Raw genomic sequence first — 60,948 nt, forward strand, 5'->3', positions numbered from 1 at the left:
AGGCGGGGGTGCTGTATGGGGGATATCATAGACCTCTGCATGTATGTTACACGCCTCCCGCTGACCTCTTCGCTGGCAGGTGAGAAGAAGGCATGTGTAAAGGATGAGGCATGTGGCAGGTGTGTGTGAACCCAAAGCCAATTTTAGACCCAGTGTGATTCATGTGCATGCAAGACATGAATTTAGGTGAAAACGCTGCCTCTTGAACTGAAAAGGCTTCTCGAGCGAAATATTGACACTTTTTACAAGTTGTATGACTCACATCTTGACTGTGGCAGCCATATTAAGTGGCAGTCTGCCAGCAAGTTAGTTCAGCGTTGAAAGGCCAAGAAGTTGAACTAAGGGGGCAGAAAAGGAAGGTCACTTTGCTGGAAAAATACCAACGAATTTTAGCTCAACATAACAGCGATGAATAAACTTCTCTAGGAAAACAATATCAGGGGAAGAGATGGAGTTATTATTCCAGCAGTATCATATTGTTGTCAAGGACCAGCCTCCCTGCTGTGCAGTTTTCAATTCAAGGCTACACATTATTAAGTTGACATTCAAAGAACACAGCTTGAATTCACCTGTGAAGAATTAGCTGTTGACTTTAAGTTCATACCAATACAGGAAATAGTGCACAGTCAGAAATAGTAAAAACTGAGCTAGGTTCAAACACAGAACTGTATTTTTAAATGTATTAATAACTCGATACTCAAGTACATAACCAACAGGAGACAACAGTAAGTCTAACTGTTTGAGGACAAAGTCACTACTGCTGTTCTGAAACACTAGCATGATTGCTAATTGGCAAAGCAATAACACCAGCAACTGGGCAGTCCAGCAAACTAAAAGGGAAACATTCCAGCCTTATACAGCAAGGTAGTAGATGTCTCACTCTCACAGCTCAGAACAAATGGTATAGTAGAGGTATGTTCTCAGCCTCACCCAGAAACAAGGAGCATAACCACATACTATAAAGCCTTACATCACATCTCATCACTCAAATGTTTAAACCAATCAAATAAAAATGAGAGAAAACTTTGAGGTGGAGTGCTGTTGCTCCAAAACTATAAACCAGTCCACACAGCACAGGTGGCAGAAGCAGCCAAATGTGGCTTTGAACTGTTGAACGATGCACCTTACTTACCTGAACCGAAATCCCTCTTGCCTTGTCGCCATTTTCAGAGAGATGAAGACGTCATCCTTGCTGTTGAGGACGATCTGGAGGCTCAAGATGTGCCCTTTGTCCACGAAGGGATAGCAGAGCTTGAGCATCTGGGGACCAAGTGCAGTGAAATTAAAGGAGAATATGATGACAAATAATGCAATAACAACAAACTCTCTCCTGTGACATTTTCCTTGTGAGGCTGAGAACTTTTTGAAGTACAGTTGTCTGCACACAAGAACAGCATCCAAATCAAAATAGATTGTAAACTAGCAAGAATTAGTTATTTATATTGTTTTTACTGGTCTGAGAAACCACTGTGTCAGCTGGAGACACTATCTTCAGGAGCTGGGGCTGTTGTAAGGAGGAGCCTGGGGAATTAGGGAGTCTTGGTCTGAGTCCTTGAGCGAAGAAATAGAGGAACAGAGGATTACAACTGTCTTTCACACCTGCAGTTTTTTCTCTCCACTGCCGGTGTTGGTCCAAAAAGTGATCGTCGGCTGAATCAAGCAGTCATAGCATTCAAATATACATAATTTTGTATCTATGGTCATAGCAAAAGTGTGTCTTGTGAAACTTTAGCGTTTTCACAGTTCATAGTGTAGTCAAGCCTTACATTTAAGGTGCATTATAGGTAATACTATAGTATCTTTTCCAATGTTTAGGCTATAGTGTGTGAAGTCATTTTTAGATTGTAATTAACATGATTTCTGGATGCCTTTTATATAAAACATGAAGAAACGATCCAATAAGCTTTAATCTCTAAAAATGTAACCTCAGGAACGCAATCAGTCATTTCAGTCAAAATGCAGGGGCTGCACTCACAATCTGGCAAATGTAAAACTGCATTATATGATCTGAATGGGTCCTATAAAGCCATTTCAGCAGGTAAAAACAATGACTGCTCCAACAGGCTGCAATCACTTTATGGCACAACACTGGTACTGCAAGGTGCAAACTGGCTCCCCTCTACATTAAAACATACTTAAAGGTCGGGCTACTGCTAATTTAACTAATTTAACCTCCTTAACTCAACTTACCAAACACCGGAGCTGGTCGTCAGACAGCAGAAACACTGAAAAATTCTAGCCAAGAAAGCAAAATGTGTTGCCTCAATGTCACTGTCAACTAAAAATAAAATGTAGAAAATAAATCAGGTGACGATAAGCGAGTGCTACTGGCAGTAATTACTTGTCAAAAGCTAATGGAAGAGCCTGAGTAAGGTTACCTGTACCGGTAATCCTGCTAAATGAAAACATACAGTCCTTCTTTGCTAAATGTCTAATCGTTAAGCCAATTCAAAAGACAAGAAAACAACCCACGCTATATTAAATGTTCATTTCTCCCTGTAACAGTACCACTGTTCCAGTTTACCTGGTGATCAGGTTACCTGGTGATAGTTTCCGTCTCCAGATGTTTCGTCCGCAGATTCGTCACGATCAGACCTGGATTTACGTGAAATAAAGATACCAGATAAAGAAGACCTCGCCGAAAAACGTCGGCATCACTACTTAATAAAGTCTATATCCATGTAAATATCATCTACAGACAGTAAAAAGAAACGTGCGGGCCGAAATAAAAAAACACGTATTTTTCAAGTAGGTGAGAGGATTCGAAACCACGTAATCCAGCGATAAAATTACGAGACCATCGTTTTACTCATTGTGCTACCGATCAGCTCTAGAAACATTCTGCTTCATCCATATAGATCACTGTCATCCTGTCAGGTGTTTAACACCTGATGATTGTTCAGGAAACACGTCCATGTCAGCTGGGGATAGTTACAACTTAACACAGGCTGCCTGGTTAAGAACGAGTCACAAAACTATTTATTGTCTCACCAATAAAACCCACAACATGAAAGCACGTCCGCTGCTGTGTTGTGTGTTAGTTTGTGTGTTCAGTGGAACAGATCCAGAGCAGAACTTCAGGTTTAACTCGGGTTTGTTCTCAGAAACACTCAGACTCTCAGCAGCCTCCCATCAGAACAACATGCAGCAGAACATCAGCTTTATTTGCTAAAATGCATCGGAACAAACTGAGACCACGTGGTGAAAACTAGTCACTCAGAAAACAGTAAAAACTCGTTCAGTCATCCACGTCCTAACCGTCATTTCAGAGCACTATCTTTAGTCGTTCATATTTCACAAGTTTTAAATGAACTATACCCTGTGAACTATCATATTGCTATAGTTGTAAACAGCAGTGTTGCTTGCACCTTTTGAAAGCATAATTCAGAATCTATTTTTCCACCTCTTCATTGACTGTGAAATATCCCAAAAGTATGAACATATCTAACCTCTCACTTTTTGTGAAGCTGCTAACTCTGTCTACTCCTTTAAGGACACTACCTGTTACTGCGAGGATCCATAAGACACTCTCGAATATTTGATTAGTTTCATCATTCTACTTATTCAAACTTTGTTATTAACAGAAATTTGGTCAGTAACTCCATAAATGTTCACCTTTTTCTCCTAGAACCAAACTTAATACTAAACTGACTGAGTTTACTAAACAACAAAAAAGTGAAAAGACACATAAAACCATAAGATTGTCGTACCTGAAACCTGGCTGAATATGTCACAGGTATGTCCCTGTTGTTTTATCTCTTTTCTCTTCGTTTTATCTAATTTGCAACATATGTCTCTATGTGTGTTGCTGAGGCTTATCTATCTATCTATCTATCTATCTATCTATCTATCTATCTATCTATCTATCTATCTATCTATCTATCTATCTATCTATCTATCTATCTATCTATCTATCTATCTATCTATCTATCTATCTATCTATCTATCTATCTATCTATCTATCTATCTACATTTCTTTTAAAAATGCTTCATCTTCATCTCATCCTGTGTGTCTGGGGAGTAGTTAGTGAAGCTTTAACCAGTGCTGCTGCCTCATCAGTCAGGTTCAGTTTCAGGTCTTGTTTTAAACAGAGCACCAGTGCCATCTACTGGAATACTTTTTAAATCACACGTTCACAAAGCCATGAGTTCACTCATCTTGTCTGCTGCCTTTACTACAGTCAACAGCATCACAGACCAATGTTTCTTCCACCATTTTATTGACGCCACAACTGAATAATATTTTAACTTGAACTAAATAATTCAGATTGATCTGGACACATCTGTAAACCAGGGTAATGATGTGATGCTGCTGAATTATAACTGGCTATTGTACATGTGATAAAAACAATGAATCTCTTTTTAGGACAACATTTTGCCTAAAATGAATAGAATTCCAGTCTTTGTAAAGCAGTATTTTTGTCAGAGTAAGAATCTAAGAGTTGCTTTATCCTCAAAGCTGAACATCTACTAAGGCTGAAAACATTCGTGAGGACATCTGACATATTTGTATTGCTAAAAATGGAACCAGAGCAAAGTACAGATACCATTTTTGCATACAGGTAATAGTAAAATCGGGCTTTAGGTCAGAAATCATGCTAATTGTTGAATTCTATGAATACCTCTTGCATTCTTAAATTCACACTACTTTGATGCATAGCCTGAGCACAAGACCAGGGAAGATAGAATTACTAATTTAAAAAAAAAGAAAAGAAAGAAAAAGGGAGAAAAAAAGCAGAATGAACAGTGAGGTGTGTTGAATTTCAAGGAGCTACTCCAAAACTAAAACAGGCAAGATGTGCAGGATTCAAGATCCACTGGATAAGTAACCTTATCCTTGAAAAATCAGATAGTAACTCGGTAGTATTTTACAGCTGTTAAAACCTCTTTCAGACCTAACATACCCACAGAGTCCCATACACCAATAATCATTTGGAGCGTGTGTGTTTTATCCTGAGGAGGAAGCGTGTCTGCAGCCCTTCAAAGAAGTAATCTACCAGCTCCCTTCATCATTACTTTACAGGGAAACACAACACCACAGGAAAATGGCTAAAGATGCACATTACCTCCTGGAAACAGAAATAATGCGCACTGTCCTGTTGCATCGGCTACAGATTCGAGACCCATTCTTGCCATTTTTTTTCCCATCACCAACGAAATATCATCATGAGAAATACCATTTAGCAAGGATTAGGCTGTACATTTTTGTTTAAAAATGCTGCCAATAAACATAAACAAATAAATGGCTCATAATGCCATGAAAGAAGATGAGTTTTAAACTGGTGGTACTGAATAGAAAAAAGGCTATGCTGTGCGTTTTTATTCACCAGGAACATGGCTGTGTAGTTTTTCAGATAAAATATTGCATTTCTCCATGTTTTGTAAGCTAAGATTCTGCATGAACAAGAGGCAAAAGCCCCATAATGGAGAGTATCTCACACACGCCCTGTCATGTTCAGATAATAGTACAAAAGTTGTCTTTTTTTTTCTCCGTGTGTTCGTGTGAATCCAAGAACAGCACCTCTTTAGTACATTAGGTCATCGACAACATACAATGCAGGGTCTGTGCTAAATGATCATAGTCACTGAATGACTAAATGACAATGAAATGTAAATCAGTGGGAGTGAAAAACAAAGTAATAAACTTCACTATGCTCAAACAGGGTTACTGTACGCTGCATGAATCTGAAGCAAGCTACATTTAATGTCCCACAAGATTTTGAGGCATGAAATGTAAATACCCCAGTGTGTAATACTTCCCGAAAATCACAAAAGATGAAAAATGTACATATTTGTATGTATATGCTGTACTCACTCCTGACACAGCGTTACAAAGGGAACTGCGGACTGTGAGACGGGGCTGCTGCAAAACCTCGTGGAACAAGGAGCTGCTCTTCATGCATGAACTGAATTATCAATTGATTTGATTGTTGTTGTGACACAACACAATTTAAGGATCAAATCCAGCTTTACCTACAGAAGGTTGTTGGTTTGGGACTGAGACTGTTGACTTGATTGTTGTAATGTAACTGTATTTCTTGTCTTTGATGCACAGACACACAGAAGTTTTTGATTTAATTATAAATTTTGATAATAAATGCAAGTATTTTTTATTAATTTAAGCTTAATTTTTTTTTTTTTAAATCAAAAACTTGATATTCCCAATCAGAACTTGAATTTTATTATTCAGGTTCGCTTCAAAGGACCCAGGAGCATGACACAGCAGGCAGGCTGTAAAAGCAAAAAGCAGATTCCTAAAAAACAGGCAAGCAAACAAAGAACCTGGAGTGGGCTGAGGAAGAATCCAAAGTACGGGGAAGCTGGAACTAATCTTGGAGGAAAAACAGAACGGTGGAAATCTAAGGCACTAAGCACAAAGCAGCAATCTGGCAGATGAGTAGCGCTGAACAGAGGCTACTTATGCTGCAGGGTGGGCTAGTGAAGTGGCTGCAGGTGAGCAGAGGGGCGGTGGAGATCAGCTGATGCAGCAGGTGATGCAGCAGGTGATGCAGCAGGTGATGCAGCAGGTGATGCAGCAGGTGATGCAGCAGGGCAGGTTGGATCAGCTGGTCTGAAGAGGCAGGACAGTGGATCATGGCAACACAAAAGACATACAGAATGAAAGAGGAAAAAAAATCTAAACTGACATGCACACATTAAATAGACAATGCAATTAAATACATCAGATGTGTACATGTCAAAAACAACCACTATATTTTGTTTAGGAAATACTGAACACAGATTATCAATTCAGGAAAGATTTTTGATTTTGACTGCAGAAAATGTGTTATTTTATGAAGATATCTTGAATCAAATCTGACAAATGCTTTTATGTCATAATTGCATAGAACTGGAAGTATTGTTTTGTTTAATTTTGAATTTGAAAAGTGTAAACACTGCAGATTGCTGAGCTCAGTTTTCTGGAAATTTGCCTTGAATTTATCTGTCTCTCAAACAGCCTTTAATCAGCTTTATGTGAAATAATTTCTGTTTCTCTGTTTTCGGAATATGTTCCAAGTGGTCCCTTGGTTTGAAAAAGGGCTGTTTGTAGCCACAGTGCCAGGCCAACCAGTCATGAGAGCAAAATCAACCCAACACATTCATCAATGAATATTCATTATGGTAATTTTTTTCTTATATTACTTCTCCCCCACCCCCACCCCCACCCCCCCACCAAAAAAAAAAAAAGAATTCACTGTATGTGTTCAAAGAAATGCGCTGATTGATGAAAGAAAGTGTGAAAAACAGCAGTATCACTTTAACTGGATAACATCATGTGAGCTTAGATTTGCTGAGCCTGACTTGATCAAATGCCATATCTCATCTCGGCATTGCAGTAGCACCATATGGTTAAACCCAGTTAAGAAGCTAGTTAGGAAAGACACTCCAAAAAGTTTTGTGAACATTAAACGCTGGCAACCAAAAGACACTGTGCATCCTTAAAGCATAACAGACATGTCATGGTAAAGCATCTGCAAAGCCTTGATGTTTTCAGAGATTTCTACACTTACGTGGGCTTACAGTCTTTTTCTTCAACTCTGTCAATCATTATATTCCTTTTTCCTACCTTTAAAAGCACATTAAGCCAAACACTATTTGTGTGTCTGTGAAGGCACCGTTTTGTCACCAATGTGAACAAAAACAATGGGCTCACTATGGATGGTAATGAATAAAAGGCTTTTTAAAGACGAATTACATGTAATGTATAAAATTAATCTAAAATTAACACTCCTCTGCTGCTTTAGCAAAGTCACACTAGTTGCCTCTGTCAGCACAGTGTTGCCTGTAAAACCCTGAAGTAGTCTATAGTAGATATCACACATAGCAGGAGGTAGTCTATGCCTAAGACAGTATCTTAACACGAGGCAAATTTTTCAAAGCTGAAAAGATTGATGAACATAAAAAACAGCTCTGTACCAGCAGCTACTGATTAAGATTTGACTGATGTGATAATAATTCATTGACTATGACACAGAGTGATGAGTGTGGAGTGAAAACCAAATTCTCATAAAAAATATAGCTAGATGCTCAATTGCTTAAACGGCAAATAAGAGTGTAGCTGTGGTCCATGCAAAATCAGAGTACTTTTTGTTCCCTGTGTTGAGGGAACAAGCATTGTATGGTTATAACAATAAATATATAAAGACCCTGAAGAGCCAACAAAGTATCCTTTTGTCTTTAAGTTTTATTAGACTGTAGAATAGGAGCTCAGTTTGTTCCTTTTATGAACATTTAGCGTTCACGTAATTTTGTTTATTCAGACAGTTCAGTGATAAACACACAGGAAGAGATAATAGAGGAGGCACAACAGAAGACAGTTCTAATAGGATTCAATTCTCGGCAAGCAAGGGACTGTCATACCAAAAAGATGCTCAATCTTAGTGTCTTTCCTCTCTGCTTGTAGTTCATCAGATTCATTTCTGTTATGCTAAACTCTCCCACATTGCCAACAAACAGACCTAAAATAGTTCAGTCAAAAATGAGTTGATCAGAAACTCACAGCATGTGATGAAATTAAGGTCACATTGCCCCTCCTGCATCACTGATGACTATTTATGCTATCAGTCTCTGAACAATGGTTTGGTGGTCCAGGTGTGTACAATTCAATCATTTTCATTAAATAGTAAAAATGAAGGGACAGATAGATTAGGAATAACATAAAACAAAGGTCTTCAGCAAGACTTCAAATGTGGTTGTTGCTTTCCACTGTCCACCTGTATTACAAATCATTGTCCATTTACTACTGCATATGTGAAAAGCGCAGACTGTATAGTACAGCCTTTGCGGCTCTAACGGGAGCTGTAAGAAATCAAGGAAGGTCACTTGAGGCAATTCTGAGGTAAACCTGTTTGCATTCAGACACGGAAGCCCACCTGTTCTTCGTGTCTGTTCTGCTTCCTTCTTCTAAAACTCACCTTACTCTGAGTTTTGATATCTCCCTCTCTCTCCCTCTCTGAATGTATGGAACAAAAGAAGTGAAAGCACCTCCTGGGCGCATCCCTTCCTCAGGAACCTCCAGTATGCATTTGCTGCCTTCAGGTCTCTGTGGTCTTGTATTTTGTTTTTATTGTAGCGTGCAGATGGATGCAGGCGAGGTTAAGGTTGATTGCAGGCTGTCAGCACTTTCTTCTTGCAGGAAGCTTCAGAGATTTCCAGATTTTTCCAGTTTCTATAGGAGCAGCAGTCCATTGGCTGCTGTTTGTGCCTCTTAAAATGTTTCTCAAAAGCAGTGATCAATGGTCAACCATCTCAAGCATCTAAAGCAGGTACCCCAAAGTCTTGAGGTATCTCAAGACCTTGAGTAGTATCTGATCTCAATCCCTGTCCATCCAGTCTGGTCCAGTCAGTCAGTCTGTATGTAGTTGAAACGTGGTCTGTCATGTTCTAGCATCCAGCCCAGAACCCTCTATGCACTTCGTCTCCCATGAAAAATGAGAATAAACCCATTGTTACAACCATGGCACTCCAGTAGCTGTCTAACCTTGATTCTGGCTTCTGGATGCAGCCATCAGACAGTATGTTTCCACCAACCAACACTACAAGTTTATTAAATCCAGATGAAGTGTCTGCATAGATGGTCAAACGTGGAGGCCCTTTGCAGATAAATGCAGATGATACATTTTGAGGTGAACTAGGAAAACACAGAGAGTAAAACTGAATTTGTGTATCTGGTCTCTGACTGAGTCGTCAAATGGCACACATGGCAGATGTAAGTAAATAGACTTAATATGACTTCTAGACACTTCTGCATCTATCTATCCATTTGCTATACCCACTTTATCCAGCTAAAAAGGGGCTGGGGTCTATACTAATCAGCAAAAAGCAGGGTAAACACTGGGCAAATTGCCAGTCCATCACAGGGCCAACACAAAGAAACAGACAACCATTCACACTCACACCTACAGCCACTTTAGAATCAACAAATAACCCTCCATGCATGTCTTTGGACTGTGGGAGGAAGCTGGAGCACCCAGAGAAAACAAAAGCAGGCACAGGAAGGACATGCAAACCCCACTCAGAGAGGCTCTAGCCTAGCAGGAGATTCACACCTAGAGCTTCCTAGCCATGAAACCTCAAACTTCTTTAACTGTGATTACAAACAAAAATAAAAATTAGTATAAAAAGTCCACTGATCACGTATATAACTTGTGAATCAAATACTGAAATTAAGTTTCTCAAAACCTTGATAATATACTGGGTTGCTACGTTCTGACAGCAGCACAACGCAGCAGGACTTCAGGTTGGTTAGCGCATTACTGCAAAAAGAAAGTCACAATGGCCCTGTTAACACTTGCCATCAGCATGCGTCTAGGGTGATCTAGTCACAAGTGGAGAATGTCAGTTCACACCTTCCATTCAAATGCCTCTCAACATGCATCTTGAATGTCCTCTCACTCCCTTGCTCCACGCATAGCTGAACATGTACATCATTTCCGCGTGCCAAGATCAAATGTGTTGTTTTTCACCGGTAGGTTGCCTGCAGTTAAACTTCAGTGTGATGCTCTTGGCAGGTAAATGAGTACATTGTTCCACTTAGGCAGTGGCTGTCAGTTGACTAAGAGTTCTTCAATGTGATTTAGAACACATTCACAGACACGCTGCTAAAAGACTGTGGCCCCGTGCAGCCCAGACCAATGACATCTCAATGTGTCCACTGTGTGCCCTGGGTCACACATGTACATGAGATTGGATCATCCAATATACATGCTCATGTCAGGTAGAATGCCTACCAAATGTTGAATGTGGCAGCTCAGTTTAGAAGATGTGACTGATGTTTAAAAGACCTGCCAGTAGTTGACTTGGTAGACAGAAGAACTGACTTTAGCTCTCTCTCGTTACTGACAGCATAACACAATTTGATAATGGTAGTTCCATCCTTTGGATACCTTGCTAGAATGATTTTTCCTCCAATTTTTCTGTTTAGATGATCAGATTTCTTTGTGTGATCAATAAGTAAGTCATGTTGGATATTGAGTGGAGTTCAAAAGTCTGAGACCAGACTAAAAAACTGTCACGTTTTCATGTAAACCAAAAATGAATATATACAATAAAGAAGAAATAGTGAACATTCTGGACTACTTCTAGGTCAGCATTGAAATTTATGGAGATTTGTGACAGTAAGCATATAAACTCCTCGATACAAAAGATTTCCTTCAGTTGTGTGCTTCTATTGGGGCAGCATTCAGATCATATTCTGGTACTCTGGACGGTTTGAATGACTCATCAGATGCTTGTTCAAATAAATCAACTTGCAGCCACCGTTCTCCTATTAGAAATACATGTGCCTCAAGTTTCCAGCAGAACAATGCCTAGCAAGTAACTTTGCAATAGTGGGGAAATATAACAGTAGCACTAAGTGAAAATGTCAGAAGTCAGATTGCTATTCTGAGCAAAGAGGAGAATTCTCATCATTGAATTATGGCAGGGAGAGAGTAAGGTGGCAGTACATAGCACAAAACATTTTACGGAAACTGGATCAACTGTATCCAAAGCAGGATCAGGCAGACCAAAAGTGAGCACAGCATCAGAAGATCCACCACAACACTCCAATTAGCAAATGTTTTTTCAATAGGTGGCTTTCTGGTAGTGGTCTGAGAGGGTGAGTAGTGGTCTCTTAACCACTTCTCAGGAGGGGAAACAAGGCCAAACGCTTGGGGTGGTCTAGGACACAGTGAATGATGGTTAAAAATCCTATTTACTGATCAATCTAAGTTGGGGAAGGGTGTATGTAAAGAGACCAACAAGAAAGAGAGTGATACTATGAATTAAACCCACAGCGAAACGAGATGATGGGAATGTTGAAATTTGAGGAAGGCATTGACCATTTGGAGTTAGACACCTGCACTAAATTACCATTCCTGGCCAAAAGGAAGTAGTACTCTTCTTCTGAGACATGCTACACCCTCTGGTCTGCAACTTGGTTGAGAAGGATTCATAGCCAGCCTAAGCACACCTCAAAAGTTGGCGAGAAGTTCTTGAGTACCAAGGAAGACCAAGGAGTGCAGCCTGTCATGGTGACTTTCCTCCACAATTGTCTGACCTCAACTCTGCTTAACATTTATGGCACTTAAAGACAGAAAAAGCAAAACATTCCTGACGGCACAGCAAGCTCTTTGGAACATTGACAGATCATGCTGTGATAACATGGCTTATCAGGTTTCATACAAACTTGTAGAATCCATGTTAGCTTGAGTGCATGGTGTCGGAAGCAAAAAGAGGGCAGACCAAAGGCAAAGATATTCTGGGTTTTTTTTGTTTGTTTTTGTGAAACTTGGACATGAATTCAAAGTCAAAACATCTTCAATTGTGGTCTCAGACTTCTTTACCACTTTGTACCTGAGACTGTGCCAAAAAGTTCTGTGAATGTTGAATGAAGTGCTTCTAATTAAAGCGGACAACATAACTGGAACAAAGTCCTTATTGAATTTTCAGACTGTGTCTCAAACCCCTTTCCCATCTCACCTTTACAATATTTCAATCAGTGGAGACTCCATCCAACATTTTTGATCAGTCTCAACAAGAATGCCCACATCATATGGGCAGGTGCGTGGAGGTGGAAAAGCAAGCAGGTTTTTTCAAAGTTCAAGTGCTATTTTTTTAAAAAAAAAATCTTTTACAAGTACTTCCGCAACACCAAGTTTGCCTTTGGGGAGGGAAAACCTTCTCCCATTTGTGAAATCTTTGGCTTGTGTACCTACTCAGAGCAGGTGTTGACACTTAAATGTAGACAACATACTTCAAACATACCGATCACCTTAGAGCTGTTAGTTGGTCAACTGATTTGGCTACCACTGGACTGCAGTCCTGCTGACAAAGACACCAAAACTGTCAGGTTAGGCTTTTCATATGTTACAAGTCTCTATACAAGAACAAATACAAAACAATTTAGGATAAAACTGCAGAATGTAATTTACATTGCTTGTGTGTCAGGTATTAATGTCACAATGAGATCTGGAGGTACATGAGACCAACTGGACCTTCTGCCAATCTATTACCCAAGTTAGTGTCAGTTCCCCTCCATTTGCAGAGAAAGATGAACCTTGATGGTAACTTTCAATTGCACCAGCACAAAGGCATGTTTGTTTCTGAATAAGAGAAGAGGCCGATTAAAGCAAAGCTAACACTGTCCATAATGTGTGACTCAAGTGTGCAGTAAAACCCTTAAAACTCCATTACGGGCGCCCCAGTAGCTCACCTGGTTGAGCAGGCAACAAGTGAATTGGGGCTGCAGGTCCCCACACCATGGATCAGTTCTGACCTGTGGCATTAATGCTGCATGCAGTAGTCCCCTCTCTTCTGCCCTACCTTCCCTGACACTCAACTGCTCCACAATAAAAGCTCAAAAGATAATCTTAAACAAGTTTTCCACCTTTCCTCAACACTGTACACGCCGCCCTCACCATAGAAATACAGAAATACCTTCAAGGACAAGCTGTTGCATTTACCTCATACTGTAGTAAGGCTAAGTGAGGACAGGTTGCAGTAGGTCAGACAGTTAATTTCCACTGCAGCTGCTCATCATCTGGCAGAATTGAAGAGAATAGATTTTGTCCATGTCCATGCTGTATATCTGTTCAACGGATGGGTACGGTATAATACATAGATACATGTCAATGTTAGAACATCTAGAACGAAGACCTATCACAGTATTAGGGTGTGAAATTTGGGAATCTTACTGTCCGATTACATTACATTCTTGCTGTCAAGATTTCTTTAAAAATTGATTATTGATACAATTAATAGAAAAGGGGTTCATTTTCAGGGCTGTATTTTGGTACACTGTGTGCCATAGTACACTGCATGCCACAGGCTAGTGGAGCAACCATTCATTCTTTTCCAGTAAATCCCGGTATATGAACGGAACCTGGCAGTTAAGCTAGTTACTCTTGATGAACTGCATGACTAAAGACAAAAGAAACAATAGAACCGTGTGTTGGGGGCTTAATTTATTTAAAAACGTCTGTTGAAATAATTTGAAACACAATATTGCCAGGATGGGAGCAATGGAATTAAAGTGCAATTTTCTGGCCACCACCAATGGTTGATTATCTTTTGTAAAACATTCGTTGGTGAGCTTTGTGTTGTGCTGTCACCTGGGCTAACCCATAGTTGCCCATAATGCAGGAGTGGGTCGAGTGATTTTTCCTCCCCTGATCAAAGTCGGAGGAATCTAAGATGGCATCATGTGTGTTGATTGGCTCATTTGCTTGTTATGGAGGTGACAGTTCATTGAAAATCCATCCATCCATCCATCCATTATCTATACACCGCTTATTCCTCACTAGGGTCGCGGGGGGTGCTGGAGTCTATCCCAGCTGACTCGGGCGAAGGCAGGGGACACCCTGGACAGGTCGCCAGTCTGTCGCAGGGCTACATATATAGACAAACAATCACTCACACATTCACACCTACGGGCAATTTAGAGTAATCAATTAACCTCAGCATATTTTTGGACTGTGGGAGGAAGCCGGAGTACCCGGAGAAAACCCACGCATGCACAGGGAGAACATGCAAACTCCATGCAGAAAGATCCCGGGAAAGCCGGAACGCGAACCAGGGATCTTCTCGCTGCAAGGCGAAAGTGCTAACCACTACGCCACTGTGCAGCCCATTGAAAATCCAATCATTTAAAAAAATCCAATGTCAACAGCAACAAACAGTAAACAACAGAAGTGAGTAAGCCTTTGTGCAAAATCATTTGAATATAAAATCATTAAAATGATATCGCTGTACAGTAATTGTCTTACTTCTAAGTTGAACAGTAGGATATTTGTCCTTATGTAAAATTAAAAACTAACAGTTTAGATTTTGTGTATTAAAATGCAGGCACAAAAGTAGAAACCCCAAAGCAGCTGAAGTTGTTTGGACTCAGTCAGACTCAATCCTCTTTAGCATGGAGGATACTAGAGTCCACACATTACTGGAGAGTTGTTTTGCCATCTTTCACACAATTTTTGTCAGCTGCTCTTTGAATTGTGTTGCTCTTCCTTCCTCTTTAAAATACTCCAGAGGTGTTCTATTGCAGTCAAGTCTGGCGACATACTTGGCCAGGTCATAGTTTTCACTTTTTTCCTCTTCAGAGACTCTTGTGTGACTTTGGCAGCGTGCTTTGGATGGTTTTTATGCTGGACTATTCTGCAAATCTTAGACAGCCTGGGAGTCATCTTGTCAAGTCAGTATTTCGGTATATTCATAGCCATTCATGATTCCATCTATAAATGTCTTCTCCCCAACAGCACTCATGCAGCACCATATTATCACACTCTAACCTGTGTGCTTCACTGTTAGGACTATGCATTCACTGTGGCAGTCTTTGCAGGTTTATACCAAACACGCTGAACTTGACCTCAGCCAAAAATTTATCTTGGTCTCATCTGACCAAAGAATGTGCTCCCAATGTTCATCAGGCTTGTTTTTTGTCCTTTCGCAAAGATTAACATTGCAGTTTTGTACCAAACCAGAACAGCAGTCACAACAGGTCATTTTATAACCATGGTCATGCAAAAAAAGTTTATTGAAAATCACAAGTGTAGGCAATTTTGTTTCAATGATCACAGATTTTTTAATTTGTGTGTTAGAGATAAGAGATGTATTGACTTTTATTGCAGTCAATTTCTTTCTAGTGCCCAGAAAGGCACAATAAAACTCATACTACTTCCAGACATGCATTATTTGCTTTGCCAGCACTTGAGCGCCAAGTCAGCTATAGCTGAGTTTTCAGAGAAATCGCACATTCCATGTCATAATTACGACAGATTACATGAACGCTACTAGCAGTTAGAAAATGGTAATTAGTTAAACTCCAACACCATTTTTTTGCCTTTGACTCTGTACAGCTAACGTCAGCCATTACTCACAGTGGCACAATATAAATAGAATCCAAATACACTTTGGTAGTAAACATAAATGCTGTCTGAATTATGTGATATGGCGACATTTCTTATACTGTGTGCAGTAGGACTGTGATTGGGGTAGACTGACAAAGCTCACTGTTTCCGATGTCTGATAATGCTTTACCAACAAACCTGCTTTGGTCACTGCATTACTTCTGACTCTTTCAATATCTGACGAAGACCATAATCTTTTACTAATCTTACCCAAGTTCTATGGGTGCCTAAAAATAACCGTCATCAAAAAAAAAGCAACCAAGCTTTAGTTGCCACGAGCAGACAATGCATTATAAGGAAATGTATTGAAATTTTGTAGATACATTCTCTAAGAACACTTTGCATTCATTAGAAAGATTTCATCACCTTCTAGATAATACATTTAATGAATGTACCATCATGTTTCTTCTTCTTGGTGATGAAAATTAACAGTCCATAATTGTAATTTGGAAGAGGTAGTTCAGAGCAAAGGCACCAACTTGCAGCGTTTCACACATGGGAAGTACTTTCTCAATTTTCACACAGTTTTTAGAGATTACTTCAAATCCTGTGACAACAATGTCCATGCAGTTATCATCCTAGGAATAAAAGCGTGTTGTTAAAATGGAAGAATTAAGAGACTTATTTAATACAGCAGTAAAGATATCTCAGTGCAAACAGCTCATTGCAGTAGTAGGTTTAACTTAGAAACACATGTTGTACAGCAGCAGAAGGATCCCAGATCAAGTGAGCAATCACAGCGAGACTATGGTGCATACATCGTAACCAACATCAGACAAGAGGATAGTTGAAAAATACAGCAATGAATATAGGCGTTCCATATATTTACACTATTTTAATGTATATATCTGCAGATTAAGATGTGTGTACAGTGCCAGTTGCAAGTGACATGTTACCATTTTTTGATTTAAGATAAGAAAACAGAGCTTGGTTACTTGTAAATCTTTTGAATTATTCTTGGCATGCACATTCATTAATGTGGTTCCTCTCTGTGTTTTGATTCTGTGCATGTGCCACAAAGGCAGCAGAATAAACTAGATGCAATGTATTTTGAACAAAAGCAGCATGGATAACAGTGGTAAGCGAGCACAGTCTTGTTGAGAAACAGCCCTCTTGTTACAACTAACACTGTCAACATCCATGCTTGAGAGCACTCTGAAAATTAATCAACACTAAGATAGAAACACACACATCAACCAACTTCACGGGGTTTTGCTGTACAGTTAATATTTGCTGCCTAGATGCATTTAAAGGATCTGCAGGATCTGCCTTGTGGTAGGAAATAATCACTGACCAAAAATGAACAGTTTAGTCTAAAATATCTGCATTTTGTCTGGAGGTATAATAGGGTCCAGTAATAGCTGCAGGTCTGAAACAAAGCCGTCTGCACTTTTTATTATTAAAAGGAAGTGCTGATATAATACTCCAGCTCTATTGATGCAGTGCTAATCCTGGTCTGTAAAGCTATTGAGATATAATATATACTTGCAATGACTTAGAACAGTTTGGAGAGTATAGAGTTAGAGTATAGAGTATATGGGCCAAATATTGGCCCATATACTCAGATAGCAATAGACAGATAGCAGCAAATTATTAATGCAATAATTTGAATAGATTGTTCCTGTATTGATTATATTCACCTCTAAAGCAAAGTATGCATGCAGGGGGAGGCTGGATGAAAATGTTAATCCTACCTGGACTGTATAGACGGTGCATATAGCTGCATCTGCTCATTATGTGATCTTTCATATTGGCCAACAAAACTATTATTGTTTGTCACTTGCATCTTTGCTAGAATAGAGCTGGAAGGTCAGTGTTTTCAATTACAGATTGTATTACTGATAGCCAGTATCAGATTTTTGACCATGAGATCATTGGTGCCAGTGAACGCAGTTAAAATAATGCAGGCCACATAAGCAGAGAACTAAACATTGTTCGCACATCAATAAACTAAATAAAATCAATTGGGGAAGAAATGAGACGTTACATAACTCCCTAAAGCACATTATACACAATGTCCTTACAATGACATTATATCCTGTTTGATCAATAATCTACTTGCTGTGAGAGGATAAAGAAAATAGCATACACTCTTTTGTTTTAGCTCAGGGATGTTTTTATTTGTGATATTTCATAAAAAACTAAATATAATATGTACATTCTGCTTAAAAAATTGCATATGTCTACATTATATCATATTATATTATATGATATATTAATGTATGTGTTTATGATGATGTGATTTTAAATTTTCAATTGAAGTAACAGTTTGGGAGACATTTTGGGTACTTTTTGGATACTCTGGGAAATTAGTTGTTCTAGCCAAGAAACAGTTTGGCTTATAAAAGCACAACATAATGTTGTTCACACTCCCATTTTTGCACAGATTAGGGATACAACATATAAAGTGTTAATTAGTGAGCTTTAGATATGCTTTAAGGCTGATTTTGTTACCTTGGACAGAGCTGTGCTAACTGTTTTTCCCAGCCTGACCTAAGCTAAGTGGCTCCTGGCTGAGGCTTATATTTGCTATCAAGTCTTAGCAAACAAGCAAATAAACAAACACCTCAAAATGCCAAACTATTTGTTTGAATCTTAAAGTAAACCCTGGCCACTTGTGCATTCTTTCGTGCAGCATGCTCATGTAAATGTCTTAAAGGAATGAATCTCGTCTTTTTGAGATGAGAACTACAAGCTGCAATATAAACCATGTCGTCTAAACAGCACAGACGCTTGCATCGTGGAAGTGATGAAATGATTATGACACCGGTTCAAATGTGGCTACAATACATTTAAAGATTCAATAATTTGTAAACAGACAGAAACACACGTCCTCCTTCTTTCAGGTGTCAACACACGTTGCATTAACAGTGATAATAATAACAGTTTTCCGACAGACACACTGATTATGAGCAACGTGGGATAAAGCACAGTGAGGTCAAATTATGTATTCAATTTAAAAGGTCAAATCTGTTTGATTCTCTGACATTACATGAACAGTTTCAAAACATTGCATGTGTACGGTGTCTGCTCTTTTCTTATTGAAAACAAGGGATTCGCGCAGTCTAATTTAGTGTGAATGCTCATTTAATGCAAATCAAACCGGCTTAGCTCTTTAGCTCTTTAGTATTTGCACAATCTCTACTGTATTTGTCAAATTTTCAAGCCCATTTTGACCAATTCCAAATAAACCTTTTCCTTTCCAATATATTGCTCGCCTCATTTTCCTCTTAGAATTTATTTCCACTGAAATGTTCCTGTCTTTCAGAGCTTTCACTGTTTTTTTCGCTTTCTTTCTTTCTTTTTTTTTCCTATGCTTTTCTCTCCCTGCTTTATGTTCCTTTTGCTGTGTATCTTTTTCTGTCTCCCCTCCCTCCTCTCTCTGTCCTTCTTTCTCTCCCTCCTTTTTTTCTTTGGCTGCTTTTCATTCTGTTTTCTTTCATTGTTTTTCTTTTCTTTCTCGCCTAGGGACCCCATTTTTTTTCTCTTCCTCTATTCAGGTTTTCTTTATTCTCTTTTCTGAATAGTTGTGGTACTTTAAGGGGAAGGGGAAGGCGAGGGAGAGGGGAGGGAGGTTAGTTTCAGTCAAAGCTGCAGAACAAAACTTCCTCCCACACCACATGCAGTGTCTCTTGGAATGAGTTTGTCACTGACTTGAAGACACACTCCCCCTCCTATGTATACCACCATGGATGACAGCCTTACAGTGGAATTGGTATTAGGCCAGCAGACGTACACATGTTCTATACGGACTGTTGTCCTCTTAAATATCAATGGGGCATGTTGTGAAGAGCCTCTGTGTCTCTGTTTGTGGCTAGTTCAGCGTTGCAGTATCACAATGTGACACATGATGTGGAAGTGCGTTTAAACCAACCACAGCTGCGTGTGAATACGATTATCTCCCAACTGAGGTGCGTGGAGGGAGGCATTTGTGCTTCACGAGAACATCTTCATCACTGCAGAGAAATGACAGGCTACCTAACAGGAGGCAGCCCCATGTCGAGGAGCACTACCTCCTCAACGGCTTCGGTCTCAGTGGGACTCCACTCAGATAAGCACAAGTGCTGCCCACTAATAAATCAAAAATAATAGAATCACACATGCCAGTTTGTAAATTTGTTGACGCACGGTCGCTGTCGACAGGAGAAATAGGGAAAATAACATGTGGAAGAAAGAAAAAAAACAGTGCGGCACACCTGAAACACAAAACCACAGCACCCTGTTAATCTGCAGATATCATGACAGAAATCATTTCTCTTTCTTTATGATAGCAGAAGACTACAGCCTCCTGCACCTATGGTTTCCATCTCACACTCACACACACTCACACTCTGCCCAAGACAATTTAATGCATGACTCAATGGCATTGAAAGTGCGTTGGATAAATTGGAAATGATTAAAAATGCAGAATTGACAGGGAAACCGATAAAACTTTCTCTCTATAAGTAAGAACCAAAAACCAGCATGATGGAATGGCAGGCTTGAAGGGGAGAGAAAGGTGAAAGACAGATGAAAGTGAAGAGAGATAAAAGCCGGAGTGAGGAGGGTGTGGGATAAAGCAGGAGGAAGGGAGGCAGAGATGAAAGCAAAATGAGAAAGATAAGAACAGAGTGAGAGAGACAGAGAGGGAAACGGAGGAAGAGATAGATAGTGTACAGAGCAGAGAGAGAGGTAACCATGGAAACAGGAGGAAGGTACAAAAGAAGAGATAGACAAAGGGTTTGATTTAAAAGAATGAAACTTGGACGAAAGAAAAGTAATTCCGACTGAAATTTGTTACCGGGAGGTGGAAGAATAATACAAAGGAGTGACGGCCATAGAGGGACAGTGGCTGTGTCCCCACTGTCTACTACAGCCAGTTTGAATGTGGTCGCCTCTAACCAGCATATAAGGCACTCCAGAGACCTCTAGTGTTAATAGGCTTCTGTGGTTCATTGTGGGCCTCACCTTGAGTAAATCTGGGGCCATTTCACTATGTAGGACACTTGCAAAACGGTCAAAATTGCATGTTTCCTTCGTATACATCTGCATGTGTCGCACAAAGACTTCAGCCCCGACGGAGAGAGGATGACGCCGAGGCTGTATGGTATATTTTATAAGCATACTTTTCCATGAATCATATAGCAGGAAGAGACTTCAGAGCGACTAAAATAGGATAAAGTGCCTTGGTAAAATTCCTCTCCCACCTTACTGCAATGAAAAACTGCATTCCTGATAAGAAGATATGAGTTCTCCATGGTCCTACATTGTGTTTACTGACTTATTGAATGAACTTGAGGTGCATGTTGAATTCCGTGCTGTTGACTATCCTTTCCCGGTGAATAAATGCAATGTGCCCATATATTAGGATTCATATTTGTATATCTATATAGAGTTACAGACAGACAGAGGGTTTTTATTCTGTGGTTTTTGAGTCTCTTGTGGCTATCCCTCCTTCTCCCTTCCCCCTCTCTGTTTTTCTCTCCTCTCTGTCTTTCTCTTTCGTCCTCTGTCTCTGTTTCTCTCACTCGCTCCCCCTCCCTCTTTCTCTTGATCTCTCTCTCTTGCTCTCTCATGCCCCCCTCGTTTTCTCGCTCTCTTATGCTCTCTCTCTTTCTCTCTTTCCTTCCATAGCTCTCTGTCTCACTCCCTCGCCCCCCTCTCTGTTCCTTTTATATCCTCCTTGCTGAATGCTCTTCTCCTCTCCTCCCTCAACTCTGTCTTTTCTCCTTTATATTCAGTCTTTTTTTTTTTAAAGCTCTCCCCACACTCCTTTCTCCAGTGTTGTCTCCAAGCAGCGCTATTTCATTGCTAATATTCTGTCTTTCCATTTAGTACCCCTGCTACAAAATGGGGAGAGTAATCTTTTATTTAGTTTTTTTTTTTTTTTTTTAAGGCTCTGGCCATCTCGCCGCATCCTGTCTTGCAGTTTTGCGTAGGAATGATTTGTTGAGTGAATTTAAGACTTGATTGGTTTAAATTTCAGAGCACAAAAAAGAATAAATGGGGGGAAAACAAGGATACGTGGTAAACATCAATAGTGAATCAGAAATGCAGAATATGTTGCAGATTAGTGTTTGTGTGGAAGTGATTCACCTACATATACCTTGTCTGATCATGTATAGCTCACATTTAAAGTTGCTCTCCTCTGCAGCACTGACTGAGGCAATAATAAAATAGACTGATATTTTTTTCTTCTTCTTCAGTTTGTCTTCTGTCTGTGTGTCCAGTCTGTTCTTACTGACCTTAATGGAAGAAGCTGGAGGCGTGCAACTAGGGTGTGGCTGCTGCTTCTTCTTCTTTTTTTTTTTTTTTTTTTTTACACTTTTGCTATATTCCATCTGCATTGCTTAGATTCAAGCTGTGTGATTGTCTGTTCTGTGCTTATGAAAAAGCCTGCTGTGCTTTTTTTTTTTTGTGAAAGCTTAATTACAGCAGCTAATCATGCTTGAGACTTACTATTATATCAGCATGCCGTGCAGAGGTGAGACTGATCCGGCACTGGAAATAACAGAAGGTGTGTGGGCTCGCTTGCCTGAGACTCGGGTCTGAGAGGAACGGCCGGCTAAAACATCAACATCAGTCCAATAACTCAAAGTTCAAAGCACAGCAGAGCAAAGCCATTCTTCTCTTTCTCTTTTCTCTCGCTTTGCTGATCATAAGAAAATCCTCACCTGAACGCTGTAGCTATAACGTCCCTATACACAAACCCACACAGCTTCCAGTTCGCCTGACAGTGAGGGGATGTTGAATTATAGCCATCACCCAGCACAGCGTCTCTCACACACACTCAGAGCAAACTCGGTCTGTATGCAGCCTGTCACTGGGCTGGATGAAGAAACAACACTGACAATATGAGCTCACCAAGGTGTGGGCTTTCTATATAGAGGCAGGCTAACCTACGGCTCATGCACAACTGAGTTTCTGCACTATATTGTCATTTGCATTTGGCAGAATGTGTACTCATATTTGTTTTAACCACACGAAAAAAGAGAAAAGAAAACAGGGAGTTGTCATCAATGAGTCCTCTGCAGTTGTATGATTCATTGAGCTTTTCTCAGGGGTAAAGCAGACAGCTGATATCTGAATCTGTAGCACCCACCACCACCTTTCCTTCCTTCTCGCTCTCGTTCCTTTTTCTCTTGTTGGAGAGAAGAAAAGAGAAAAAAGTTGTAACTCTGACCTATATCACAGAGAGGATGTGACACCGCACTGCATGGTTGTCGTCCTATAGATAAACAACTCTGAACCGGGGCCTGGGTTTGGAAATGGACATGCAAGTTCCTGGTAGCCGTACGGTAAGTCGTACCGACACCCGTGTCAGAAGTGCGTTGTTTCAGGGTTGTGGGGAAGTGAAAGCATGTTGGTGTTAGTTTTGTGTGTGCGCGCGTGTGTGCGTGTGTGTTCATCCCTGATCTCAGACATCAGACAAAATGCGCGCACACACGACCATGCACAAACACACATTTGAAATCCCAGCTGAGGGTTAGTACACTTGAGAGCAGGGCAATGGCTTACTTCCCTTACTCTCTCTTTCTTTCTCGCCATCTCACGTGCACACAGGAACCTGTAGAAATCCAACAGCTGAATGAAATTTTATTATCATTTTTTTCCCTCCAACTATTAGTTTTCCCTGCACATGCAAATGCTCCCTAAGTAAATGGACAAGCGAGCAGGTTTTTGCTGTTACGAAGATTCAGGCCTGGAAAGGAGCCAGTGTATTTCTTCCCCAAACTTTTGTTGTCTGTGTCTTTTTCATTTTCCCCATAGGCTAGTTCTGTGTTGTTTTATGTACGTGTCCCTTGTTGTTTCTTCCATGTGGTTTCTTTGTCTTTCAGCCTCTTATCTCTTTGTTTCTTCCCTTGCTCTCCTTCTATTTTCTCTCCCATTCTCTCCCTCGACTTCCTGCTATCTCTCCCCCTCACTCACACCCTCACTCAATCTCTTTCTCTTTCTCTCTCTCCTCCCCTCCTCCTCCTCCTCCTCCTCACGCTCACTCTCATTCCCTATCTCTCCCTCCTCCTCCTCCTCCTCCCTCCGCTCCCCTTTCTCTCTATCTTTCTCATTCTCGCAGCACTCCCAGCTGCTGATGATTGATCAAGGTTTTCAAGGTTTGCCCTTTCCTGTTATTTAGTAGGAAATGTTTATGCACAGTCCTCAGTCTTACAGTCACAACTGGCATGTGTCCACGCTGTGTTTTTCGTGTCGCCTGCACCTATACATGCAGATGCACTTTTTTTTTCATTTTTATTTTCTCCCCCCCCACCACCCACCACCCTCCACCCTCCAACCAACCCGCTGTGTTTACTAGTAAAGGTGAGGTAAGCTCCGGTAAAAGAGAATACCTGTCTAATTATCAGGATCATCTTTAGTGCCGACTACTTAAGCACACAACCTGTACTTAGCCGGCAGGTACTCTGCTGCCGCACTGTTTCTCAACACAGCCTGAAAAGAAATCTGGAAGTTCAATAGTTAATGTCTTCCCTTGCTGTTTTTCCTTTTCCTCACTCTCTCCGTCTCTCTATCTCCTTTCCTCTCTCCATTCCCTTTGCTCTCACCCCCCCTCCCTCCCTCCCTCCTCCTCCCATCTCCTCCTTCATTCTGCACCCCCCCTTCCCCTCCTTCCTCCTCCTCCTCCTCTCTTCTCTTTTCTCTTGCTGATGGACTCTTCTTTTTTATTTTCACACTCCACCATCCCCCCTTTTTTTCTTCTCTCTTTTTCTCTCTCCTTCTTTCCTCCTCCACCACCACCACCTCCCCCCCACTCTTCTCTTTCACTGCGTTTTCTTTCAACCCTCCCTCTATCTCTCTTCCCATCCCCACCCCCCTCTCCCCACCACCACCACTCCCCCTCCCCTCTTCTTTCTTTTTTCTCTCTTTTATTCTTTCTCTTTCTTTTGCCACATCCTTTCTTATGCCCCTGCCCCCCCACCCCACCCCACCCCACCCCTCCACCCTCCCTCCCTCTCCTCCCCTCCACCTCCACTTCTCCTTTTCCCTTCTTCCTCCTTTTTTTTGCTGCATTCTCTTCTTCCCTCCCCCACCCCGGCTCTCTTTCCTCTCTCCCTTTTTCTTTCTGTCTCTCTCACCCCCCCCACCCTCCACCTCCCCCCCTCCTTCCTTCCCTCAGCTTCACTCCCCCTCCCTCTGCTTTCTTTCTTCCTTATTCTTCTCCCCCACGTCTGTCTCCCTCCCTCCCTTCCCTTCCCTCTCTCCTAACTGCTTTTCTCTTCTTTCTTTCTCTTTTCTTTTGTCACTCTTCTCCTTCTTTTTATTTGTTCCTCTCCTTCTTCTTCTTGTTCTGAATTTCTCAGACAGTGTACTCCAGCCTGTCTCAATAGTTAATTAGTTTGAATCTAGAAATAATGGCAGCAAACTACAAGGGCTCACAGAAAGTTAAAAAATTTGAGCATTTCTCAGACATTATCTGTCTGACTGTTTTGCCACTGACAGACGCACCTCCACCCATAGTGTTTCTGAGTGTTTGTGTGTGTTGTGAAAGTGTGCGCGAATACATGCATACACATACATACATGTTTTTTTTTTATATATATATATATATATATATATATACATTTTTTTTTTTATATATATATATATATATATATATAAAGACATGTTTGCACGCTCGTTCACACATCTGCATGCACAGAGGAACTACTGATTAGATTTTATAATTGTTTGTGCGTTTGAGCACATGCTCGTAAAGAGAAGAAGAAGAAAAAGGAAATGCAAAGTATGAAGTGTGATCAAGAAAAGATAGAGCTCGTGTGCCTTAAAGAGAAATGTGTGTTGAAGGGTCATGCTGAATTGTATGTAGTGAGAAAGGGAGATAAGATGTGTGTGTGAGTGTGTGTGTGTGTGTGTGCGTGTGTGTGTGTGTGTGTGTGTGTGTGTGTGTGTGTGTGTGCGTGCGTGAGTGTGTTTGTAAGAGAAAAGAGGAGAGAAAGAGAAGTGAGATGGGAAGGAGAGGGTGGGAGGAAGAGAAAGAAATGGGGTGATGCTGTGTGTGTGTGTGTGTGTGTGTGTGTGTGTGTGTGTGTGTGTGTGTGTGTGTGTGTGTGGTGGGGTGGAGGGCTGGCGGTGGTGGTGGTGGTGGTGGTGGGGGGGGCAGGCACAGTCAGTTCTGATAACAGCAACAGTAGGAGGAGGATGAGCCGTGGGACCGCCCCACTCTCCCACAGATATAAATAGGAGGTGGATTTTTTTATTCCACTCATTTCTCCTGAAGGATGAGATCCCTGAAACACCTTAAACATCACTCCAGGAACAATGTGGTGAGTTTGTAACCTGAAGATAGAGGAGGCTGTTAAAGGGGGAGGAGGGAGGGAGGTTGGTGCTGCTGGTGGTTTACTTGTTTTGCAGTTTGTTAGTGAGGTATGTGCACTCTTTAAGTCTGTGTTTGAGGGGGAAGCAAGATTACTTTTTTTTTCCTCCCTGCATTCATATGAGTGCTGCAGTGGGAACATCTTTTCAGAAAGAAAAGAAGAAGAAGCAGAACAGTTGTGTTTCTATCTCTGCCGTGCGTTCTCCTGCTCTAATTGTTTGTCCTTAGGTTGTCTTTCAGTTGCAACTTTAAATGTGAAAGTACGGACTCTTGCAATTATTGCCCTACCTTCTCTGTCTACTTGTCATTTGTCTTTTTCTTTCATTTTGTCAGCCTTTCATTTTGCTGTGCTTTTTCTTCTCTCCACAGCTCCCCCCCACACCTCCTCCTCCTCCCTCCTTCCCCTCTTTCTCTCTCACTCACTCACTCTGTCTTTCTGTCTCTCTCCGACTCCCCCCTCCTCGTACGCCTCCCCTCCCTCTCCTTTTCCTTTCTCTCTTCCCTCCTCTCACATGCTCACTCAATCTCTCATTCCCCTTCCCTCCCCTCCCTCCCCTCCCCTCTTTCTTTATCTTTCAGCCCCTCCATCTCATTTCTCTCTGTCTCCCTCCCTCCACTCCTCCCCCGCCCACAGCTCTTTCTCCTTCCCTCCATACCTCCCTCCCTCCCTCTCTTTTCTCTCTTCTCACACACACATGCTTTCAAATACACACCCAGTCTCTTTCCTTTTCTTTCTCACAAACACACAGTCTGTCTCTGTCTGACTACTTTAAAAGCAGTAATTATAAATGACGTGGTTATCAGGGCATCCAGGTCTACTCCCCTCTCCCAACACACACCAACACACACCTTTATTCCAGCTCTCTATCTCCCCTTCCTTCCTCCATCCACTCTTTTCTTTTCTCTCAGTATTGTGTCAGGAAAGGAAGCAGCTCTTTTCTGATGTGGCAGTGTGAAGGCTAGAGTGCTGTCTGAAAAGAAAACCAGGGGTCAGAGCTTCTCTCTATACATTTTTCCTGCTAGTCAGATGCATGCTGAGAAATAACCTGAAACCAGTGGCATGCAATACTCGCTTCTCCTTTACCACAGAGGGCCAGTTTGGTCGCACCACAATTTCTTCCCCCGTAGTTTCACTGTTCCGCTTTTACAGGCGGCAGGGTAAACATGTGCATGTGAGTCTGAAACACTTCCGAACCATACAATTATGTTAGTGAGTCTTATGCATCGGTCAGGAATACAGAATGAGCTCAAAACTCAGCTGAATGTCTGTTATGGATATGAGACTGCCTGCCGGCGTATATCATCTTGTTAAGGAAGCCCAGTGTGTCCGGCATTATGAAGTTGGTTACGGCGACAGTCTCTGAGCATACAGTCGAGATGCTCTGCCCCTCATGAATGGGACAGATAGCTCCAGTGATGAGCTGACTTTGGTCAGCCCGGCTGTCCCAGGACCCCACAGGAAGCGCTGAGGACAGTCCATGGAAGTCAGCTTCCTGGCTGGACCTGCATCCCTTGTTGTGTTCTTTATTATTCTAAAGCCTGTCAAGGAAGGAAGCGGGGTGCTAACACAGATCTGCCTTATCTCCTCAATCTAATGTTCTGTGAATTCTTAGCAAAGAGACAAGGCGTAGTCTGAATATGGTTCTCACAGAGTAGCCCTTAAAGGCATTGTCTTAACACTCTGCTGAAGTCCGGGTAAAGAAGACGCTACAGCTTCTCATGTCAGTCTGGAGCACAGAATCTTAAAAACTAAATTATATGATAATTTCAATATTGTAGCAACACACAACTTTCCATTTGTTGTAATAAGAAGGTTACCAATATCATGAGGCTGCAATGGGGAAATGAGGCTATATGAGGAAGCGTTGAATGAGGCGGGTTTTGTAACGGCAGAGTAATAAAAAGCACACAAAGACACGGATGTAGTGTTGCTTCTGGTTCATTTCTGACTTCTGTTGTATGTTTGTGTGCATCTTCTTCCAGGAGGAGGAGAGTAGCCGCTTGGTGCGGACCTACCCCAAGATGACTGAGGGCCAAGTGGATGTGGGCACACAGACGGAGCCTGTTGTGGTGCTTTCTCTGGCTCAGGCTGCCGTTCTTGGCCTCATCTCCCAGAATGAAATATTTGGGGCCACCATTGCCCCTAATGGTTTTTACACAGGGGAGTCCAGAGAGTGTCCCCCTCCTCCACCTGAGTCAGTGGAGTACGAATATGCTGACCAGCTGATCGGTGCCAATGGAGACTACCTGGCCGAGCCCGCTGGGGAGCCGGAGCCCCAGCCCCACTGCAGCGAGAGAAGAAGACCCGGGCCCCGTGGGAGGACCAAAAGGCCCCGGAGTGAGGCTGAATTAGAGGGACACCCACACAAAGTGCCCGGTCCACAGGCCCAGGTTAAAGGTGAAAGACTGGAGTCTGACAGTCCTCCTGCCTGCATTCACATGAACAGCAGACGTAGTCCCGGCAAGTCGGACGATCAAGTCATCCAACAAGGTTCTCTAAAAGAGGAGCAGGCTTGTGGAAACTGTCCGTCATGTGTGAGAGGCACATCCAGGCCACAAACAGATGGACAGCCAGAACAGGAACAAGAAGAAAACTCCGGTCGAGAAAGAGAGAGGAAGGAAGAAGAGTTAGTGGTAGAGGAAGAAGAAGAGGAGGAGGCGCTAAACCTCAAGACCAGCACAGACACTGGCAGCCCTCTGGAGAACCGATATTATGATTCCAATGAGGTACCGTATGAGTCTGCTGATATGTCGCTGCCAGGAGAGTACGAGGAGAACGGCCAAGCCATGCTGTGGTCGGACCCAGAGGGCCTCGCCAGACGAATGCAGATTGACCGACTGGACATCAACGTGCAGATCGACGAGTCATACTGCGTAGACGTGGGAGAGGGTCTGAAACGCTGGAAATGCCGCATGTGTGAGAAGTCATACACATCCAAATATAACCTCGTCACTCATATTCTGGGCCATAATGGAATTAAGCCCCATGAATGTCTACACTGTGGGAAGCTTTTCAAGCAGCCGAGTCATCTCCAGACTCACCTGCTGACCCACCAGGGAACCCGACCCCACAAGTGTACAGTTTGTGAGAAGGCCTTCACGCAGACCAGCCACTTGAAGAGGCACATGCTGCAGCATTCAGACGTTAAGCCGTACAGCTGCCGCTTCTGTGGCCGTGGCTTTGCCTACCCCAGCGAGCTGAGGACCCACGAGAACAAGCACGAGAATGGCCAGTGTCACGTCTGCACCCAGTGTGGCCTCGAGTTTCCAACCTACGCACACCTGAAGCGCCACCTTACCAGCCATCAGGGCCCCACGACGTACCAGTGCACCGAGTGCCACAAGTCCTTCGCTTATCGCAGCCAGCTGCAGAACCACTTGATGAAGCACCAGAACGTGAGGCCTTATGTTTGCCCCGAGTGCGGCATGGAGTTTGTCCAGATCCATCACCTACGGCAGCATGCTCTAACACACAAGGTACTGGCAGCGCACGCCCTCGCACTTAAGGTACTGAAACCAATGATGTGCCTTTGTCTACCAGTTTGTGTTCAAAACAAAACCCAGAGTAGACTGGCCTCATGTAGATACATAACACCACTAAGCCTTTTCTTAAAATAGAACAAAAATATTACCAACATACAAACATATTTAAGGAAACGCTGATGTAAATTAGCTTTTTTCACTAGGTATGAATCCTGATGGAAAAATGGAGATACATGGCAAACTTGCATCACAGGGTTTTCTCCAAAACCAGTTGCTTTGTAAACATAGCCATCAAAGGCCTTGAGTTTTTTTGTGCGGCTCAACCCCCACTTGCATGCGTTTTGTGCTGTGTGTCATTCGCAAAGCTACTTCCCTTTGTGTCTGATGAATCACTCTGGTCTTTCTCTCCATTTCATTACATAGTCTCTTTTATTCTATAGGAAAATGTGCTTCTATTCATGGTGTATGCTTTGTAGGGTATTAAAAAAGTAGAATAAATGTTGAAACTTAAAAAAAAAGTTTATTCTTGCCATTCATAGACATTTTTCTTTTCGTCAGGCCAGGATCAAAAGCTAGAATGCAAATGCTCAGACACAGGCACACATGTGAGCTCCTTGTGTGTTTTCTCGCTATGACTCATTATTTATTTTTTCTCTAAACCATATATTTAGCCAAATTAATTAAAAGGGCCCAAACACTTTTTTTTTTGTTTCTCCAGGGTATGAAAGAATTCAAGTGCGATGTCTGTGCCAGAGAGTTTACCCTGTCTGCCAACCTGAAGAGACACATGTTGATCCATGCCAGTGTGAGGCCCTTCCAGTGCCACGTCTGCTTCAAGACCTTTGTCCAGAAGCAGACCCTGAAAACGCACATGATTGTCCACCTGCCGGTCAAGCCTTTCAAATGCAAGGTGGGTAAAGAAAGTGGAGTTTTTAATTAGAGTCAAACTGCATCTCACAGTGATGGAGCGGCGAGGGACGCTGACTATTGTGCTCTTGTCTCTCAGGTGTGCGGAAAGTCGTTCAACAGGATGTACAACCTCCTCGGCCACATGCATCTCCACGCTGGCAGCAAGCCCTTCAAGTGCCCTTACTGCACCAGCAAGTTCAACCTGAAGGGCAACCTCAGCCGACACATGAAGGTCAAACACGGCATCATGGACACCACAATAGATGGACAAGGTGAGCAGCTTTGTAAGTGTGTCCTTAATTACACTCGGCTTTCAAAAACTGAATTTGTTGATGGGTTTTGTGTGGCAAGTTTCCCAGTGGGACTGCTTGGAGGGCTTCATGTCGCATTATTGTCACTCAGTCTGTTCCTAATGCACTTTGACTCAGCATGTACTGTAATCTAGTGGCCAAGTATTTTGATGTTTCTGTCACTCCCTCTCTGTGTGTTCAGTAAATATAGCAGTGCCTGGATTAGACATGCCTGTCTCTATCAGTGGAGACTTGATACCAGGAGGGGCAGTCTACTGGCTGTCCTCAATGTGGCCATATGTCTTCAGGAAGAGATCTGCATGTGTGTGTGTGTGTGTGTGTGTGTGTGCTACTGAGGACAAAGTGGGATCATATTTGTGTCTCTGCTTCCTTCTTCAGAGCCCCCCCAAGAGACAGAAGGCCAGGAGGACTACGAAGAGGAGAGCTTTGAATTCAGTGAGCGAGAAAACCGAGCTAACAACAACAACACACCTGACATTGCTAAACTATCTCAAATGGAGTATTACAGCACCTATGGGAAGGGCGCAGGGCGCTTCAGCACTGCATGAATTATTAAAACGACCCAAAATTGAATATAAGTGTGAACTAATAAAAACAGGATTGTGTTTTTTATTATTATTATTATTTCTAGTTTTTTGCTGTGAAAGGCATAGTGCTTGGGTTCTTCAAGGACGTAGAGAAAGCCCAGCAAACTGCACATCAATATGCACTGGAATCAGTCGTAATGCTACAAAATTTGAAAATGTATACTTTTTATCTAATTCCATATTTTTCATCTCTAGAGAATTGCAGAATAAATATATTTGAAAAAATGAACAGTCTAAAATAGGATCATTTAAGTAAAAGAAAAAAAAAAGACTATATAAATTTGTATATGTTGTCAGTAGCTTTACAACAAGTACATCATCTGAGCCCAATTTGAAAAGCACATTTACAGCTACAAGCAAAAGCGCATACATTACTGTTATACTGCACTTCCTCATTCAGATGATCCCGGTCTGTCAGAGTGCTGGGGTACACCAACGTGAAGGGTTAAAGAAGCGAACAAGTGTTACTGTTCATTTCACTTGCCAAAGCTAATCACATTGCAGAGGTCAATGATTCACTTTGATTTATACTGTGATAAATTAAATTTGAGGTCTGCACAATGACTGAAATTGTGCTGGATTTGCAATCTGTGTTTTGTTGTATATTACTGTACAGAATGTATCAGTCCTCTTATACGTTGGCTGGTACTGTAATCAGTGCGTTGCACTGAGGACCACAGTGTCTACTTTTTACATTTCTGCATAAACAAGCGTCACCCTGTATTGATCTCTAGTCTATGAATGTAACTGTTTCTGTGGAATGTTTTAAGACGCTAATGAAAAGAAAATGAAAACACCCTCTTTAATGGTAGGACCCCTTTACCAAAGAATTGGATCAGATCTCGCATCTACGGGCTTCGTCAGTCCCTTTTCCCTCACTGTTGTGTTGAGCTGGGACATTGGATTTCTTAGGGTCCAATCGCAGACCTCGTGAAATTACATTCAGGTTCCCCTCCCACCCATCTGTAGATCTCTTCAAAAGATTACCACAGAGAACAGACTGTGGTGCAGCATCTTTCAACAAACCTCACCATTCTCCCCCATCCAAGCCTTCACAAGACGAGACTGCAGCATTTTTCAAAAGCAATACAAACCCTGCATTCGTATTGCAGTTGTTTTTTTTTTTTTGTTTGTTTTTTTTATGGATGAATCTCAACAAGAATTGTCCTAAAAAACTCGGACAGAAATATTAAGTGCCCCAGTGTGTCTGGGAGAGCATGCCATCCATCATGCTGTACACTGGTCTCAAGTGATGAACGACAACCTCCCAACATGTGACAGGGCCACGGACCTTGTGGAAAATGATTTGGAAATGCTCAATATATTCAGTTTCCCAGTGCTTAGCTTTTCAAACTTGTAACCTGCAAACAAGGTATCCATTTGCAATGTTGATATAGTGCATTTAAAATAAAAATGCTCATTTTTGTGAGTTTTTCCAGCGTCTGTGTTCACTCTGTCACTATTTTAGTGATGATACAAAAGGGGAAGATGTTCGGCTTCAATGGCTTTCTGTATTAGACTTTAGTGTGGAGATAATGTGGATAGAATTGTATGTACAATGTTGTGTACCAGACAATACTGTAAAATAATAAATTTATTTACCTTTAACACTGCTGAGCTTTTATTTGTCTTAAAATAACGACAAAAAAAAAAAACAGTTAATGGGTCAAACGAGATTTATTGGCAAATATGTTTGACACTGGCTTCTGTCCTGCCCAAGGCATTACACAGTATCGAATACAGTACTTCACATTACAAAAAAAAACCCTGCAAATAATAGGACAGGTAGTTAGAGGGGCATGAGGTGATAGGACAACTCTCAACCATTTAATAATCTAACAGAACGCTACATAATCCTATAGACAGTAAGTTTTTTCCTTCTGATGAAATGCAAGTGGATTTATTGACCTTTTAAGTTAAAAATGAGGTACAAAAACAGAAGAGTGACATTGCCATCTCCAGGCTTATTATACTCTTTCAAGTCCTTCACTTGCCGAGGGCTTTGTCAAGATTTGTCTTGATGGCGTCGAGGAAGTCTGTGGTATTGACGTAGTGCTCATTCAGCTTGACACTGAAAAGGTAAGGCAGGACAGAGCAGGTCAGAAAATTCAAAAGTACACTTTAGGAAACAAAACCGCAAAAACAGCACACAGTAAGAATAATCATTTTTACTCTTAGTTCAGCATTAATATCTATTCTATAATTAGCTACAACAATACAGTATTGCTTAAGATTAGAATGGGCGAAACACACAATATACTAAAAAGGCTATGAGTTATTATTTAATTCCTGTTTTTACACATCTCCAGCTTTCAGAAAATAGTGCCCTTTAAAGACAAAAACAATATCCACTCAGAGGCAGATGTGTAAACTGCAATGCCTCATGGATGATAAAGCCTAAAAGAAAACGGCAAGATGTGTGGGAGCTAACGTACGAGCCAGTGCATGTCACCGAGAACAAACCAAACGTGCAGAAAAGGATGGGTAAACAAGATAGCACATACCTCCAACAGGGTTTTAGAAAATGTTGACAGAAATCGTTTATTTGTCCCTGAATCAAAATTGACAACCTGGCAATATGTTTCAATTTGTTTCCCATCACTTATGTTCATTAGAAATGAGGAAAATTCACTCTGAATCAAAATGCGCTTTTAATGTCTAATTTAAGAATCCTTTAAAATCTCCTCCATCCACATTTTGATTTGCATCTAAAACAAAATTTTAATAGCTTTTTTTACTTTCCACGAAACTTCATTGAAATCAGTTACATGTTTACGGCAACCTGCTGAGAAACAAGCAGCAACGAAAACACCATTTCCCCAGCAGAGGTCTAAAACTCCTCAAACATGCCCAAAGATGGGGGCATGTTTACAGCGAGGTTACCAACTTGTATTACATGCAGGCAGGTCAAAATCAGAGCAAATGAAATCATGTCTTGTGTCAATGTTTCAGACCAACAGTGGGGTTTAATCAAAGGGGATATTTTTTTATTGAAAGTTAAAATAAGGATATCAGAGAGAGAGAGCACCAAACCTTATTCGTTTTCTGGGTGCCATTATAGGCTTAATGTCCCAAAACATAAAGATGCTCTGTGGACTAAATGGATCTGTACTTCAAATTAGGGCTGCAACTAATGAGTTTTTGTATGATTGATTAATCTGCAAATTATTTGGTTTATAAAATGCTAGCCAGTGGTGAAAAACGGATGTCACATTTTTCTGGAGCAAGAGGACATCTTCAAATGATTTGTTTTGCTCAGCCAAGAGAGAAGCAGTCAAAAGCTCTCACAGTTGAGATACTTAAATTACAGCATGTTTTTATTTTTTTAATCATTAAAATAGTTACAGATAATTTAAATTAAGGAAATGTCTTGACTCTACTTTAACCCCTATCCCCCTTTGTATATGAAATGATACACTGAAACAACATTGTTTTCTGATGCCTTCCATAACCTTTGTTCGTCTACACATATGTCTTATGCAAGCAGGAACTCTGCATCCATGGATGTGGATTCCTTTTACATAATTTAGCTGGGATGCGTTAAAGTGCTTCTTCTTTTTTCGCTGTCTTTGAGGTCAAAATCAAAATCAGAAGCTGCCCAGGTGCAACATGTTAATTATGTAACTACGCAGCACACCTCCAGACATTTATGCTTGCTATTTGAAGCGCTGACAACTTCATTCAAACTAAGAGAGTGCTGTGATGGATGCTAATGCTGCACGACACTGCATGGATAAAAAAATATTACTATTTCCAGTCACCTCTTCAATCTATACAGGGTGATCTGGAAACAAATCTGCAGCTAGCAGCAAAAACAGCATATATCCAGCATATGAAATGGACATGATGATTTTAGTAATGAAACAACTACATTGCAATGCAAACTAAGGTTTCAACATGGGAATAAACTTACTTGGACAAGCCATGGATGCAGCCTGCAAGGTCCTTGGTCATAATACCACTCTCAACAGTATCGACACACACCTTCTCCAGAGTCTGAGAGAACCTGCAGATAAACAAAAATATTTATTTAAAAAAGCCACGCTTCACAATAGAGTGAATATCTTTTGTAAAATATTATACATCTCTTACTTGATGAGGTCAGGGTTGCCATCAAGCTTGCCTCGGTGCTCCAGGCCTCTGGTCCAGGCAAAAATACTGGCGATGGGGTTGGTGCTGGTCGGCCTTCCCTAAAAGCAGAGTTGAGAATGATGATGACATGTTAAAACACTAAACAAGTGTTTCTTTTCAAATGATCATGTCTATTTTTCTGGTATGGAGCATACCTGTCATATTCAATTTTCAACACATGATGGCAGTATAGCTCCACAGATCACACAGGCTATTTGCAAGAGGATCACTTGGCTTCACACATTTTCTGTTTCGTTTTCCTGTACAGACAGACAAAGACTGACAGCTACTAACCTTCTGGTGCTCGCGATAGTGCCTGGTCACAGTGCCGTGGGCTGCCTCAGCCTCAATGGTCTTTCCGTCAGGGCACACAAGAACCGATGTCATCAGTCCCAGAGAACCGAATCCTAAAACGGGAAACACAAAATCCTTCTTTAGTGCAACCCACATCGACCCAAAACCTGGCAAGCACCTTGTGTGGTTATAGATTTTAGTATTTCATAACAGCATCATTTCCATAGAAGAGGCAGAAGTGTTGCTTTTCAAATATCTCACCCTGTGCAAGAATATCAGACTGAACATCTCCATCGTAGTTCTTGCAAGCCCACACGAAGGCTCCAGAAGACTTCAGCACTTGTGCGACCATATCATCAATAAGCCTGTGCTCATACCAGATCTTCAGTTTGTCGAACTCTGGCTTGTAATTCCTGCAGGATGCACAAAAACATGTTAATTAGAGCTCATCTCAGAAAAAGGGCAGTTTAAGAATGACCCTTATGTGTGCACGAAAAACTGAAACACCAAAACAGACACTCACTTTTCAAAGATATCCTGGAAGATGTCTTTGAATCTGCCATCATAGGCTTTCAGAATGGTGTTCTTTGTGCTCATATACAGGGGCCACTTCTTGCCAATAGCGTACTGGAAGCAGCTGTGTGCAAAGCCTGTAATAGACTGATGAAGGGGGAAAAAGAAACAAACATTTCACGACTGCTGTAGGTTTTATCAGTAGTAGAGAGGTGAACAACCTTCCCCTTGTCACAGTGAAAGTCATCTACTACGACCTCTGGTGTTGTTAAACCAAACAGACTGCTGATGGAGGCAAACAAAAAAGTAGCGAAGCAGGTTAGAATGAGGTGAGTCTATGGCAACGACTTGTGTCATTTTTCAAAAGCATTTTTGGTAAAACAGAAGGGTAATGTCTGGTTTCTTTAAACATGAAGTCAAAAATACAAAGGTTATGGGCTGCGATACCAGGGATAACAATCCTGACAGTGGTGGAAACTACAATTATGGCCAAGATTTCGGCAAATGCTGCACCACTTTCTATGCTTCTCAGTGCTGAATTAAGGGAAAAAAAAATTAAAATAACATTTTTTACACATCTTATTAACAAACTGGGATTCAAATATGAAAAAAGGAGACAATTGAAATTAAATAAATTGATAGAGGACAGTTGATTTAAGTTATTTGTCATGCTTAATTAACCAAAGTAACTGTGGTACCATATAAATGTCAAGCAAATTTGAAGCAAACTTTGATTACGTCGCAAAATGGAAAGAAAGCTTGTTTTTATTAACTGCTTTGGAGCAAATAAACCGGGCTAGTTTATGTTAGCTGAGACTCACTTGGCTACAACAAAACCACAAAAGCATGAAGAAGCCGCAAACCTGGAAACCAAATGTTTGCCAGCAGCCAACTTCAAGAAAAAGAAAACTAAAAACAACCAAACCAGCCGTCTTGACCATACACAACTGAAAAATGACAGAGATCTTCCTGAATTTAGCTTAGTTGGGCATTTATTCGTTCATGTCAGCTAGTATTGGCCAGGTTTCATGCTCTCCAGAGTTTCGAGGACTGAACCGGCTGGGAGTTAAATGTTTTCAGAACGTGTTCAGAAAAGGCGTTTACATCTCCAATGGGACGCATTAATTCTTTTTTTAATTATGCCGTTTCCACTAACCTTTTCTAATGTGATACTTGCACAAAAACACACTATGGAAACACAGCTACTGTTGCGTTGGGTGACACTTCTTCTTGAGAAAAGAACTGCAGTTTCTTTTGAGTAAATTTCACATGAAATGGTTCTACTGCTCCCAACAAATACAATTTCTAAACTTCCTTCCCTCAGTATGAAGGGACTTGAAGCAATGTTCTCGTAATGAGAGGTAGACCATTGCTGCTGCTGGTCCCTTTATGGGATTTGTGGACAATAATGATAATACTGATTCTCATCTATAATATTTTTAAAGTAGATGTATTCGCTCACCTCATCTGTGTTGTACATGCCCATTCCACAGCCGCCGGCGGGAAAGTCATAGACCTCCCATTCCTTGTTGGTACTACCGTCAGCAGGTGAGAAGATGATCTTAAATTTTCCGGGCTTATCCACAACAAAGTCTGTTGCTCTGTACTGTAAACGAAACACAGAACGTTTTATTAACCTACATAAATTTTAAATTGATCTTAAAATTCCTTGTTTTGCTCTGGCTTTGGGTTCAATCTGAAATGCTCGAAGATTCACCTGATCACCGAAGGCGTGTCTGCCGATGGTGATGGGCTGCGTCCAGCCTGGAACAAGCCTGGGAATGTTCTTGCAGATGATTGGCTCACGGAAGACAGTGCCGCCCAAGATGTTCCTGATGGTTCCGTTGGGGCTCTTCCACATCTTCTTCAGGCTAAACTCTACATGGAAAAACAGAAATTACAGTAGAATGAAAAAATAAACCACGATTCTGAACAATAGAATCACTGTTTCATCTGTGGGCACCGAGTCAAATGATTGTGAACTCCGAATTTAGTGTTACAATTTTAAAAATAAAAACAATTACAGAAAACGGTATTCATATGTAAATTTGGCTGTTGGCAGTTGTTTTTATGATTAACAAAATTTGCCAAAAGCACAAGTGCATTAATAAACCATTTAATTGCAGTTCTGTCCTCCTAATGTTCTGCCCTCCTGAATTTTAACTACCTGAAAATTACATGCAAATAGGTACACAAAGTGAAATGTGAGATGTTTGACATTTTATTTTGTTATGTCTACATATCAAACAATCTGTTTCTTATCGAAGCAAGGTTTATTAATTCAACTGCTTTAAATTCAACAATTCCACTTGATAAACATTGTAAAGCAGCAAATTGTCTAATCAGCCTCACTTGCTGATGTGTTGCCATCAGTTTTGCGAGGCAATCTACAGACTCTACTCACTGGATGTCACTGTTTATTGCTTTTAATGTATGTCTGTCTACCCAAAGTTCCCATTTAAAAAAACAATTTTAATAGCATACATTGCACTGTAATAAAAAGTAGTGTTTTTGTTGCTGTGTGAGCATTTGCCTTAGTGATAATCAGAATCAAAATCAGATTTATCGGCCATGTATGTAAACACATAGAATAGAAGAATGTCACTCCAGTGTTTTCTTGCTCGAAAAGAATATCAAAATAAAGCACATGCATTTTAACAAAGGAAGCAGGTTACAGAAGAGAAATGAGAGTTTAACGACTATGTGCAACTATAGATATGTGTAGAAAAGCATGTCTAAAGTGAGAGTTTTAGTGCAAATAACATAATTAACAATAATAGCAATAAAGCTATTCCACTCGTCTTTGTAATTATACATTCAAAGTGATAAACCCCATGAAGAAACTAACTGAATTCTCAATCAGAGCTTTATTCTTTAATTTTGTCATTGCCATTTGGCAGATGCCAGCCTAGAGGGGAAGGGAAAAGGGGCAGAGAGAGAGGGACAGCATGCAACAACGACCAGTTGCCAGGAACTGAACTGTAGACATTGCACTTAAGCACATAAGAGCCTTAACCATAAAGCTACTGGATGCATCAGTTGTAGCTGTATTGAAGTTGTTAGCATCTATTGTATGAGAAATAAAAAACTGTGTTGAGCCCTAAACTGTATTCTGGTGATGAACATTAAAATCATTCTGGCAGCAAGGCAGTGAGAAAGTCTAAAGTGCTCTGAAATTAGAAATGTAGAATACTCAGAGATCTGGTAAAGACCTTCAACTCTGGCTTCGTCAGGTGTGATGGTGGCACACTTAACCGCCACATGGTATTTCTTAGTAGCCAGGGCAGAGTCGATGGTGACCTGGTCATCAGTCTGGTCGCGGTATGGCAGACCCAGGTCATAATACTTCAGCTCAACATCGACGTTGGACAGGATAAGCTAAAGAACCAAAAATAAAACAAACACAAAACAAAAATTAGCATCTACAACTTAGTCTAACTACAGGAGTACGCTATTTTCCTGCCTGAAAAACAGTTTTCAGTCATATTTCCTCTGAAAGTACATGAATATATCTGGGATTGCTAACAGGACAGCAGAGCCCATTATTAGTTTGTTCAGTGGTTAACCCTCCAGCTTCACTGTGTTTCCTTCAACAGCCAACAACATCTGCTCTCTCCAGAGGCAATCAGCCAGTGAGTGAACAAAACATCACAAAAGCCCCTCCCCGACATCATATATCCATAATCCACCACATAGTCCTTCCCACACATCCACGTGTCAGCCTGTGCATAAAAATAGGCAAGTCAGATGGAGCGGGCTTTCCCTCTTCTGAGACCCTCACCCCTTCACCCCTGGACGCCACTGTATTACCTTCTCTTTGATGAACTCCCAGATGATCCTGGTCATCTCATCTCCGTCCATCTCCACCACCGGCTGGGCCACTTTGATGCGTTTGTCGGCATCTGACAATCATACGAACAAAAGGGGTTAAGGACAACTAGTGAGACCATTGAACAACAACTGTAAAGACAGGAAAAAACGTTGATTAGAAAATATACTGAGAGATCCTGATCTGTTTCTTAAAGTTCAAGGCAACCAGCTGGTCTGACCAACAGTTCACATCACAAAGACTTTAAGTTTACTGTTGACTATGTTTTTCAAAAAGGATCAAATCTGCTTATTTTTAAATTAAATTGTTGCTTTAAAAAAGATGCCAACACAAAACTGTCCAGTGGTTACCTGCAGACTGCCTCACCAATCAACTACTTGTTTCTACTCCATTCAGAAGTTCTTGCCATTGCTTGCCTGTTAATCCCACAGCAATCGTTTTACCAGTATAACTGGTGCTGCATTACTAGCCGACTGACCAGACAATTTGAATAAATAAAACATTTTAAACATTTAATATTGGGGATTTTGAGCCTACATTGTTAGTATCCATGCTTTTTAGTGAAAAGTCTTTCTGTCCCGCATTTGCTGGCGTTTTACTGTGTATCTTCATGCATTACTGTCTGACAGACAGGCTTAATTCAACACTGTTCACCGCTGTACTACTTGCCAAAAATCTATAGCTGGAACCTACATTTGGCCAATCCAAAAATCCCAATTCAAGGTACCCAATTACGCAAAAAATATATTGTTGGTTCTACTCTTTTTCCACAGTCCAAGTTTATACTCCAAAACCCATAATAACAATTACAGAATAAAAAACAAACTTTGTGATTGCATTATTTTATGCCTAAAAAATAACCACCTGTGTATGTTCATGTTTAGCTGCATTACACTTTAATAGAGAAGTATACTTTATTTCCACCTCACAGTTGACTTTTTAAGACGGTCCCTTAACTCCTTTGGCTTCCACCAGGATCAACATGGATTAGTATCTCTAATCATATCTGCTCAGTGTGTGAGAGTCCTGCCAGCAGGACAATTTCACTGAATAGAAAAGTACAGGGGGAGGTGCAGAGGATCAAGTGAGTCTCAGATTTCCCAGCCGAGTTAATGCTCCCCACTGCTACCAATGCCTTCCCAGAGTAGGGAAAGTAAACATGAGATGTCCGCTGGAAATGTTACACAACCAGTTGATTAATGTACAGGGCCCTATAGATAAAATTACTGAAATGCAAAAAAAATTGTGTAGGTTGGAGAAGACATTTGACTTAGTAACACCTGCTGTGCTCTCGCTCTGTGCTCCAAACATGACACGAGACCTGCTGACTATGGAAACATGGTGACCATGTACTGAAAATAACCCCATAGGAAAGACAGTTGCGACCTTCATGTTACAATCATGTTACACAACAGTAGACAGATGCAGACAGGGAAAAAAAAAAATCTGTGACAGCACTATGGAAAGCCAACATGTGTTTCTGAATTTCTCTGCTGGCAGCCTCACTCACCATCATTTGGACTCTGTCTTATTATTAGCACCACACACTCTTTTAGCAACTAAACAGTAAAAATTAAAGAGAGTCTTAGGGGGGGTTTCCATTTTAGAAAAGTGCACCATGTGACAAAGGAAACTGAAAGTCACTTTGTCAGCATTGTTACTTTGAAATACATCTGCTAAGATAACTGTAGCTATTTCAAAACAGCAAGCAGATACAATGGCTAAAACTGTGAACCAAGCAGTACTATTTTTACTGGAATTCTTCTTTCTTTTTAGACTTTTCCCCAAGTTGACAGTTAGATACAGCAATTTTCATCATTAGAGCTGAAACAATAAGTCCATCAAGAGCAAAACAAACCAGAATGTTTAGAACTGATTACTTAAGTGCTGTTTCTGGGGGGGGAAAAAATCACAGATTCTCACTATCTGTTGAAAGCCTTTCTTTGTGAAACATGAAATTAGACAGGACATTTTGGGGGTAAGGACTATCGGTCAACCAAAAAAGTACAAAGACATATCCTGGGGCTTTAAGAGTTTTGGTATCTTTCACGATTATCTGACATGTCATAAGCTCAGTGATGAATTTTGACAAGAATCTGCAGATTTATCCCCAATAAAAAAAACTATTCCTTGTCACTCTATTTGTCAACACAGTAGAAAAGAACACAATTCGTCAAAAAGTGCATTGAAATCAGCTATTCTAAGCCCACATCATTAATATTACTATGTGTAGGCCTATAATGTTCATGACAAAGATGGGTGGCAGAATTATTAACTACCTCAAAACACAAAAATGTGACCTGGAGTTTTAAAAATATTCTAACAGCCTGCGTCCTTCTCTATCTGCTTTTGGAAGAGTAGACTGCTGCAGTGCATCATGGGTACTGCTACTGGCTGGCATCATTTGTGACTCGTCAAACCTAAATCTGCGAAAACAGGACTCTCCTATCACAATGCAGGGGGAGGGGAGTGCAGAAGAGAGCTGAGCAGGTTATGTAACTTCTGAGTGTATGAACAAACTGGACGCTGAAGGGGGAGCTGAAACACAGTCATGTGGGCCTGCCTGCCACATCATTTGCTTATACATTAGATATATGTCTGCAAGATTTGCTAATCCTTGAAGCCTAAGATAAAACCAGGTATTAGCAGAAATATGCAACCAAACATCCTACGGTTTGAAACACTGCATGAAGGTACGGTTGATTTGACTGCAACTGTCTGCAGTCTTCATTGAAAATAATGTTTAAAAGCACAAAAAGCATGAAGAGTTGCAAAACAGAGGTTCAATATTGTTAAGATGTTTTGAAACAATCTCCATTACAAATCTGGATTTTGGAGATGAACCCAAAACATTTTTAAAATAATACCTTTCGTTAACAAAAACGGGAAATTTGAATGTGTTATCTCAATCAGGTGTCAGCAAATGTGTCTGCATGTTATACAAAATCTTTAAATCATGGCTCCAGACCAGGAAACTTCTAATGAAAGAATCGGTAAACAAGACTAACAATCCGACCTAGCTATAAGTGCCAACTTTGAGTATTTAGTGGTCCTAAATACCGTCTGTGGCACAAGGTGCTTACAACTAATTTTAAAACTGAACTAAGAGGTGCGACGTGTGCCCCATTACTTGTGCAATGTGCATGAAGGGCAAACTGTCAAAGAAAATCTAAAACAATGTGTGTCTTAAGATGAGAGGAACAGCCATCGATTATGCATTCTTTCTGGCTAACCATCAACAAAGAGGGACACCTTAAACCACCTTAGTTTTAATCCTATACCGAGAAAAGACACTTACAATGTAAACAAGACGATTACAGCTAAGCTGCAGACACGACTGCAGACTGCAGTTAAAGGGTCACTTAAGGACCAGCTGAACCGCAGACACAAACGGAAGCCACGGTGAATGCAAAGGTTTGCAGTTTACAGATTGAAGCTGGAGGCTGATGAGAGCAGCGCACCTTATCTTTGTGACATCCAACAAAACAGCTGGCCAATTTTACGAGCACAATGAAATTTAAAAGGGAGAGCAGTAAAGATCTCCTACTAAAGACAGTGCAACTTGTGACTGCAATAAGGCAAATCCTTGTCAATCTTGGACTTATAGCCTGGCACATAGCTTTATATCACACATAATTGTGACAAACTCACTAAAGGAATATAAGCTTTCACAATTTTCCACTTGCCCTGAAGAGTACACTCCTCTTTTGCTTGAACCTTAGACACTACTGGGCTATGATCATCCACTATCACTATTTAGTTATGCTACAAAGCTCAAATGACATGTTAATTCAATCACACCCGAGCCAAGGCGCCCTTCATTTGACCCACTACTTGATAAACACAGTCTGGTCATGCTAGTTCTGGTTTGCATTTAAATCACCAATGCTTATTCAGTTTCTAACTGCTGCTTTCTGCTGAGCTCACAGTGGAAATTTCAACCTCTCCTCTAAAACCACAAAAAAGCAATCGAACTGGATTGCTCTCCTGGCACTGGTGTAAAAGAAACAGACAAATTAGCTAACATTTAGAGCCATCATAAAAGTAACAAACCGCAGAAGGTTTTGCAGTCTAAATGCCAGGGTCTTAAGCGGTGAAAATGTGCAGGTCTGAGCCGCAGTCTGGATGTAGCCCAGATGGAAACAGCATGTAGGACACTGGCAACGGCAGCCATTGCTCTCTATAGCGGAGACTCGTATGCGGTGGCTGACCTTGGGAAAAGTTTTCCAAGTCATTGTCTCACTAACAACATGACATCTTAGGAACACCTCATCAATTTGGACTTGGACAGACATTTTGACATATTTTTTTATGGGCCACCGGTTGTATTTTCTGCCCCACCGGCGAAGCAATAAAATGCCCGCAAAGACAGCTAAAAACAGAGCGTCCGTTTGATTCATCTGCTGCCAGTTTCGGCACCGCGGTCATTTATCGTGGATTTATTCCGTCTTTCGCAGGAGAAGCGGCGCGCAGACAAGCACTGCCGCATCTGTTTTATTTATAGATTTGAGAGGTGTTCATGTTTAATTCATATCTGTGACGGAATATCTTCACCCCGTCCTCAACTGCTCCTTAAAGTTTGAATGGAGGATGACAAAGACAGCTCTCCCCCACTGCTCCGACGGTTCGCTGCTTCGGCCTCTCGACGTTTTCCATCTTCCTCCTCATTATCAAAACAACCTGCTCTCAACCCGCCATATTACACTCATTTAGACACTGGGAGGCGTTCAGAGCATCACTGCCTCTGAGCTCAGAAAACCATTAAAGCTATTAACAGCATCCCGGTTGGCTAACAGCAACTTGGCTAGCATGGCTGCGTTAGCTCGGCGTCACCGGCTTCGTAACGGTTGACTGATTTTGTTGCTAGGCTGCCGCTACGTTAGCTAACCAAACAACCGGGGTTACGCTTTAAAAAAACCCGCACATTAACACAACGCGGTTAACGGTGAACGTATTGATGCTGAGGATGACCTCGGTTATCTCTCTCTTCACTCACAGTTTCTTTGTTGCAAAGTCTGGCAATTTGCAGCCGGTGCCAGCACCGCGGGGTTTCTGGAAAAAGCCGCGCCGGCAGACCTCGAAAGAGTGCTGAGGACTTTCAGATATCCAGCCATGTCTCCCCGGCCCGGATCACTTTGCGGTTAACACTCGACGAAACTCAGAGCAAAGAGGGGGCAAAGCGCTCCGAGGTTCTCTGCAATATAGTCGGCAGCAGCAGCAGCACCGCCCTTCTTCCCTCCTCGGCGGGACACGCTGGTGTCTACGTCAGAGGCACACAGACTCAAGAGGAGGAACCGACACTTAACAGCCGTTAAACTCCTCTCAGCCCCGGTGTACCGTCTGTACCCGCCGCTCCGCGTCCGATAGAAGGTCACCGCAGTGTTTTCACATTAAACGTCCCATGTGCTGAAACTCCATTTGGTGTTGTGTGGTTGTCATGAACTTGCAGGTGTAAAGTGAAAGACGTTCGCTTTCATTATTCCTCAGATCCCCCACAACTAGACAGTCTCTCATCTTGACAAGTCAGCGAGGTCTTCGAGGTCGGCCATTCAGAAAAAAAGTTGACTCTCAGTCCAGCTGGCTTATTTACTTTTCTACAGCTGCCACGACTCAATCAAAAATGTCTCAGTCACAAGCAAAGTGCACCAAATGCTCTGCTGTTGGCTGCAAGAATGAACACAGGAGTCTTTATGCACTCCCAGCATCTGATATACTGAGGAGACTGTGGGTTACTTTTATTTTTGATGGCAATGTCACCACAGCAATAGGGAAATCCTTAGTATTAGTACATGGACCAATTTAGCTAATGTTGCCATTATTTGATCATATGTCTACATGTCTCATGAGCTCTGTGGAAACTGCAACATTCAGGGACATTCGGTGATGGTGGAAATTTTAAGGTTGATTGGAAGCTAGTAAACAAGGCCTGGGTGAGTTACTGTGCTTTCAAGTTGCAGTACAACCTTAATGAAGTCTGTTTAATCTGCAGAATCCCTCTTCATTCATCCCAGCTCTTCACTGAACACCTTTGCACTTTACAGATTGCAAAAAATATACATATATAATAATCACAAATAAAAAAATGAAAAAAAATCCTATTACCTCTCGCACTACCTGTAGGTACCAAGGTCCTGTCACACTTGAACTTGTTTTATGGCACTTATCCAGGTTGTTTTCTCCTTACTAGATCCTTGTTTGTGTTGTGTCTAATCTCAGATATATGTTGCTGTGGATGAAAGCGTCTGCCAAATGAAATTGTAGAATTGTAGAACCTAAAGTCAGCCAGTGTTTACATCATTTTACTTTGTCTCCTACTCTTGTGTTCAAATATACTGTATTTTAATACAGTTGAATCATCAATAAAGCTTTTCACATTTACATATTTTTTCTGTTTTTGTTTCAAAGAACAGATAGTAAGTGAAATATTAAAAATACTATTTTTAAAAATACATGTTAACTGACAGTCCCTTCATAGCCATTTCCCTGCTGCAGCTCAAGAATACAAATTTTATAGCCATCACATTGTCTGACAAGGTCACCATACACATAAGTTTAAAAACAACAACTGTGCTGTAAATTCAACAATATTTTAATGTAAAATGATCACTCAGAGAGAAAGTCCTGGTCTCACCCACTCATTGCTGTCTCTACTGGCTGCTTTATGGTCAACTGTGCTGTCAATCACAGATGTAGGGAGAGTCTTCTTTTAGCAGCTCAGCTGTATTTACAGCTACAGACACTGATGGAGCTCATTTAGAACTGGGCCAATACCAGGAGTCTTACAGTCGTGGGAAAATGAACCACTTGGAGCTTTAAAAAAAAAATAAAATTAAATTTAAAAAAAAAAAGGAAGATGCATTCTGGGAGCATGTGAGAGTTTTTTCAATTTTCTGAAAATGTCACAGTATGAGCACTTTTAATATATAATACTCTACCACAAACTGCAGAAATCTGTCACATCCTCTAAATATCTTAGAGGATTTTGTGGTTGCTCATGAAAATGGGTTAAGAAGCTCCAACGATAACTGTCCTCCTGACCACTAGATGTAATCAGATTTGTCCAGTCTTTTCTTGGATGATAGTGGCTGTGAAAATCTTTAAATGGCATTTAAATAATTTTGCTTGTGGGAGTAAATCAAAAGAAATGAATTGACAGTTCAAATATCTGTGTGTTCTTTCTTTTTTTGTACAATGTACATACACAAGCTTTCAAAAAAGACATTAAAATGAGAGTAATATGCAGCATTATCCAAAAACTTGAACAAAAAAATGCAATTTTTTTCTGTAATATGTGAAATTGTAACAGTTTGACTTTTGAGGGAAGATGCTCCTACTGATATGAGGTAAGAACAATGGCAATGATCAAACCATTGAAACAAAAATCAAATATAATATCTGTCTGTGCTATCTAACATTTATCTTGCAGTAACTAAGACAATGCCAAAATTTGAAAATGCATTTAATATTAAGCACAAGTAGCAAGTTTGTAATGACTGAAATAACTTATAAGGGAAAAATAACTACATTTAGTTATATAATAACAAAGCTGTAGTCTGTTCTAATAGAATTATCCTCTACATTTGTTCAGTTATACATACTTCCTGTGAACATAAATCTGTATTTTATTATGTTGAATAACTGCAAGATCATAGCTGATAATGACTAATAGCAATGTATAATAATTCTACATCTTGTCAATTGCATAAGATTTTGCTCAAGAGTTTTTCAGCAATAAATCACCATATCTCTAAATGCATCACACTTGTTGCCAAATAATACTGAGTTGATGAGAACCCACTGAAATGAACCAGCATATACAGATGGCTGAGAAAGTCAACAAACCTGAACCCTTGACCCTTACAGTTATGGGGATCCAGTGGCTCCGTTATGCTGTGGGAGTCATTTGCTGACTTGGTTTGGGTCCACTTGTCCTCTTAGAGTGAAGGGTCACTAGAAAATCAGTATGAAGTTCTTCTGAAGAGTCACATTTATGTCACGATTCAATCCTGATGTGTGTGGTCTCTTCCAGAATGGAAGTGGCCCCATCCATAGTTCACAAGAGTCATATTATGAATTATATACAATGACTTCTACCGTCACCGGGTCACAACACAATCGAACACCTATGAAAGATTTTTGTCTGAAATTTTAGACTTTGCTCTCTACCACCATCAGCAAAACAACAAGCAAGGAAAGATCATTTGGAAGAATGAAAGTTCACCCCACCAGTAGATTGAAAAATCAATGTCAAGACACACTGAAGCTGTTCAATTGAAACACTTTATGTTGATTATACCCTGAATTTGTCAGTATGACATAGCATTAAGAATATCTGCAGAATAACGAAGATGATAATGAATATATGATGGCATATTTCTCCATGTTGTTAATGCAGTTCTATAATAATAACAATAATCACAACAATCATAATGAGAAAGAGATCTAGAACATTAAACATTTTACAATACAATATGACTGTAAAATGTACAGGCTATAACCTCACATTATCAGGTCTACACAGTCTTATACATACATTCTGGATTGTAAAAGCATGCTGTAAAAATTACCAAGAATATCATATATTTAAATTGGTGATGTGGATAACATACAGAGCTTTGCACATATGAATATTTGCATATAAATACCTCATTAAAAAGCCATATTTTATATATCATTGATTATATAATAAGTTAATGTTATAATTCTACATGATCTAGTTTAGTATACCTACAATAATGTTTGCTTTAATACAGGATATGTATAGAAATACACAATTCATTCAAAATAAAATCTAAAGGGCAGCAGTGATATTATTCTAAAAAGCTCTAACTGTATGTCCCAATTACCACAAAGAACAGATTAGAAGTTTGGCGTCAAGGTGGAGCAGAAATACGCTCAAGTAAACATGAAGACCTTGTGAAGATGACAAAAATACAAAATCATCTGCAGGATGGGTACAGGATAGTCACATTCCAAAATGTCTCAGTAGAGGGCTCTCTAATTTTAGCAGGGGAAGGTTACCATACTGGGAGAAAGATTGGGAAGTGTGCAGCGCAGTCACATGACAGGTTTGGTTGTGAGCCAGTGCAAGAGACAGCCAGGTCACCTCTGAAGTACTCTTACATGTGAGAGTATGGGGGCCTCACTGAGACAAAAGCTATACAGAGCTAACAAAATGCAGGAATATGCACGCTATATCTCAGTCTGTATGAACAACAATCTTCCACAACTTGTGTTTAGAACATTATGGAGAAGGTCAGTGAAGGTCAGCTGTGTTTGTCCCTGAAAAGCGCACTTCAGTCCTGCATATGTAATGACAGACTGTAGTAACGAAGAATGTGGTTATTGTGGTCATGCAGAGGACAGTGGCTGTTATGTAATCCACTGACTTTCCACTGTAACCCTTGAACTCTTGGTATGTAGGCATGCCTGCATACATCCACCTTCAGACACACTTGGCAGCCATTCTCAGATGTCACCCTGTAAACCCCAAGGTCAAACCTTTATAGTCCTCGTCCAGACGGAACTGCTCAATTGTGCTTTAAGGTTTGGAGAAAGACATTCCTCGTAGATCTGACACAGTGTTATTGTGCTCTCAGACAATAAGCAGGGAGCTGAATGTCTTATTTCAAGAGTCAGTTGCTCAGCTGAAGCACTGATCAGGCTTTAATTTAGATTTGAGGGTGTAGGCCGATGCTATTATTACTGTCATCTTGGTGCTGCTGGTGGGTTTCTCCTTTTGTCTGCTCATACAACAGTGGAGGCACATCTTCCTGAGCTCGTAGGAGTTTAGGATATCAATTGATGCTAAAGTACTCAATATAGCATCAAAACAAATGCTCTTATGCTTTATTGGTAACTGTGGATCTTTAAAAAACACACACTCAATCTGGGACCTAGTGTGATGTATGTGCTCCATCTACTGGAGTCATTTAGAAGACAATGAGACTGTGTTGATAAGCCTACAGTGACCTCTGCTGGATGGAGAATTCCTTTAAAATAATGGATTAGTTAATTTCCTAACAATAATTTACAGCAATTGGGGACTCAAGGGGAAGTTGTAATCTGTTATTCTGAAAGGTTCTAACTTTATGAAGTGAAGTACCCTAGAACGGAATATGATGTTGATTTTGTGTTTTATAAGAAAAAACGGAATTGAATTGAACAAAAAATATACACAGAACTGCAACTTTAGCTTATTATCTTAAGATGGAAATTTCTCTTGAAGTCAGGAAACACAGACTAGAACATACTGTCCATATTAAAAGGCATATCCCGTGCTAATCCCCCAATATAATCTGACAGTGAACTATACGATGTGCTATTTGACAGAATAAATGCAGAGTACTGACAGTAGTTAAAATGATGCAAACAAAAAAGAAAAAAAAACTCACGAAAATGAAGCCCAGGGAAGCTGCTTTCTGTATATTTAAGCAGACAGTAACATCAATTCACACTTTCAAGGAGTAAAATAACTCACCTGTTTTACTTTGATAAGCCTTTTTTATTATTATTTTTACCTCCACAACCATAGAAAATTATAATATTTAAAAAGATGATGATTTAAATGATTGTGGCCACGGTGAATACAATAGTTATTGTTATATTTTGATTTCATTTTACTGTATTTAATATTAGTTATTGTAGTATTGGATAAAGTATTGTAGAAGATTAAGCTTAATATGTTGCCAGGGATATTTGTAACTAATCTTGTTTCTCTATAGGAAAGTTTCTCAGAGTGTGTTGTTTTAAATATATGGATATAATGGTAAGTAAATAAATAATGCTGAATTAAAAACGTTGACTTTTTTCTTTGTAATTGTATCTTTTTTGTCCTCCTTGTAAATGTATTAAAATTATACTGTTCTCTAAATAAAATAAAATAAAATAAAATTAAATAAAATAGCTCAAAGTACTTTTAAATATAAAAAAAAGTGTCACAAGACTTTTCTGTGGCAGTAAGTTACAATTTTACAGGTTGAACTAACTTCCTTCAAAGAGTTTGGGGATTATTAAACAGAAGGACCAATAGGATTTCCCCACAGTGTGTCGGGAGGCGGGACTTCCTGGTATGGAGCTGTGTTATGTAGCTGTACACCAAAGTGAGGTCTTCCTGAGGACATTTCTGCTTGTTTTTAATAATTGTGCGACTCTATTTTGATGCAACCGCGGCGACAGACTTTGTGGTTGAACAGAAACTCATCGGAGACCCTGCAGTCGGACTTGAACAGAAACATCTTCGTTATCAGTAACAGTTTGAGTTAGCAGAGAGATGAGGACCTTAGCCGCTGCGAGCTCATTTGTTTTTCACTATCCCAAAACTATTGCTGTGGTCACAGTAACAGGTAATTTCTGCACCGATCTGACACAGACTTTCTTTATATAAGAATGGATGCTATGTTAAAGGAGAAAGCAAGTGGCTCCTATAGTCTAATGGTTAATATATCTGTTTGTGATGTTTTGCTATGAACTATCCTTATACAGACACTAACTGGTTGTTATTGGAGTAAATGAGCCTTAAAATGGCAAGTCAGCTTTCATTGATGATTTTCTTTCATGTTTGTTATCAATGTGAATATATATATATATATATATATATATATATATATATATATATATATATATATATATATATATATATATATATATGGTAAATTTGTTAAACTGTAAACTTTAATTTTATACAATGAAAACCAATGCCTTTATTTAGTTTTTTATTTAAGCAACCTGACAAGTTAATTTTTTGTTTAGTAATTGTAGCATTAGAGCTCAGATTAAGCGCTTAATAACTAACACAATATTTCCATTGGATTATGTTTGCATAGGAATTTACATCCTTGCCTTAATTCTTGTTTGTTTGTCATCTGCCAAACAGTTTTTGTAGACATATCCTACAAATCAAGAAAACAACAATTTTACTGTCAGTTGATCCTGCAGTTATTTCCTAATGAATCCACTAATCATATAATCTAAGAAATATCCAAAAATATCAAAATGATGCTCATCAAAACTTCCTGCAACGGGGGTCGAAACAAGTAAAGACTCCACCATAATGCAAAACATCTAAACATATATATATATATATATATATATATATATATATATATATATATATATATATATATATATATATATATATATATATATAGACGTGCCTATGCTCTGTTGGAAGTGTTAGTGAGTCGTAAGTACGGTTAACTGCCAAACTGTAAAACAATATTTCATTTACAATGATATGAAGCAGACAAAAACTACATATTTTTATATATGAGGAGGCAGAATCATAAACAAAATTTTGTTTGAAAAATGACCTAACTAATCAGTTCTGTTTATTACCTAATTAATTTACTAGCAATTTCATGTCTAATTAATTGATGATTAACAATGGTTTCTGTATGCGTTGAATAAAGTTGACCTTTGAATCTGTGCAGTTTTCTTCTTTCTCTGCGAGGTAAAGGGGGTTTTGATTAGTGGAGATTTACAATTGTAACTGTCATTTTTACAGGACTGGGGCTTTTTGGTGTGAAGAAATGGATGGCAGGTGGTGTGTGTCGCAGCAAAGCCCGGTTAGATGGAAAAACCGTCCTGATCACTGGAGGCAACACTGGGATTGGCAAAGAAACTGCTGTTGACATGGCTAGAAGAGGTTAGTGGTTTACTGGGGTTTACAGTGGAAGTTGTGATCTAATATCTGATAAAAAAGTTATTTATCTGCTGTGTTACAGGTGCGAGAGTAATTCTGGCCTGCAGAGACATGGACAGAGCTAATAAAGCTGCAGAGGATGTGAGAAAGAAGAGCGGAAACGACAATGTGATTGTGAAAAAGTTGGACTTGGCATCTCTCCAGTCAGTTCGCCAACTGGCCAAAGACATTCTAGCAAGTGAAGAGCGGTTGGATGTGCTCATCAATAATGCAGGTGGATAAATAAATCACATTTGACCTCTGAGGGGTTGCTATATTATATACCAAGAGCTAGGTGGTAAGCAAGCCTCCACTGATATTCTTGTTTTTAGGTATTATGAGCTGTCCAAAGTGGCAGACTGAAGATGGCTTTGAAATGCAGTTTGGGGTGAACCACCTGGGCCACTTCCTTTTAACTAACTGTCTGTTGGATCTCCTGAAGAAGTCGGCGCCGAGCCGCATTGTCAATGTCTCCAGTTTAGCGCATGAAAGAGGTGCAGTTTTTCCTCTTTTTCTGTTTTATTTCAGGATATTTATCTGTCAGGAGTGTAATCAACACAAAAACACCACATCTGTTAATAAGGATCTCCTGCTTTAACTCAACAGGTCAAATCTACTTTGATGACATAAACCAGGATAAAGATTACCGCCCTTGGAAGAGCTACTCTCAAAGTAAACTAGCTAATGTCCTCTTTACCAAGGAGCTTGCCAGCAGGCTGCAAGGTATTGTATCTTTTTTCTATCTCACACCAGATTATATATATTTATATCTCTCACTACACACTGTGTAGTATTTAAAACAGTGTCTGTTATATTTATCTTGCTGTCAGTTTTTAAATTCTGAGCTTTTTGGCTTTATGTCCAACATTTTGTCATTTTGCAGATACCAAAGTCACAACATACAGTCTCCACCCTGGAGTGATCCGGACTGAGCTTGGTCGACACTTCTGGCCCACCATGCCCCTGTGGAAGAGAGTAGTATATACGCCACTTATGTTCTTCATCAAGAGTCCAACAGAAGGGGCTCAGACCACCATCTACTGCGCTGTGGAGGAAAGCCTGCAGAACGAGAGCGGACTCTACTACAGGTCAGTGCATAATGTTGTTCTTTTTGATGTGGTTTCAGGTCATTTGATTTAACATATACTTATCATTACAGTTTGGCCATGTGGGAACAACGGAACACACTGAAAATCAACACTGATGTGCTATATTATGTCATACAGTTGGGATTGTGAACATGTTGGAAAGCACATTATGCACCAATGTGACTAATATCCCAGCAGCTTAATACAATATCTCCAGCTAGGTTATTTGCAAATATGGGATATCAATCCAATACCAGTGCTTTATTTCACCCATATTTAAAATCTGTGGGCCACTGCATTAGACTAAGTGGAGTCATTTTTATGAAAGGTAACATGATGTTAGGGATTGCTGTATTCACTGACTAATAACTGACAGTGAGAACAACTGAATATTCCATTAACACCAACAAAGAAACTGCAATTAATGTGGGTCAGCCACGTTGTGTCCAGTCTGCCTATTGAGGTCAAAATCAACACCAATTCCAATCTAGTGAATCAGCTGACAGAGCAGCATTAGCATTCATCTGGAGTCATGTGTCTGGCCATCTGATGAATGCTAATTCAATATTCACTCACCTTTTAACTCTGTTTTGCTCTCCTCTGACTCCCGAGGGACAAAGCTCACAAAATCTTCCACTATGACCACCAGCTAATCGCTAGCTTTGTCTGTCAGCTGTTTGGTACTGGGCAGGTAGGGTACATTGAGTTCATTGGAGCTTTTTTTTTTTATAGCTGCAGGTAAAAATTAAGTGGATGAGAGCAGAGCTGTGGGCTGGAAAACCCAAACAAAAGAAATTTAGAGGCCAGACAAACATGTGGCTTTCAGACAATATGTACATTACAATAATGATTTGATTAAGCATTATTATTATTTAAAGTATTTTAGTGCTATTTTAAAACTAGACATTGACACAAGGACCCTCCTTAAGACAGGAATTTAAGATTGGGTATTAATGCAGGGCCCGTTTGAGAAGAATTTACTACATTAGTAGATTTTGTGCTTTTGTATACATATATCCATACTCCAGACAAAGTAACTGCCAGTATAATCACCAAGTGCCATACAGTGGAACTGTGGCTTTTGATGCTTTTTAACAACGTCCCACTCTGCCTAGTTGGTAATCTTGCCTTTGCAGAAAGCGAATTTATCTTTATTACTGCAGACATTATCTTAGCTCTGAGCTTTCTGACAGTTCAGCCATTTACCCGTGAATGACTGTTTGACATTTAAGAGGCTGCACGTGTTCACCTTTTTTCCGTGATTTAAAAAGGCTCAGACTCTCTAAACCTTTCTGTACATTTTCATTTCTGCTGTCTCGAAATCCAAGAAAATGAAAGTTCTTCATAACGGGGTGAATAAACACAAAATCTGATTCCTGTTTGGTTGCAAATTAAGTGGCTGACAGTGATATATTGGATAGATAAATGTCAAATGCCTCGATATATTGCTTGTCACGTAGCCATCTGAATTTCCAACATTATCTTTGACAAAATATTGCAAGTTACACATGTGATTGCTGTTGTTGCTCACAGTTTTTTGTATGTGTTTAACACTAAATTCTGCTCTGATTACAGTGACTGTGCCCCTAAAACGGCAGCCCCTCAGGGTCTGGATGATGAAGCTGCCAAGAAGCTGTGGGATCTGAGTGCCTCTATGGTTGGTCTGACAAAATCACAGTGACACTGATGATGACAATGATGATGATGATGACTGTCAGCATCACAGTACCAATGGGCTGCCAAGTGGCCTGAGGAAGTACTGGTGCTCTTTCTAATGAGCATCTGTGGGGCTTCTAGCAGCTGAGCTTCGGCTTAATGTGACAAACGAGTTAACAAGCAAACAACAGAAATTCACAAGTGATAGACATTTATTTAGAATATACAACAAACTACTTGCAAAAATACTATGGAATAAATTAAGTTTTTTTTCTTAAACAGAAGCAGTGCTTCACAGGTACGTTACATGGAAGCTGTGTGATCTTTAGTTTTGATTGCCATTAGCGTGAAATGACATTTTACTTGAAGTTTCACCGAAGTCTGTATTGGCTAAGGGCTTGAATGTCATTCAGTGTTACTTGGATTAATCGTATATGAATTACATGTGCTCTGGCAAGCTTTTGTAACACTGTTAATAGTGACATTTTTTTTTAACTCCTGGGCAATAAAGTGCTGTTCTATATAGCCCATAATTTTACCTGCTTCTTAAGGCATATTGTTCATTCACATCATGTGTATTCATCGTGAGTCTTCATTCTGTTCCATGTGAGACCAACAATATTGAAAGAAAACACATGTTGGTTAACATGAATTAAAATGGTCTTACTACAATAACTGTATCTGCTCGGTCTTTTTTAGGTTTCTTGATCTTGAAGGCACTTTGTACAGAATTGCTACAGTCAAATTTCATCTTACTCAAAGCTACATCTCAGACAAGTGCATCACATTTTTTTTTTCTTCTCTGGAAAAAGTCCATTAACGGTGCTAATTACATATGCACAAAGTGCACCCAAGTGGCCTGCTGGCTACAAATGAACCCTGTATGTTCCCTACACATTACATCATCATGTAAGAGAGCTAGTTCAGAGGAAAGGTGCCATGTCTTGGCATTTACATTCAAAACTGTAATACATATACAGAAGATGTGGTGCAGTCAAAAGACAGTAATCCTTAAGGTCGGGTGTAACAAAGGGAGGAACTCTATCTATATTGCTCAGTTTCAGTGTATGTATATATATATATATGTTCTAAATTATACATTATTCAACATTTAGATGGCTGTGTGTCTACACAACTGAACCTATGGATGTGCTTCCTGGCGATTTATGGTGTTAACGTTTCCACTTCCACAACATTTGCTGCATGAATGCCATCCCTAATTAATGAGCAACTTCTTCAAAATCAGAAAGCTGTTTCATCTGCTCCACTTGCATAGAGTGCCTTCTCACGAGCTTCTTCTTCGACTTGAGGCCACCTCTCTTTGGTGTGTTTGGTGCTACTGGAGCTATAGATCTAATACCTGTGGCCAGTGGTGAGGAGGGCTTGGTGCTGGCCCCGATATCAGGAATGGGAGGGTTTGGGTTGATGTTGAGAGGAGGCAGGTGGCCAGGCCTGGTGTGGGAGATGTGGTCCAGCAGCAGCGTGCCCGAGCCCCTCCTCTCCAGGAGGCCGGGTGCTCGCCTGCGTGCTGTGCTGGGAGAGGATGTGCTGGCATTGCTGTCTAGAGATTCTCGCGAGCTGGTCAGCATCACAAGCGGAGAGGTGTTTAGTTTCCTTCGCTCCACTGGGACCTTAGGAGAGTCTGACATGGCAGAGTCTGAATAGAGCTGCGAGTCTGAGTCATAGTGATCGTTTCCTAGACGTCTTCTGTGCATTGTGTCTCTCAGACCAGCCAGTCCACTGCTGCAGCTGCTGCTCTCCTGCTCTGTGGGCACAGTGCTACGCCGTGCCAGTGGCTGGTGCTGGCCTAGAGATCTTTCATACGATGGTTTAGCTGTTGGAGGAATAGATATTGAGGTTGTCATTTTGCAGGGCTGGTCACCCACTAGTGGGAATAAGCTGTCCTTCCCATCCACACTGTTCTGTCGGGATAAAGCTGACCTCTTGCTCAGGGAGAGCCCATTTACGCCTGCAACAACGTCCTCATCAGAGCTTGCTTTCTTACTCTCCTCATGGGCGGCAGCTGCAGCCAGGACAGACGGCGCAATCAGGCCCCACGGTTCTGATTGCAGCCGCTTGAGCTGAGGCAGACGCGCACGTTTGGGGTTTGCGGGCCGGCGTGTTGGAGACGTGGGCCCATTGGCAAGCTTTGCAGCTGCACTGGAGGTTTTTAGCTTTGTCTGGAAACTAAAGACTGTGTTTTGTTGTTCTTGCTCAGGGGTGGGAGATGCAGTAACATCAATGTCAGAGGGAGAGGTACAGTATGCTGGGGAAGACCTCTCAACCAGCTCTGGTGATGGAGGGACGTTTAGATACTGTTTGGTAGTTTTGGTGCCAGATGGTGACTTGTCTGTTGTGATTATGATTACCTCCTTGCCTTTAGCTTTGCATGCATCCAGGAGTAGTTTTAGCGTCTTCTTATCATCTGCGTTGATGGCGTAGACCAGAGCAGAAGCTCCACTCCTGTCCTCTAGACTGGGATCAGCACCGTTGCTCAGCAAGTGATCCACCACTTCATGTCCAGCCCTGTGGATGCATGAGTGCATTAGAGCTGTTCTGCCCGCTTTGTCCTGTATGTTAGGGTCTGCCTGGTTGTCCAGCAGATATTTCACCAGCTTTGACTTGCCCACACTCTGCTGGTCAGTGTGTGTGGACATGCAGGCCACCATGAGCGGCGTCTCTCCACGTTCATTGCTCTCGTTGATGTATGCGCCTCCTTCCAACAGGAGCCTGGTGAGTCTCAAGCGTCTGAGCCATACTGCTTTCAGGAGTGAGTTTCCATCTGTCCGCAGCTCCAGAATATCTGCCATTTCCCAGCCAGTCACAGATCTTCACAGCACTGAACTTACAGCTCACAGCCCTTTGAACAAATTGTGGAATTAGTTCAGCTTACATTACAAAATCTTGTAATTAAGACTCATTGTGTTTTTTCTAATGATTTGGTAAATTATGACTACCAGCAGGTGGCAGCCTGCTACAACATCAAGATATTAATATATTTTACTATTACAGAGCTTTGATATATAGAATACATTTATGAAAAGATAACTCAGAAGCAGTGTGTACACAGTGTAGTGTTCCTAAACTGGTGGTGCCCATGCCCAAAAATCAAGAAGATAGCATGGCACCCTACCTGTTAGATTCACAAACACTACTGATAGTGGATCAAGTACTGTTATTTGGATCTCAAATTCAAAGTTCATCATTTTATATCTGTGAAAACGGCACATTATGCGTCTTTCTATCTTATTTGTTGAAAAATAAAAGCCTCCATCATCCAGCACAGGCGCGCAAAAACATCAACCTTGTTGATTTTTTTTTCTAATGCAGCATAAAAGGTTGTTAAGAAACTGTTCGTTAACATGATGATTTATATCTCATTTTTAAAAAAAGAGGGACACAAACATCTGTTTAAACTAGTGACATTAAATAACGGAACACTGTGAGCTGCTGGAGTCGCTCTCCATGGTTCTCATTTTGGAGAACTTGGCGACAGAGACGCGCTTCGGTACAAATCGTTTCGTTGATTGTCTCATTCTCCATTAAATCCTGTATTTGGCATTTTACTTAGAATGTCAATATTGATGTTCAACTATTAGCCATACAGCACGTGGTGTGTGTAATACAAGAGGTTTACAGGTTCACCCAGTCTCCTTTAGCACCGACGAAAGAGAACGACTTAAAGTTGAATTCCAAATTAACCTTCGTTTCCAATAATTTTGTAACGTTGCAAATTACGCACAACAAACTTAGTGTCTGTTTTTTCTTACCTGGTCAAAGATGAGATTTTCCATGTTCAAAGTAACCGGCGCTTTGTCATCAAGAAGGAAAATATCAAAGGGGGAAATGATTGATGATTCAAAACTGAAAGTTTCTCGCAGCTCTTCCCAAAAATCCCCTTTTTTCAGGCGTGACTCTTCCCATCGACGCGTCCTAGTTGAGGTGACAGTGCGCCGTAGCTCTCTGGCACCATAGCACATGAGCGGTGTGGCTTTTGTTATGGAGGCACACTACATCAGTCCAATGGGGAGTATTCCTTTCACTGCGCACTCAAGGATCACAACCTGGAGACGCTGCAGGTTATAAATAACTTACTTTCTTGCTAGTTGAATGAAACGTGTATGCTCTTGACGTCAGAGTCGACCAGAATAAACTGCGTCTGATGAAAAACCTCTGTCCTGATCTTTATATCTGCCAGGCACAAGCAAAACGAGTGCCACCTCCTAAAGACATGCAAATGTCCCCCTTCTCTCTCTCCGACTCCTTTATTTCTCTGTGTGTATTTTATTTAAATGATTTCAGAGGAACAATTTGTAGATTAAATCAGTTTGGCCTCTGAAAATGAGGGAATTGCAGTTTTTGCAGCACCTACTGACAATGATGCTTTTAAAATTTGTGTGCCTCATATAGTTAGTCTGTGCTATAAATAAGATTTGATTTTTCTGCGATGGGAGCATCAGAGTTAGAATAAAGGCAGGCTTCCTATCTGCCGTGTTATAAAGACAAATCAGCTGTAAAATGTGACAAAAGAATCTGTTCTGGATCATCGTCACTCTGCTTTTCACAGGAAATTCCAATATGATACATGAGCTTTCCTATTCATTACAATGAGAAAACATAATATTATGTAAGCACTCATTAGGTCGAATATAGCATTAATTGATAATTTGCTTATAGTTTATTTGTGCAGATATCCAATCTGTTTTGTCTCCAACTGGTATGCTTCTCTGCTCAACAAATTAAGAGAGATACAGCAAAATATTGTGCACCTATATATATTTACAGTACAATTAAAGAGGCCAAAACTTGTAGCAGCCATCACAGCTATACAGCCTAATAGGGACATTTCTATTTTTAGGTTGCTATGAGACAGCACAGAAGCAGTTTCTAATGAGAACAGTGATGTTCTCAGCCCTGCAAGAAGGAACAGGTAAATCAGACGCATAACATTCCACCAAAGGAAGGAGAACATTTACGGCATTTACGCAAATATGTTTTTATGGTGGTGCTTAATTTTTTTATTTTATTTTTTGTTTTTTGCTGTCGTGGGTAAGCCACCAGCACCACGTTCGATCATTAGTCCTTTGACCCCTGCTCTTTTCCTCTGAGGCTGGGACTAATCACTTTATTACCCATCCAAACACTTGACGTCTCAGGACTGCAGTTGTCAATGCTGGCAGTGATTTCTCACCTGTGATTGCCTTTTCAGTCCCCAAGGATGTGTTGTTTACGAGGCACATGGAGAAGGTGGTTTTTATGAAACAGGACACGC

At 40.6% G+C, this 60,948-nt stretch overlaps 4 protein-coding genes across 6 annotated transcripts; 2 read left to right on the forward strand and 2 right to left on the reverse strand.

The window, feature by feature from the left end:
* Window positions 1–26,013: 26,013 nt before the first annotated feature.
* znf710a (zinc finger protein 710a) lies at window positions 26,014–33,091 on the forward strand. 3 transcript variants are annotated; one of them, XM_023290583.3, is made up of 5 exons: window positions 26,014–26,143; window positions 28,177–29,700; window positions 30,395–30,586; window positions 30,683–30,857; window positions 31,275–33,091. In XM_023290583.3, the coding sequence occupies exons 1-5, from the start codon at window positions 26,099–26,101 to the stop codon at window positions 31,442–31,444; spliced, it is 2,106 nt and encodes a 701-aa protein (XP_023146351.2). In that variant the 5' UTR covers window positions 26,014–26,098; the 3' UTR covers window positions 31,445–33,091. The 3 variants fall into 3 exon arrangements, with proteins under 3 accessions (XP_023146351.2, XP_023146353.2, XP_035813297.2); XM_023290585.3 differs by having other exon boundaries at window positions 28,177–29,670; XM_035957404.2 differs by having other exon boundaries at window positions 30,683–30,869; window positions 31,275–31,415.
* Window positions 33,092–33,141: 50 nt separating this feature from the next.
* idh2 (isocitrate dehydrogenase (NADP(+)) 2) lies at window positions 33,142–45,451 on the reverse strand. Its single transcript, XM_023290581.3, has 11 exons — window positions 45,247–45,451; window positions 40,232–40,323; window positions 39,634–39,799; window positions 38,139–38,299; window positions 37,884–38,027; window positions 36,432–36,568; window positions 36,170–36,321; window positions 35,909–36,021; window positions 35,576–35,673; window positions 35,397–35,489; window positions 33,142–33,554 (listed from the first exon to the last, which is right to left on the reverse strand). Exons 1-11 carry the CDS (start codon window positions 45,362–45,364, stop codon window positions 33,470–33,472), a joined length of 1,359 nt encoding a protein of 452 aa, XP_023146349.1. The 5' UTR covers window positions 45,365–45,451; the 3' UTR covers window positions 33,142–33,469.
* A 5,868-nt stretch (window positions 45,452–51,319) lies between these two features.
* On the forward strand, window positions 51,320–56,351 carry LOC111582092 (retinol dehydrogenase 13-like). Its single transcript, XM_023290582.3, has 7 exons — window positions 51,320–51,595; window positions 52,756–52,896; window positions 52,976–53,167; window positions 53,265–53,426; window positions 53,539–53,655; window positions 53,816–54,020; window positions 55,596–56,351. The coding sequence occupies exons 1-7, from the start codon at window positions 51,523–51,525 to the stop codon at window positions 55,699–55,701; spliced, it is 996 nt and encodes a 331-aa protein (XP_023146350.1). The 5' UTR covers window positions 51,320–51,522; the 3' UTR covers window positions 55,702–56,351.
* Window positions 55,871–59,803, reverse strand: ankrd34c (ankyrin repeat domain 34C). The gene is made up of 2 exons (XM_023290587.3): window positions 59,447–59,803; window positions 55,871–58,536 (listed from the first exon to the last, which is right to left on the reverse strand). Exon 2 carries the CDS (start codon window positions 58,484–58,486, stop codon window positions 56,897–56,899), a length of 1,590 nt encoding a protein of 529 aa, XP_023146355.2. The 5' UTR covers window positions 58,487–58,536; window positions 59,447–59,803; the 3' UTR covers window positions 55,871–56,896.
* Between the last annotated feature and the right edge of the window lie 1,145 nt (window positions 59,804–60,948).

The sequence above is a fragment of the Amphiprion ocellaris genome, chromosome 3 (genome assembly GCF_022539595.1).
Source record: "Amphiprion ocellaris isolate individual 3 ecotype Okinawa chromosome 3, ASM2253959v1, whole genome shotgun sequence".
Taxonomy (NCBI): Eukaryota; Metazoa; Chordata; class Actinopteri; family Pomacentridae; genus Amphiprion; species Amphiprion ocellaris.

What these genes read in the sequence shown, in the direction of transcription:
- znf710a (XM_023290583.3), top strand. Translation starts at nt 26,099, where the DNA reads ATGAGATCCCTGAAACACCTTAAACATCACTCCAGGAACAATGTG. An exon ending in ATCACTCCAGGAACAATGTG is followed by an intron (nt 26,144 to 28,176) that starts GTGAGTTTGTAA and finishes ATCTTCTTCCAG; the next exon opens with GAGGAGGAGAGTAGCCGCTT. An exon ending in CGCACGCCCTCGCACTTAAG is followed by an intron (nt 29,701 to 30,394) that starts GTACTGAAACCA and finishes TTGTTTCTCCAG; the next exon opens with GGTATGAAAGAATTCAAGTG.
- LOC111582092 (XM_023290582.3), top strand. Translation starts at nt 51,523, where the DNA reads ATGAGGACCTTAGCCGCTGCGAGCTCATTTGTTTTTCACTATCCCAAA. An exon ending in TGCTGTGGTCACAGTAACAG is followed by an intron (nt 51,596 to 52,755) that starts GTAATTTCTGCA and finishes TCATTTTTACAG; the next exon opens with GACTGGGGCTTTTTGGTGTG. An exon ending in TGTTGACATGGCTAGAAGAG is followed by an intron (nt 52,897 to 52,975) that starts GTTAGTGGTTTA and finishes GCTGTGTTACAG; the next exon opens with GTGCGAGAGTAATTCTGGCC.
- idh2 (XM_023290581.3), bottom strand. Translation starts at nt 45,364, where the DNA reads ATGGCTGGATATCTGAAAGTCCTCAGCACTCTTTCGAGGTCTGCCGGC. An exon ending in ACTATCGCGAGCACCAGAAG is followed by an intron (nt 35,674 to 35,908) that starts GTTAGTAGCTGT and finishes CTCTGCTTTTAG; the next exon opens with GGAAGGCCGACCAGCACCAA. An exon ending in GGCAACCCTGACCTCATCAA is followed by an intron (nt 35,490 to 35,575) that starts GTAAGAGATGTA and finishes GTTTATCTGCAG; the next exon opens with GTTCTCTCAGACTCTGGAGA.
- ankrd34c (XM_023290587.3), bottom strand. Translation starts at nt 58,486, where the DNA reads ATGGCAGATATTCTGGAGCTGCGGACAGATGGAAACTCACTCCTGAAA.